This window comes from Carcharhinus amblyrhynchos, chromosome 17 (assembly GCF_965287045.1).
Source record: "Carcharhinus amblyrhynchos chromosome 17, sCarAmb.v2.hapA, whole genome shotgun sequence".
In the NCBI taxonomy this organism is placed as follows: domain Eukaryota; kingdom Metazoa; phylum Chordata; class Chondrichthyes; order Carcharhiniformes; family Carcharhinidae; genus Carcharhinus; species Carcharhinus amblyrhynchos.
The window spans coordinates 22911432-22983520 of NC_137340.1; the positions used below are offsets into that span (position 1 = coordinate 22911432).

The following is a 72089-nucleotide window of genomic DNA, read 5'->3' on the forward strand; positions in this document are numbered from 1 at the left end:
TAACTGGTGCCTCAGTTGTTACCACAAGTGAAAGTTGTCTCCTCCAAGAGTGTCACATTCCTTCAGTACTGAAACGTCAGCCAAAGTTACGTGCTCAAGCCTCTGGAGTAGAAGCTGAACATATGATGTCTCATTAGAGGTAGGAGTGTCACCAGTGACATTTGGAATTAGCAACATTGCTTCCATTTTAAGGAGACTAAGTACTAGACAGATTGGCGGGAGTAACTATGACCTAATAATGGGAAAGAGAGCCATGGTTACAGTAGCTGTGTGAATTTTCTCACTTCTATAACACAGTGAGTCGCGCCTCCCCAATGGTCCCGCTGGGCAACATAGCTGCTACTCCGAGTGAGCAGTGATGGCTAAAGCGACTGGCCGAGGAGTGAATGCGGATGTAATTGTACGTCTGTGCCCAGTCAGACTGCAGTTGCAAACAGGTGGGTTGAGTTTGGCCTTTCAATCCATTCATGCGCAAAGGCTCCATCCAGAATTGCCAATCTTGAGTAGCTGTGTGAATTTTCTGGCTTCTATAGCACAGCGAGTCAAGCCATTCCGCAGGAACCACCTGGTATCATCTCTGAGGGCATAAGAGATGTTATTTGTTGTCTGGTTGAAAAACAAATAACGGGAGCAATTCATGCCACCCTATGACCACTATTACTCAACTACCAGCTTGATACGGGTGGTATTGCTGGAGTAGTATGTGGCTGAATCTGCATAACTGTGGTTATCTTGGCGTTCTAGACCACAGTGAGTTGAAACCTAGCTGATGGTCCCACAGGGTATGCAGAACCTTAGCCTGGCAGAAGATTGTTCTGCAGGGAATTCAACTAGCAGAGAATTGCTAACACGCTTCTGTACCTGTAAACCCAGCAACCTAAAGAAACTTTGACTAAGACAGGTTCTGCCCTGTCCCAGGGGTAGTTGGTGATATGCATTCGACCCAAAGGATGCGATCGCCCCTATCAAGGTAGCAGAAGCCTTTCTGAGACCTCCAGCCCAGTCAATCGGCTTAGAGGAAAGACGAGTTTACCCGTACCTGGTGTGAGGCAGCGAATGGTCATTGGTGCCCCGTTTCGTTCGTGATGATCACTTGCCAGGTGATAAAATAACGGAGAAGGTTCGCGGGAACCTCTTAAAAACTGTTGAAAGAGATATTAGTCTTCCATGCCCCGAGGGGTCGGATCTGGTTAGATAGCGATCGGTGCAGCTCCTGGGTTGTGCGAGTGTGTTTCATGTTATAGTTGTGTTGTCTGAATCGTTGTGTGTTGCTCGTTGCACTGACGTTTGTGTTACTTAATAAAATAATGCTTTGTAACTCAAATGATGATTATGGGTAAACGGCTCCGAACAACCGAGCAAAAACTAGCTTTCACGACAAATGTTTCCAACGGTGTGACTCAATCTGCTTGCCTGCAGTTATGGTGGTTGTGGCCGCATTGTACCGAGATCAATTTCCCGTTTCTGCCAATCGCCTAAGGGCTGTGGTAATATCTGGTGGACGATGCTCTGATTCCTTTCAGCAGTGCATGACACTGTCGACGAGCGACAATAAAACTCGGATAAGACGGTCTCCCGAGTGTCTCTCGAAAATGTGCTCCGTCATGTTTGTAGCACTACGCACCCTGATGCTTACTCAGCATTCAACACACAATTGCACCTTGAAAATCAGATCAAAAATACTTCCATGTACCATGAAGTTGTTCATGGATTGTGGATAGGGCCAATTTAATGTAAGGAAATTGATTGACGTATAGTCCATCTTAATGTCAATGATCAGAAATTGTTTGAAGGGGTCATATTTGCTGTGGATAAAGAGGAACCGCTGGATATATTGTACTTGGATTTCCAGGAGGCATTCAGTATAGAATCCCTACAGTGCAGAAAGAAGCCATTCAGCCCATCAAACCTGTATTGACAAAAATCGTACACAGGCCCTATTCCCGCAACCATATTTTTACCACCTTATCTCGGTGACACTAAAGGTCAATTTAGCATGGTCAATCCACATAACCTGCACATCTTTAGACTGTGGGACGAAATCCACTGAGAATATTACGTTGAATAATGGTGTAGTGAGTAACATTGGCATGGGAGGGGTTACTGGGAGTGTGGGTTTAGGGGTTGTATGCAGAGCAATGCTCGAGCTGATGGTGGTTCCAATCATTCTACTTTATTGGCATACCCGTCATATGTCTGAATCTTGAACTTTGGCCGCTTGTAAAGTATCCCATCGGGCGGCCGCCAAGACTGTTCCAATTTTGCTTCTCGCCAGTGCTGTGACCCCGCCGTGCCATCCCTGCCCTACTCTTCAGGTGGCACCGCTCTGCAGGCACCAACCGCTGTTTGCGGTTTGAATGAGCACGTGGTTGCGGCCTGCGCCCTGATTGGTTAATTGGCATTTCGTCGACGCACGAACAGACTTTCCAGGTCGACGGAAGCAACCCTGCGCGCTGTCGCTCGGAGACTGGCGAGGGGAGCCGAGCGCAGCCGAACCGAGGGCCGCCCGAGGAGGGAGCCGAGCGCAGCCGAACCGAGGGCCGCCCGAGGAGGGAGCCGAGCGCAGCCGAACGGGGGAGGGAGCCGAGCGCAGCCGAGAGGGTAGCCGAACTGGGGGCTGCCCGAGAGGGAAGCCGAACCGAGGGCCGCCCGAGAGGGGAGCCGAGCGCGGCCGAGAGGAGAGCCGAGCTCAACCGAGAGGAGAGCCGAGCTCAACTGAATCGAGAGCGACCTGAGCCGAACGGAGGGCGGCCCGAGAGGGGAGCCGAACCGAGAGAGGAGTCGAGCGCAGCCGAATCGAGGGTGGCCCGAGGGGGAAGCCGAGCCGAGCCGAACCGAGCCGAAGGTGGCCCCGAGTGGGAAGCCGAGCCAAGTGCGACCGAGACCGGCGGCCTTACAGTTGGCGGTACAGTCGTGGGGAAGTTGAGGCGGGAGCGGGTTGCTGTCTCGCTGCGTTATGTCTATGGATTACATGGTCACGGTGCAAAAGCGTCGCATGAGCCAGGAAGCGGCTGTGTGGGAACAGGCGGATAATGTGAGTCTACAACACAACTTTAGCGCAATATTATAATGAATGGAGTGAGTATAAAACCGAGCGAAGGAAAGGAAGCGTCTGTGGGTGTTGCTGGAAGGTTCTGTGGAGAATATGCATTTTAATTAATAGGTGATCGATGAAACAAATTAGTTTTGACTCCTGTGGTTCTGGTGTAAGTTCAAACAGATCTCGCAGATGTAGTTACCACTTATTCACCACTGGACAACGACCTTTAAAAACTTTTGCTGACATTGATCCTGGAGATTGTATTTATAGATCGCACTGAATAGTGTAATATCCTGCAGGGTGAGATAAACTTTACAGGTGAGTTCCTGAGATCCAGATAACAATGTCCTGTTAATCATTGACTGTTGTTTCTGACTGAAAAACTTGCAGAGATCCTACAGAGTTTACCTTCACGCCTTGCAGTTCCTAAACTTAAGAAGCTTAGATTCTGTACTTGGGCTTTTGGTGACTGTTTAAAGTTGTAAAAGTTCACATTATTGTCACCAGAGGGCTTGCATTAACACTGTAATGAAGTTACTGTGAAAAACCCCTAGTCGTCACACTCCGGTGCCTTTTCGGCTGCACTGAGGGAGAATTTAGCACGGATAATGCACCTAACCAGCACATCTTTAGGAGGAAACTGAAGCGCCTGGAGGAAATGCATCCAGACATGTCCAGAATGAGAAAATTCTGGCTGTTTTGAGGGCTGATCTGTTGCTAAAATCTAATCGCCTTTTGCATTTAACACTAACCAAATGTGGTTGTTTGTTTTCACACTCTCTCGGACAGTAGGAACCAGCCAGTTCCAACTGCACTGTTTAATTTGGTAACTAGTTAGAACTGGTGAGCAAAGGGGCAGCTTTTAGGTCCTTCCTTTTCCTAATGTATGGAGTAAATAATTTGGTTTCTGCAGAGACCTTATCACTGATGAATGAGGGAAATTCAGTTGAATTGTAAATGCTGGAAAATGTCAGCAGGTCTGATTGACTCTGTTCTTTCTCCACAGATGCTATGAGAGAATAGAGACAATTCAGCGTTAGCACCTGTGGAGAGAGAATAGAGCCAATGTTTTGTTTGGCTCTAATTCTCTCGTTTTGAGTTGATTTTCCAGCATGTCTGTTTTTGTTTCAGATTCCAGTATTTTTGAGTTGATTTGAACGGGGCTGGGGTAGAGGGGTACCGGTGTTTCAAATAACTAGGGGTTGTAGAAAAGTCTCTGGACTAAAGTGTGTGTGTGTGTGTCTGCCTAACACGTGCATTAGACTGGGACTTTTTTCTCTGGAGCGTAGGAGGCTGAGGGGTGATCTTATAGAGATCTATAAAATAATGAGAGGCACAGATCAGCTAGATAGTCAATATCTTGAGTCTAAAACTAGAGGGCAAAGATTTAAGGTGAGAGGGGAGAGATACAAAAGTGTCCAGAGGGGCAATTTTTTTACACAGAGGGTGGTGAGTGTCTGAAACAAGCTGCCAGAGGTGGTAGTAGAGGCGGGTACAATGTTGTCTTTTAAAAAGCATTTAGATAGTTACATGGGTAAGATGGGTATAGAGGGATATGGGCAAATGCGGGCAATTGGGAATGGCTTAGGGGTTAAAAAAAGGGACAGCATGGACAATTTAGGCCGAAGGGCCTGTTTCCAAGCTGTAAACCTCTATGACTCTATGTGCAGGATTACAATGCATGATGCACATATGCTGTCACTGGGGTCCCTTCAAAATCTGAATACCAGCATCAATCCACAAGTATGGAATCCAGTGGCAAGTCTGGAAGGTTTCTGACCAGTGGAGAGTTTGACAACAGGAATTGAGGGAACAAGGCTCATGATGCACTTAATGTCTGGCTAAGTGTGCTAAAGGCTGGTGCTTTGACATTAAAATCCTGAGTTGGGGGCTGCAGGACTGGAGTGGGAGACAAAGACAGTGGCCCTAAATCGGATGTTAATGTCTCCACATTGGAGGTCAGCTCAGGGCTTCATCTCAAAGGTAGTGATGGAGGCAGGATCATAGAATTCTACAGTGTAGAAGGAGATCATTCAGCCCATTGAGTCTGAACTGACCACAATCCCACCCAGGCCCTATCCCCATTACCCCTGGCATTTATCTTAGCTACTCCCCCTGAACCAAGGGGCGATTTAGCATGGCCAGTCCACCTAACCCACACGTCTTTGGACTGTGGGAGGAAACTGGAGCACTTGGACGAAACCCTTGCAGACGAGGGGAGAATGTGCAAACTCCACACACAGTAATCCAGCTGGGAATTGAACCCGGGTCCCTGGTGCTGTGAGGCGGCAGTGCTTGCCACTGTGCTGCCCCTGTGGATTGTGGTGTCTGTCCTGGTTGACTTGATAGCTGACACTTGACACCACTGGGGCTATGGAGAGCAGAAATAGGTCAACTGGTATATAAGATTTTGCAGGAGCAAGTTGGACAGGCAAATAGCTTTAGCCATGTGTGGTAGGACCACAGCTGGAAGTGAATCTGATTGCAGAACCAGCAAAGAGGGAAGGGACCTTGTAGTATTATGCCTCTTAAATTATTCTACTGTTGCTCCTCTTATGCTAAAGCACGAACTTGCATGACAGACAAAGAACAGATACTGAAACTAAAGTCTAATACAACTTATTCTTTATTAGTAATCTTTAACCCTTTGATGAGCACACAATTGACACAATACTCTTAAATAGTTTCCATTACATCATAACCTTATGACTAGGATTTAAACACTACCTGTGCATGATGAACTGGCTAGGTTCACTCGGGCCTTCTCTAAGTTCCAAACTCAGGGTCCTTGCTTTGAGATGGTGGGCCTTGAGTCCTTGCTGCTGATGCTTCCGATGTCCCCTTTTTATGTGTTTTCTCCAGCCTTCCAGGATGTTTGATGACATGTCCCTTGTTCAAGACTCTCACAATTCTGAGCGCATTTATCCAAGGGTCATGTAGGAAGGAGACATCCATTTCCATTGTTCTTTTAATCAGTCTTATTTTATGACCGCTGTGACTACCAAAGTCCAATGACTCTTAACACCACATGTGCTTGCTCAGCAGTCTAGTTTTTACTTCTTCCTTTCATGGTTAACTGTCTTGCTATTTTTGGTGAAGTTAGCATAATCTCTCCTCATGCTTGCAGGCTTCTAGTTAGTCATGGGGCCACAGTTACCCATAAGTCCAGTTTGGTGGTGAAAGACAAGGATCAAGATAGGGTCTTCATGTGGTATAGGAGCTGATCCAATTCCCATATTGCCTTCTCTGCTACTGAGTTCTTGGATGTCCCAAGCTCAGTGGTAATGTACTGTTCCTGAAACAGCTTGTCTCCTAACAGGGTGGAAAAACCAAGAGGCAGGATCAGCCTCTATGACAATTAACGGACCATTCAGTACACAGCTGGAGAAGAACATCCATTAAGGTTTCTTGTTGGTCCCCCATCAACTTCATCTAAGGCATGAAGACAAAAGCTTTCTTATGGATTTGGCCATGTAATAGTGCTCTTGATCTGGCAGAAATTGGTTATCTGGTTTGACTGCTTGTTTACAGAATGGTCAAGACACCTTATAGCGTACATAAAGGTGTGGAGTTACGGAGTCTGATTTTGTTAGGCAAAGGTGAAACAGTCTGATGATCCTAGAATGAAGAGGTGGTAGCGTGGAGAGCTTTGGCATCAGCAGCTGTGAGGATCTCATCTAACAGCAAATCCACAGTTGGGGGATTGCTGGCTTGGTGAGTACCAGGGTACAGGACCTTAGCACAGTGCCATACTTCTGCTTCACCTAAATGTGGTAGACTAAGGTGAATGAGTTGTAATCAGTTTTAGGACCACTGTGTTCTCCAGTGAGGGTGCCATCTCCTCATCATTGGTAGTGATGACTGACCCGCCTTTCAGCAAGAGGTTATCCACTGAGAAAGTAATCAGCAAGGGGTAGCATGGTGGCGCAGTGATTAGCACTTTTGCCTCACAGCACCAAGGATCTGGGTTCAATTCTAGCTTTGGATGACTGTGTGGAGTTTGCATGTTCTCCTTCTGTCTGCGTGGGTTTCCTCCAGGTGCTCCTGTTTTCTCCCACTGTCGAAAAATATGCAGGTTGAGTTGATTGGCCATGCTAAATTGCCTCTTAGTGTCCAAAGATGTGTAGGTTAGAAGGATAAGTGGGGTTAATGTTTGGAGTTACCTGGATAGGATGTAGGGTGGGCATGGGTAAGATGCTCTTTTGGAGAGTCAATGGGCAGAATGACCTCCTTCTGGACTGTAGAGCTTCTATTTTAAGAGATCTCACAGATGTTGATACGGGTACTTGTGCTTCTTGTCCGATGCAACCTGAAATCAGTCTGGCTGAAGAGGTGGGCACCAATGGCTTGCAAACCATAATGTGGGCAGTTCGTCACTTGCTTTGATAAAGCAGACCTAGATGTTTTGACAATGGAGTTGTGTGAAATAGCAGTGCAGTAATTCACTGTTTGCCTTAGTATCAGATGCAATTAGTTCATTATTTTCTTGTTGAGTGGGGGTGAGTGCTGGCAATGTCCTTTCAGCTGTCTGCCTGACTCCAATGAGAGAGTTATCCTTGGTTCTCCTCTTCCACATGAAACTGTCAGTGAGGAAGGGGGACAAAGTTGGGATCAAGTGTCAAAAGTGTAAATTATCAAATTAATTGATTTGTCTCAATCTTTCCTAAATGCCAATGCTTGGTGCCTGATGCATGACTCCCATAGCTGCCAGTATTGTGGATTAAATCCAAGTCAAAATTCAAGCATTAATGCAAAAATCTCCAATTTACTTAGAGGGACGCAGGAATGTTCCAATGCTGTCACCATGACAGTAGGATTCAGACTGGCACAGACACAGGATCACAATGCAAACAGTCTTAAGGTGAAAATGTCAACCTTTAATGCAGCCAAAATAACAGTACAAAGTGGTGTTTGTTGCATTCGTGAGGGCCCCCAGCCACCAGAGGGCAATACCTATAGTAGCACTCCCTGGGGTCATAGTTCTCTCGGAAGCGTAACGCACTTGCCTGTGTCCAATTGCCATCTGTTAAGACATAACAGCAGCCACTGTCCAATCAACTCCCGTGCTTGTTCTATGGCTGTGCATCCTGTTACTTGCTGCTCCCACTGTCCTTAGCCTGATAGAGTTAGCCCTTTTAACCATTAGACTTTGCTAGTGTCTTCATTTTTCTGATGCCTTTTTGAATACGCTACAGACTACAGGTTTATAAGGCTAATTCTTAGGATGAAGGTATTGTCTTTATGAAGAAAGATTGAGTAAATTGGGTTTCAACTCATTGAAGTTCAGAAGAATGTGAGGTGAAACTTAAAGATTCTGAGGAGCTTGTCAGGTGTCATGAACATGAGAGAGACAAGCGAAAAATGCTGATCTGTAAGCAAGTTTTTGAATTCGTTTTTAAAAATAGCCAGTAGTGTGTTTTTCAAATTCTTCATTTTTGTGATCCAATTTATTAATAATTCACAGCAAACTTAAGTTAGGATTAATTCAAGTTTATTTCGCATTCAAAAACCTGGGGCAGGAGTAACATCCCACTCAAACACACACAGTAAAGGGAGGATAGAAAAAAAATGGAGTTTTAAAGTACAAGAACCACATAAACATTATTCATGATTTTCAGAGTTCAATGAGAATTCTTTTATGTAGGTGCTTGAATTCAGCTAGCTGAAGACAGTATTTGTTGTATTTACTTTTCAGTTTGTGCTGACAGTAAGATGAATGGGATATGCAGAGATTGGGTCGGTCTCTTGGTGGTAGTAGATCTTTTCCAGCAGAAACGGGTTTTGAGATACAAACCTTTTCTTCCTTGGTTGAGGAGGGGGTTTACTGGTATCTTGGTGGCTTTCCAGTTGAATGTTAAAACAGCACGCTGCCTTTCTGTTCTCAATGGCATATTAGAATTTCAAAATGGTCACCTGTCATGTGACCTCATCCGCAGTTACTTCAAAAGCTGGAATTGGCTTTGGTGTCAGGATTGATAATATCCCCATCATTAGTTGTTGCAAAATGTTGAGGATCTGTGTTTGGGAAGCCATTGACTAGGCAGACCCACTGACTCTGCTCGCAAAGGAAGCTTATCAAATGCAAATTTGTCATGTCAGCTACAACTCTCACCAACTTTTACAGATGCACCATAGAAAGCATTCTTTCTGGTTGTATCATAGCTTGGAATGGCTCCCTCTCTTCCCAAGACCGTAAAAAACTACAAAAGGTCGTGAATGTAGCCCAATCTATCATGCAACCAGCCTCCCATCCATTGACTCTGTCTACACTTCCGATGCCTCGGCAAAGCAGCCAGCATAATTAAGGATCCCATGTACCCAGACATTCTCTCTTCCACTTTCTTCCTTCAGGAAAAAGATAAAGGTCTGAGGTCACTTAGCATCCGATCAAGAATAGCTTTTTCCCTGCTGCTGTCAGGCTTTTGAATGGACTTACCTTGTGTTAAGCTGATCTTTCTCTACACCCTACTTATGACTGTAACACTACATTCTGCACTCTCTCGTTTCCTTCTCTGTGAACGGTATGTTTCATCTGTATAGCGCACAAGAACCAATACTTGTTGCTATGTTAATGCATGTGACAATAATACATCAAATCAAATCAAATGCCATCACCTTTTGAGCTGGCTCCATACAGTCCAAGGTCTGATATTACTCTATTAGCAGCTGTCTGGACATAATGAGATTGGATGTGTGAGTCTTTTCTGAATACAAGGGTTTGTACAATGCGCTGAGAGATTCCAGAAGCTGAAAGAAAAATGATACTGTTCTTCAGATTGGAGGAAGGAGTTTTTCAGGAGTCGGTACTAGGACTACTGATTGAGGTTGAGACTGTAAAGCTAAGAGGAGACTTGATAGAGATATTTGAGAACCTGAATGGTATATCTACAGGAAATGGTGAGAAACCGTTCCCACTAAAGAGAGCATCAAGAACTAGAGAGCACAGACTCAACATAATTGGCAAAAGGAGTAAAAGTGATGTGAGGAAAAATTTTAGTCCAGAATTAACTTCTTGAAAGGTGGTCGAGGCGGATTTGATCGGGAATTGGATTGCTATCCGAAATGGATGAATGTGCAGGTTACAGGGATATGGGAGGAGAGTGGAATTGAGTAGAATATTCTTTCAGAGAGCCAGTGTAGACTCAGTGGGTTGAATGGCCTTCTGCACAGTAAACGTTCTGCAATTCTGTGGGTTTCTCTCTCTCTCTTTCAATCCACTTCCCATCCCACAGAATCTGAATTATTTCCAGTTGCAGTTTCCATTTGATAATTCTGTTCTCTGATCAAATATTCAATATAGAAAAGTGGGATGAAAATATATGTTCTGCTCATGAGGTGGAAATGTGTTAAAATGGGAGAGGAAAATACTCTTTCACAAAGGATGTTTAAAAAAAAATTAAATGCTAAAAATTTAAGACGTTGACCTGTGTGTTTCCAGCATTTCGTACGTGATCTTAAAGAGAAAAATGGGTTAACGTTTTAGATGTAAATCCTTGGTCAAAACAGGAAGATAAGTAACCTCTGTAAATGGGGGTGAAGGAATGAGTAGCTAAAAGTTGAAGAGACAGATAAGCTGACTTCTATCACAAAGAAATGGTTGGAATGCATTCATGAAAAAGCTGGGAAGAGTTGTAAAACTGCTAGATAATATGCAAGGACATCTCAGGCGATTCAGAAGTCCTCAGATCAATGTGAAACTTGTTTTTTAACTCCTGCTATTTGTAGAAACAGGAAATTTAATTGTTTCTTTGAGATGGACCTAAGTAATAATTTGTCATTTCCCTAAATTAAACGGGAGCTGTATATTTGTTTTTAAAAATGGAGAAGTTTGCTCATTGCCCAAATCATTGACTTACTCAACTACTTGCAATATGGAGCAATATAGCTAGGAATATTGCAGTTTCTGCTCCAATGTTTTATGGTCTTGTGGGTTATGAGGATAAGGCAGGAAAGTGGAGTTGAGGATTGTCACATCAGTCATGATCTCATTGAAAGTTGGAGCAGACGCGATGGGCTGAATGGCTTGTTTCTGTATTATATGGTTAGAGAATTTTTTTTTACTTGTTTTGTATTCTGAGATAAGTGACTTTGTAGCTAGCATATATTTGTAAGCTATGACATTTGCCACAAATTGAGAAGATTGTATCTTTTTTTAAAGAAAAATATTTAATTCCTGTAGTGACAGGGTCAAAGCTGAGAATAATTCTAGTCAGAGTTTATTAACAGAGAAAACCTTTATTCCTATTGTGGAAAAAAAATCAAAACTTTAAACTGAATGCAAACACTTCTGTGGATTGAGTGCCCTCTTGTGGTAACTTTGATGTCTTTCTTTCTCACTCCATGGAGAGAGAGACACATTATGTATAAATTTTTATCCAACCATGGCCTCTGGTTATAGATGCAGGAGGTGAATAAATCATTTGTGTTAGTCAGTAGAGAATGAAAATAATTTGTTGCACGCTTGACCACTGCTTTGTTTATTATTCTATGCCTAAAATTTTTAAAAACAATTCCACAAAAGTTTTTAAATTATAAGTGCATCAAAAGTGAATCTTATTTGGGGGGTGAAGGATGCACTCACACTGGAATTAGTGTAACTGGCTGGGAAACATATTGGGAGACTCAATGTAAGTTTTTTTTAGCAGAAAAGAGGGAAAGAAGCGGGGGTGGGATTTTCTGGCCACGCTCATCCCGAAACCTTTCCATAGTCTGCCTGTCGCCCGCTACTATTCCCATTGCAAATGGAACAGGAAAATTTGCCCCAGGATGTTTGTTGAAAAGGCTGGAATACTACAGCATGATCATGATGTGTTGCAACACATCGTGATCCTGCTATAGTAAGTCAAACAACGTGCCTTATTCAGGGTTTAGTTTGCAGTCCCTTGGAAAAACTGGGATAAGGAACAAGAGGGGGGCAGGAGCTGTCCAATTGCAACCCTGCTGCTGAACTTAAAGAAGTTGTAGTGCTATATTCCCTTTTCTAATAGTGCACTGTAATATGTAAAATTTCATTCAAGAGGAGAAATATAGGATTGAATGAAAAGAACAAGCTCAAATATTCAGTCAAAATTGCCTTGGTGGCAATTTTCCAAGACTTCATGGTAAACAAATCAAAGTGGAAGTGTAAGTTACTAGGGCTATAGTATCATTAATATCTGTGACAATCTGTAAGTAGAAGTTAAAGCATTTACCATTGAAACCAGGAAATGTGATCCGAAGGCTGTAAGCTAAAGAGGTTGTAGCATTAAAAGGATACATTAACATAAAATTGGAAATGAATGAATGAACAAACAGTGGAGTTGCCTCCCCACGTTGTTCATGGAAACTGTCCTGCTTTATTTTTAGAACATTGTTTGGGAAAATCAAATTCAACTGGAGAACTATAAATCAATTAGTTAATGGCAAGACTGACCGCCAGCAACTTTTGAAAAAGTACAGAAGTGTCTGAAAATTCACTGTGCTCAATGACAGGAGTTGAAGTCTAACTCAAAATTAAGCCAGTCAGTAAGCCAAAATGTATGAAAGCCACAACAGTACCATACGCCATCAGTCCAAAAGCCTGAGAAAAACTAGAAAGACTAGTCCAAAAAGGAGTCATTGAACCAGTTACTACAAGTGATTGGGCTATACTAATTGTGCCTATACTAAAATCTAATGGCTCAGAAAGGATGCATGGTGATATCAAGATGACGATTAACCTGGAATTGTGCAGTGATCAATATCCACTGCCGCTGATTGAAGACTTATTTGCTGAACTATCTAGAGGCCAGAAATCAGTAAAATAGATCTATCAAAAGTATATTTGCAAATAAACATGGCTGTAAGTTGACACACACAGGTTTGGTTTGAAACAGGAGACTGCCATTCAGGATAACCTCTGCACCTGCTCTATTCCAGTGGTCCATGGATCAAATGCTGAGTGGGCAAAATGGTGTACAGTGTTATTAGGATATTATCACAGGTTCTAGTGAACTAGAGCACTTGAAGAACTTGTAAGCTACATTGGAATGTCTGCGACTTTTTCAAGACATCTTAAATTACTTCAGTCACATCATTGACAAAGATGGCTTGCATAAGGAACCGAAAAAGATGATAGCAGTTTTAGAAACACCACATCCTCAAAATGTGACGGAACTTGAGATCATTTCTAAGATTGATCAACCGTTTCAAATTTAGCAATGCTATTGGAGCCATTGCACACTTTGCTATGTGTCAAACAGGCATAGCTCTGAGCAGACAAATGTGAAAGAGCTTACAAAGACATAAAAGAAGTCTTAAGGAAGGCATATTTACTGGTCCATTTCAATCCCAAATTGAAGTTGCAACTTGCTTGCAATACATTGCTGTATGGGGTAGGCAAAGTTGTTTTGCACGTAAATTTCTCGGGAGAAGAGCGACTGATAACCTTTGCTTCATGAACATTTTTACTAGTGCAGAAACAAATTATACTCAACTAGAAAAACAAGGTTTGAGTTTAATATTTAATGTAAAAGGATTTCATCCCGACCATTAAGGGTGTTACTTTACACTTTTGACAGACCACAGACCCTTGATGACAATTTCTATTCCTTGGTCTTTGATATCGTTGGCACATACCTATAATATTAAATATCGTTAACTGGACAGAAGAGGCAAATGTTGAAGCTTTGTCAAGATTGTTGTTACAAATCGAGCAAGAACCTGATGAAAACATAGAAATTAGAAGCAGGAGTAGGCCATTTGGCCCTTTGAGCCTGCTCTGCCATTCATCTAGATCATGGCTGATCATTGAATTCAGTATCCTGATCCCTGATATCCCTTGATTTCTTTAGCCCCCAAGGACAATATCTAATTTCTTCTTAAAGTCAGATAAAATTTTGGACTCAACGACGTTATGTGTTATTATGTGGTAGTGAATTCCACACGTTCACTACTGTCTGGGTGAAAGAAGTTCTCCTTATCTCAGTTCTGAAGTTTGCCTCAGTTCTTTTTATCCTTGAATTACGACCTGGTTCTGGACTCCCTCATCATTGGGAACATTCTTTTTGAATCTACTGTGTCTAAACCTGTTAGAATTTTATAAGTTTTTATGAGATCCGGTCTCTCTTTGTTAACATTGTATATTTCTCAAGTGGTTAGTGTACCGGTGACTTAATCTCAAGTTCAGAGACATACCAGAATCAATCCAGTTATGGATATGGTCCTAAAAGGAACAATGATGTAAAAGCACACAAATCTATCTGCTTATGTCACTACAGATCACGTGACATTGTACCAAAAGAGATGTAACCACTTTAAATACATAACAGCAAGTGACATGAATGTCACACAAGTGCCAGACAATGACTCTCCAACAAGAGAGAATCCAACAATCTCCCTTTTGACACCGAGTGGCATATTGCCATTGCTTAATCCTCCACTATCAACATCCTGGGAGCTGCCAATGACCAGAAACTTAACTGGAGTCAACATATAAATACTATGGCTACAAGGGCAGATCAGAAACTGGGAATTCTGCATCAAGTAACTCTTCTCTTGACTACCCAAAGCTTGTCAACAATCTAGAAGACACTAGTTGGGTGAGTGATGGAATATTCTTCACTTGACTTCATGAGCACGGCTCAAGTAGTTCACATCCAGGACACAGCAACCTGCTTTATTGACATCCCATCCACCATCTTCAACATCCATTCCCTCCATCATCAATGTACAGTGGCAGCAGTGTATACCATCTACAAGGTGTATTGCAATAACTCACTGTGGCTCTTTAACAGCATTTTCCAAAACCCATGGCCTCTATCACATAGTGTTCCATGCATCAGCCATCCTTGTTCCTCTATCACCACCAAGTTCCCCTCCAAATAGATCACCATTCCTTCCTTTTTGCTGGGTCAAAATCCAGAAACTTGCTCCCAAACAGCCCGCTGGGTGTACCAACACTGCAGCAGTTCAAGAAGACAGCTCACCCTATCCGGTGATATCACATCCCGTGAAGGAATTTTTTTTTAAAACTAAAGGAATCTGGCTGTCTTATTTCTTGCACTGAACAATAAACATTTTAAATATATTTCAAATTGGCAAAATTGCCTCCCTTTTTAAACTAAAATTCTGATAACCAACCAACTCAGTAAGGACAAAGAGAGGAGTCCGTTTATCCCTGCTAACCAGACCATAACATTGGTCATTGCCCGCCCACGAATATTGCTTGTCACTTATTACCTGAATGTTGTCCAGGTCTTGTTGCATATAGCTAATTTGCTTCAGTATCTCATAAGTCACAGGTGGTACTAAACACTGTGCAATCATCGCTGGACATCCTCACTTCTGACCCACTGAAGGGAAAATCATTGTTGAACATCTGAAGAAGTTGGGGCAAGGACACTTAGGAACTTCTGTAGCAATAGCCTGGGGCTGTGATGACTGACCTTCAACTGCAAACATTTTTCTTTGTGCTGTGTGACACTAACCAGTTGCCTGATTGCAATTTCATTAGGTTTCCTTGGTGCCACCCTTGGTAAAATGCTGGCTTGATTTCATGGACTTTGTCCTCATCAAACCTCTGGAATTCAGCTTCAACTAAGGTTTAGCTCTTTATCTATGCATTGTGCATTATTATTAACATGCAATAATACAATTTGCATTGCCACCTTTAGATCAGTATAATAATTTGTGTGCGTCTTCAGGCGAAACGAAGGATTTGCTTATCACTAAGGAAGCTTCTAACTGACAGAATTAAATATATTCAATATATGTTAAATATATAAGTCTCCTGATATTTGAGATAAATAATTTTCATATGTCATAAGGTTTCCAATTGCCCCAGAAGACCCATTTACGTGTGTAATCTCTAGCCAAATCATTATTGCTATTACTGCAGTCGGTAATGATGTAACACAAATTATATAGTATCAGAATTGATGAATTATCATGTCTAGTTTTAGTATTGTTCCTTGGAGCCTTTTGTCAATACATTGCAAAAGCATTAACTTCATCCAGTGTAGTAATACGAAACACCAGATATCATCATGTGGGTTATTAGAAGTTATTGGTACCAGTATTCTATTGAATTTAAAAGGGGCCTTTTTTTCTAATATTTGAAACAGCTTCAGGATCTTTAGTACTCTCTAGACAACTGGAAGATGGCACCAACATTATTAGCATTTAATCCAGCCATTCTGTGTCTAGCTGAAAGATGCAATATAATTTTGTGTTTTTCAGTGTGTGTATTTTAGCTGCGATAATGATTTCCAATGACCTGAGTTCATTAGACCTATTTCACTGATATGCTTAAGCAGTGAATATATTATCTAAAACTGGGTTTGTATTGAAGTTCTACCTACTTTTAAAAAAAAATTCATGGGGATATGGTCATTGATAATTATTTTTAATTTTCCTGAAAATATGACGGTGAGCGGCTGTCCTGAATTCAGTGGAGTGAAAGACAGTTTCAAAGGACACATAGATTGGACAGGGTAAGAAAGGATTATTTCCTTTCCTAAAAGGCATGAAGAACTACAGTGGATAGGGTTTTATGATAATCTGATAACTTCATGGTCACCATTATGATACTTTCTTTTTATTCCAGATTATTTAAATTCCACAGCCTCTGTGGAGGTATTTGAATCCAGACTATTAATCCAGTGATATAACCACATGCGGCTATGCTCCCATTATTTTCAGTAGTATTAATTCTACTATCATGGTCTTAACTGCTACATGATTTTCGCAGTAACTGAATATTTTGCTGTTATGCTTTGGACTAACAAACTGAGTGGAGTGGGGGAGAGGAATATCAATCTCTCTTGATACCCAATTTTTCTATTGTCCAGCATGTTTATTCACGCATTGGTGGAGGCAAGTGTCACTAAGGTGTAATATGTTTGAGAATGCTGAAGTTTGAGGTGCCAGGTGTTTATGCAAGCATCAGCTGGAGTCTTCAGGGGAGAGAAGACAAGTTGAGAGAAAATTTTTTTTAACAAGTGCATTCCAAGTCAAAGTTTGTTTTATATTTGTAACCTCAAATTTGCATGTTAACTTTGAGCTATTTCTAATATCCTGTTTTCAAACTGGGGACCTGAAATTATGCTGTGTTTTACCCAACATGTAAGTAACCAACATCCTCACCTGAAATTCCTGTCTCCACCATTTCAGCCAAGTCAAGATTGTCAAAATATCAATCCAAAAAGTAAATCTTGCATCATAAAATTGACGGCGGTACCAGCATGAACTTGCATTTAGTGAAGAGTAGAACACTGTCTTGATTCTCAGAACTGTACTTTGTTAATGCATGATTTCACATTAAGAGTACTGCATTTTCCATTAATTATAGTTTGAGAGATTTTCTTGGCCTACTTTTCTTGGCCCTATTTTGGGGTGGCGTGCTGGTTAGCGCGGCTGCCTCACAGCACCAGGGACCTAGGTCCAACTCCAGCCATGGGTCACTGTCTGTGTGGAGCTTACACATTCTCCCTGTGTCTGCATGGGTTTCCTCCAGGTGCTTTCTTTCCCTCCCACAGTCCAAAGATGTGCATGTTGGGTTGATTGGCCCTTAGTGTTAGGGGCACTAGCAGGGTAAATACATGGGGTTACAGGTATGGGGCCTGGGTGGAATTGTTGTCAATGCAGGCTGGATAGGTCAAATGGCCACCTTTTGTAGAGATTCTATGATTCGGTACGTTTTACAGAAAATTGCTATTAGAAAGCTCACGTTTGTATTCACATATATAACTGATATACACTTTTCAATTTCAGAAACGGTTTTGCCAAGGACTAGATGGTAGCTTTCCAGTTGAGAATGATGTAGCATATACACAGCTAAACTGGAGCTCCATGGATCATTGGAATCTGCCAAAACATGTTGATTCTACAGGACTGATGGATAAAACAATTTCAGTCCCGAATGTGGACAAGTTGACTTTTGTGGTATGGAGCAATTTTTATTTTTACAGTTCGTATCTACTTGGGGGTTTGCTATTTGGAAAATGAAATATCTTATAAAGGATATCATTGCTTTCGAGATTGGAAATGCTTTGTCATTCTACCATATGCTTATTTTCAATTAATTTTTGATTGCTCAAACAGCATTATATAAAAACATAAATCAATAATCAATGAAGCATTTTTTTGAATACTTCTTGACAGGGAATATTCAACAGCTTCAAGCATTCCTAAGTTGCCGCTAGGATTAAAGCAAAGCGTAATGATGGATGCAAAGAGCTTTGTGTTGTGTTGACTATCTTGTACAATTTTTAGATTTTTGATCATCCAAACCTAATCTCTGCTTGGAGAACTTTTTATGTTGTACATGATACCAGGATGAAGTTGCAGTCTTCCCAATAATCATGGGAGCAAGTTGAGGTGCTGATTAAAGGATGTTGCGCAATATTGAAGTATATTGACATAAGTATTTTCTTGTAGCTATTGTTTCGCTCCTGTTTTACTATATAACCTTTGACATGTGATAGTTGTTTCATCTCAATTGTTTCACTCCAAAAATCTTAAAAGCAAGGATGTCTAACTACAGGTGTACAGAGCCTTGGTGAGGCCACACCTAGACTAATGCGTGCAGTTTTGGTCTCCTTAGCTGAGAAACGATATACTTGTCATAGAGGGAATGCAGTGAAGGTTCACCAGACTGATTCCTGTGGATTGTCTATGAAGAGAGATTGGATCGGCTGGGCCTGAATTCTCTGAAATGTAGAAGCATGAGAGAGGGTCAGTTTGAAATGTGTAAAATTTTGACAGGACTAGATGCAGGGATGTTGTTTCCTCTGGCATCCAGGTATAGAGGAATTTTCTTATGAGGTAAGGTTTAGTTGGTTGGACCTGTACTCATTAGTGTTCTGAAGAATAAGGGGTGCCCTTATTGAGGCAGATAGGATTCTCAAACTTTGACAGAGATGATGCTGAGAGGTTGTTTCCTCTTGTGGGACAGTCTAAAACTGGAGGGCATAATCTCAGAGTAATGGTTCATCCATTTGAGACTGAGGTAAGGAGGAGTTTCTTCTCTCAGAGAAGTGAATCTGTGGAATTCTTACTGCAGAGAGCAATTGAGGCTAGGTCATTAAGAATGTTGAGACAGACAGCTTTTTAATCGGTATAGGAATTGAGGGTAATGAGGATAAGGTGGGAAAGTGGAATTGAAGACTCTCAGGTTAGCCATGATGTCATTGAATGGCAGAGCAGACACAATGTCCCGAATGGCCTGTGTATTATCATCTTGTATTCTATGATGTCTAGAACAAGGGGCCACAGTTTCAGTCTCATTTAGGCCTGAGATGAGGAGAAATTTTTTCACTCGTTGAGAGTGGTGAACCTATGGAATTCTCTCCATACAAGGCTGTGGAGGCCCAGTCACTGAATATATTTTAGAATAAATAGAAGCAAATTCTAACAATTTAAATTATGAATTTTGTTGGAACAAATATTGTTGCAGTCTAGTTATGTTTTTATGCATTTATCACCTGAGACAAACACACTGTACCACATTTATAATATTTGCAATTTTTCCTCTTCATTTCAGATTTTTCATTTGAGGATAGAAACAGAATTTATTGGGAATGCAAACCATTTAGTATGCTGCAATAATGTTGCACTTTGCCTGTGGGAAAATGAAGGCTATGTTTATGGCCCTGTACAATGCATGGCTATCATCCAAAATGTCTTGTAATGATGGTAACCCTGTTACTGAGATACATTCTTAGCTTTGCCTCCTTTCCTCAGGAAGAGTGATGAGCCTTGCATCTTGCAAACAAGCCGCCTTTTACTAGATTCATGCATCTAAACAACTGACTAATTTGGGAAATGTGCATGCCTAATGTATTCCCATGGAATGAGCTGTTTCTGTCCTTCAGATTGCAAACAATAGTTTAGTTTTTCTCCTTCGTGAAAGAAAAATATCAACAGTAGGTCTTTTGACATGCTCAGAAATGACAGATGAGCCAGGAAATGCAGGTCTACTCCTGAAATGATAATCAGTCTGCTTTGTAGACTGGTGAAACTTGCATATTTCCAGTGTTTTCTGTTTTTGTCTTTCCTACTGGGGACTATTAATCTAAAAGAAAAGGTGTATCTTTCTCTTCTTCCCATAATTAAAAAGATATAGGATAATTTTCACCCTCTTAATGTGGGTAGTAAACAAGTGAAGTCAATCACACATCTGCTAATGAACGTGACTCGTATTTATTTCCAATTGTTTCATTGGCTTATTGAGTGGAGACCATTTCCCAGCCAAGGAGATAGTAGGCATCTGTCCCTAATATTCTCATTTCCCTCACTCTTTCTATTTAGCATCCATTTTCTCCTGCAGAAAATTAGTTTATTTAGTTCAGCTCCATGATAGCACAACCATATCACTCTATAATAACAGTATGTTGGTGCACTAATGTATAAGGAACCATTTATACGCTTTCTTCATAATATATCTGTCCATGTACAGTCTTCCAGGTAATTAGTGATCTTTTTACAAAGTACCCCAAAAAGTTATTAATGATTATTGTTGAAAAGTTGATGTTATCTTACTACATTTAATATTTACATTAGCATTTCTTTTCAAAGATGCAACAAAACCAGGAACAAGTGGGCACATCAAAGCCTTGTCTCCGATGTTTGGCGGGTGAATCTGTAAGTATTTTTTTATTTCTGAAGAACTACTGAACCCATAAATATCTTGGCCATAATTCTCAGGCAGTTCTCTGCTGCAGGCGAGTTTGGAGAACCTGGCCCCTGTCGTTATTATTGGAAGATAGAATACCTGAATGAAGATTGAAACTGATCATCAAATATCAAATATTTTCTTTAAGTTAATCATCAATTTAATGAAATGGTATTGAAACTTCATTTTAAAAGGTCAAGAAAATCTTTTGGGATGGATAGTCAAGGCTATCCCACTATGCACTGAGGTAGCTACTCAATTTCATTGGGTCAGCTTATTTAAATGACTGATATAGCTCTTAGCATAGCTTTAGCCTTCATTGGCAGCTAAGAAACAGAAAGAATAAGTGCAGATTTAAAGGTAGATGGGGGAATATATTGTTCATCTAATGCTTCACAAATTTAAATATTGTCAGCTTTTGTTGGGGTAAAGGAGAGAACTGCCTGGAACAATTTAAAATGAGGGGGAGCTCTCAGAGCAGTGTAGCTTATCCTTGTTTATTATTGGAAAAGTGGATGTGCTGCTACATGAGTTGGGAATGAAGAGGATTAACCTGTTGGATGATGCTGTCCCACAATGCCAGAGGATGGTGTTGCACTTTGCCTGTGGGAAAATGAAGGCTATGTTTATAACCCCATACAATGCATGGCTATCATCCAAAATGCCTTGTAATGTTGGTAACCCTGTTACTGAGATATATCCTTAGCTTTGCCTCCTTTTCACAGGAAGAGTAATGAGCCATGCATCTTGCAAACAAGCCTTCTCTTACTAGCTTCATGATTCTAAACAACTGACTTATTTGGGAAATGTACATGCCTAATGTGTTTCCATGGAATGAGCTGTTTCTGTCTTACAGATTGCCTGCAGGCTGACATCTAAACAATAGTTTAGTTTTTCTCCTTTGTGAAAGAAAAATATCAACAGTGGGTCTTTTGACATATTCAGAAATGACAGATGAGCCAGGAAATGCAGATCTTGCATAAGGATGGTTACGTCTCATTGCCCCTGCATTTGTTATCCTCTCATAAACCTGTTTTCCTCATGCAGTGTTTTTGAGATTCCAAGAGGAACTCCCATCATCAGCACCTTATTTTGCTACAAATTGAAATGTAGGAACTAGTAGCAACATCTCTTTTTTATTTATCAATGGAAATGACATGCTCTTTCAGAACACAATTAATGGAGGGGAAGGATAAGAGTAAGGAAGCCTCCCTGGAGTAGTGAACCTGAGCCTGCAGAACAAGTCTAAATGTAGTGCGTTATCAAATCTACAAAGTGCATCGGAAGCCTACTGGATTCCCTAGTCATTTCTAAAACCCATCTTATCTAAATTTAAATGTGTAAAGAACAATGAGGTTACTCTCACTGAACTCGAAGCATTTAAATTTTTAATTGTTGTAAGAGAACTCTACCATTGTGAGATACCAGACATGTAATAATGGGAGATGGTTATTGTTGTTAGAGGCATTGAACTCTGCCTTGAGACCATAAAGAAAGAACTTCAGAGTGTCTTTAAAGTCTTTATGATGTGCTTTATGCAGCCAATTACGTGTTTTTGAAGTGTAGCCACTGTTATAATGTTGGAAACCTGATTTGTTAGCACACTGCAAGCTCCCTCAAGCAACAATTAAATAAATGATCAAATCATCTGTTTTACAGGTGTCATTTGAAGAATAAATTTTTGACAGAATACTGGGAAAACCAATATGCTTTTCTGAGTGCTACAGGATTTTTAATGTCCCCATAAGAGGACAGAGACTTTCATTTTAGTTCTTGGTGCTGCATTGAGGTGTGTGCCTAGATTTTGTGATCAAATTGCTGAAACTATAACCTTCTGACCCTGAAGTTGAGCCAAAGCTAACATATTATTATAGCAGTTCCTCGAGGCAATGTCCTTGATCTAACTATCTTCAGCTGCTTCATTTTCTACTAGTTGGAATCATACATACCAGGTAAAAAGAAAGATAGTTGTGGTTGTTGGAGGTCAATCTCAGCTCTAGGAGTTCCTCCGGAAAGTGTCCTAGGCCTAACCATCTCCAGTTGCTTCATCAATGAACTACCTTCCATCATAAGGTCAGACGTGAGGAGTTTGCCGAGGTCCCCACATTGCCCAGCACCATTCATGACTCTTCTGATTGCTTTTTAATCATTGCAATTTCCAGTGCAAATATGCATAGAAAACCTATGGACAAATGTAACTAATGAATGGTTCACACCCTTAATATGTGATGGAGAGCAAGAACCTGGGCATTAACCTCCAACAATAGAATTTTCACAATAGTGTGAGTAAGTTGGAGCATATTATTTGCTTAATAGATTTTTTTATCTGTGTCTTTTTTTTAATGTTCTTTGCCAATTATATCAATTAAAGTGCATTTGTCACTTTTTTTTGTTTTCCTGAAGACACAGACTCCTTGCTTAGGTGTTGGATTTAAGCCCCCAGTTGACCAATTTTACCTGACCAAAGGAAACTTTGCAGCCAAATCAGATACTGTCCAATCTGATAGCTACATACTTGCACATTCCTAGCAGACATTTGCTTGATAGTAATCTGGCAATGTATGGATGCCAAGCCCAACAATCAGCGCAAATCAGGGTGAAAACTTTGAACCCGATTGACTCATATATTCATTGGATAATGAATATATGATAATGGTAAGGAAAATCATAAATGCCAGTTTATTTAACATAATGTTTTGAAAATATTTAAATGAACATGTTGAAAGTTGCAACTACATTTGGGTAATACAATAATCCTTACTATTTACTGAAGTGATTATGTAACCTGATCTTGGAGTAGAGCTTAAACCCGCAATCTTCCATGAAAGGCAAAATTAACATTTCATAACTTTACAACTAAATTATGTTTAAAAAAAAAGCTATTGCATTTGTGATGGTTGGTTTATAAAGTTCTAACATAATACTTGTTACCCCTCTCTGCTGTGCTTTTGTCTTTTAAAACACTCTTTTAAAAAAACTACTTCTTTGACCAAGCTTTTGGTCATCTGACCTAATTTTATGTGCCTCTGTGTCATAGTCATACACATTTAATGTGATAGTTGCTCCTATCACATTAAAGGTGCTACTTAAAGTAATGTTTAAAGTTAATTATTTCATAACTCCCTTTTTGAGGAGGGGCCAAAAATTAAAGGTGTTATTTTATCACATCTTCAAAGTCCTTTACAATTAATGACCTTTATAACAATGTTATAAAGACAGATATGGCAAGCAAATTCCCATATATAAAAATAAATGCAAGGATATTTGATGTGTTTTGGTCTGTTGGCTGAAGGAAGTGCATTAGGACACTTGTTCTTCCATGGATGCCATAAATTATTTTTAGTTCTTTTGAGCAAACCTTAGTTTAATATTTCATATGGATGACAGTATTTCCTTAGTTATTTACGAAAGTGATTATGTAACCTGAATAGAGCTTAAACCCACACCCTTCCACAAGGCAGGAATGCTCAAAACTGAGCCAAGTTGACATGTAAATGCATCTGTAAAGATGGAACTCAATACTGTTCAGAACTTCAGAATGTCCCAAAGTACTTTTCAATTTTTGAAGTAGAGTCATTTTGTAATGTAGGAAATACAGCAATCAATTTAGATTGTCCCACAAAGCATTGCAATTAACAGTCAGAACATGGGTGGAATTTCCTGAGGGAACATAAGTAGAAAGTTACAGCTAAAATTATGCTGTTCTTGTGCACATTTTGGAACTAACAATTTACTGCTAATGTTTCTGAAATGTCACTAGCATAAGCCGCAATGTAAAATTCAACAGAAGTGTAAACAACCAGGATCCAATGAAAGTATGAAATTGACACTATACATTTTTCTAAGTGTTGGCCATGCCCAGAAAGCATGGCTATCTTTTTCCAATTGTGGTTGCTAACATGTCAAGCAAAAGTTGAAAAATTGTTATGTGTATTTTTTACATTGAGTGCTGTTTGTTTCAAAGGAAAAGCATGCTTGTTTTGCCAGTGATACTGTTGAATTTTATAAATTATTTGTGAATTTGTTTCTGTTTCAGGGTCATATTAATCATATGATTGGCTAAAAGAAAATAAATAACCATCACGTAAAACTGAAGAGCTTTTAGTGCCATTATGAAGATTCTACAAGAGAAGTCCAAATTGCATAATAATTTTATATTATATGTCACTGATTTCAAGCTTGGCCTACATTCACCTAATGAAAACAGCTGGCATTCTTGCCTTTTTTTACTTGAATTCTTTAATAAATAATATTTGTTATTGTACTGAACACAGAACATTTGTTTTCTAGTCAGAGGAATTTAAACAATTATAAAGTAGGGTTTTTTCCACCATGATACATTTCTGAAAGGTTATAACTTTTAAATAAATGGTGATAACATTAGTGTTACGGTATAGAATTGAAGTCTATGTACTGTTTACTAAAATAGTTAAATCACTTATTTTCATTTAGGAATTTTTGTAAGAAAAAAGCCTTCATTTTCTTATTGAAAAAAATGTTTATTGCCATGTTAGTTTTAAATAATGTAAATTAATTGTTTTTTTTCTGCATTTTTCACATTTTATGTGCCAGAAGATAACTTAGTGCAGGATTTCATTTACAAACTACAGATTGTTACTGCTCTTTTTTCTTTTCCTTCATTTTTGTTTAATGAAGAAGGTAGCTAATGCTGGTGTACAATCCATGGGTTCTGGCAATCCATTCAAGTGCCATTCTTCATTTGTAAACCAAGGTAGTGTGTTTCAGCAAGTTGAACAGCCATTACAGCGGAAGTTGATTATGACCACACATTGACCTTCCAGTAGGATGGCAAGCTCAGAAGTGCAAAAGACATTTTTCTGACATTTTTCTCCCCTGTTGGATGGATGTTTGACATGCAACAAAATCTGGTGAAGTCTGAATTGCTGCCCTAACTAACCCTAACTCTAAATCATCTTTAGAGTAAACCATTTTGTTTCCTCCCATTCCTGTTGATCTTGAACTTGGGAGGATACACCAGCAAACTCTTGGAGGTCTCAGCCAGTGTCACATCAGAACATTTGCTCAGGCTTTTGTGTTCTGATTTATAAATGGAGATAGGTTGGTGGGAAGGAGACTGCTTCTCCCTTTATAGAGGAGAAATTTTTCTGTTTTTTGTCTTCAATAGTCTGGCTCAACTGGCAGGCACCAGTATCATCACTTTGTGATAGTTTATATTTAATGTGTTCATACTTTTTTTAACAATAGGAAAAAAGATTGAAAATTAGATGTCAATTGAATATGTATTTGTATTTTTAAAAATACTCCTCAGCAGGAAGCTGTACACTGAATGTTTACTTCATATCATGTTTAAAAAATATCTGCAAAACTTTTGTATCACTTCCGCAAAGGATTGTAATTTGAAACAGTTTATTGTGCAAAATTCTGTATGATTTTTACAAAATCTTATCCTGAAACAAATGTCCCTGGCGTGTGATTTTTGGTATCGTGAAAGGAAAGTCTTGCACAGATTGCAGTAGGAATTGAGTTGGTACTGTTGAAATCATTTTTATCTACTGTTTACTGTTGTATTTAACTGATATTTGCTTTCTAGGCTCTTTTTAGGTTTAACTAAAATTTGAGCTAAAATAAAATGGGTGCTGTAATTTAAGGTGTAATGCTCATTTGTCATATCAAATCAACTAACAATTTTCTGCTGAGATCCCAGCAGATACACTGGACAAGTCAGATCCCAGAGTGCAACCTGGGTTGATGGATCTTAACATTTACTTTAAATCACAGAGGGCAGTTTGCTGAAAATATTCACAGAATTCTGCTACTGTATTTTTAACAATTTATTAAAACAAGAAAAATGAATGATATTAGACTAGACAAAAACATCAGCGAGATCTCAATGCAAACACCAATAAATGAGCCAAATCACACTACTCCTTCACTCCAACTCTCCCTTTACATATTCATACAAATTTGTAAAGATAACATAATTTACAATATCTGTCTTGTACTCTACTGTTCAGGCTAACTATGTGGTACATCTGAACTAATAGATGAACTGTTGTCAAACACACTACACTCTAAAGTAAATGGCAGGTGCGATCAAAGCAGATTCTATAGATTTCTCAACAAGTCCCCAAAGACTTCTTACATCATGAGCCAATTGGTCTCTCTGACACTTTGCTTCTCACTAGCACTTCCAACCTCCACATTCGAAGAACTCGCCTTGGCATTCTCGGACATTTTCAATAAGCATCCATCTCCAAGATTTAAGTTTAGCTTTCGCTGTTCCTGGATCCACACGTACATTTCAGCTTCACCTTTTGGCCCATATTCAGATTTTCAGCCATGCAGAGCAGAACACCACTGTTCCAAAAGGTACCTTTTTCCTTGCAGCCCACAACATGGAGTTACCGACCTTCAGCTCCCTCCTCCGATCTTTCCACTCCTCCCAAAACTACTTCGGTCCAAGTCTGCTCCCATCAGCTCTGTCTCATTAACTCAGAACCAATTGCTCTGCTCCTTACTTTTAACTTTACTTAACTTTACTTTCAGATTCCTGTCCCTTAACTATGACTTCCTCCTGGGATCTCTTGCTGTCCCACTTCCTGATTTAGAACCATTTTCTTGGCTTGGGATTTTATCCATATCCTGCTCTCATGTCCTGCCACATGGGCATCTTCTTTGGAATGGCACTCCTCTCAGGTCACCTGACCTTTCATGCTGTTTCGCTTTTTTTCTTATGCACAGGGCATGCTTCCTGAAGTAACAGAGAAGAATTGCGCCTGTGGCCATTCCACTTCCAGTGCATGTGTGGCCATTCTCCAGTCTGAACACAAATCCTGAGGCCTGCTGGGAACTGGAGATTCCCTGCCTTTGAACTCTGATTTATTATGAAGGTTTTTTTTCAGAAAAAGAATTCCGTTGGGGTTCATCACATTTACTTATTCTCAAGATTCTCTTTCCCACCTGCTTCTCTTAAACATCAGTAATTAAGAGGGCAAGGGAGGATTGTAGAGCCATTTATTGAGTTGTTTATCAGTCAGGTTTTCTGATCGAGGGTGGAGGAGGACAAGTTTCTACCTTCTATAAACTATTTCTCCCTAATGTTATTGAAGACATTGGAAATAGAATTTGTGGTTTTGTGTTCTACAAAAGCACTTTGGGACTGAAAATTATTCAAAGTTCATTCCTCTGAAAGAAGTCTCCCAAGCATCATGCATTTAAAGAAACACAACGTGTTTGTATCAAGTGGCAATATTGATTTCCACTTTGCTGTTGTTAGGCTGACTGAGTTGGTGGCTGATCTGCTATTGGGATTTCAAGTGTTTGTTTTATTATTTCATGTTGGTTCTGAACAGGGATTCATTCCCAACATCAGCAGTCTGAATCTGTAAATCAATTCTGAGTAGCAACAACAATCCTCTGTCTAGTGCAAATTTGCAGTTATCCTTTGGAGTCATTGTACTGGATTGAAGATAAATATCTCTAAAAACATTGTTTTTAGAAATTAAAGAAATATTCTGTTTTATTGTACTTTTTCTCCAATGCTAAGTATCCTTTAACATGCAATTAATGTTTTTTTTGTAATTGGGGAAATAGTGTTTAAATCACCCAAATATCCTTGACATGGGTGGCATAGTGGTGATCACTGCTGCCTCACAGCACGAGGGACCCGAGTTCAATTCCTGGCCTGGGTCACTGTGTGGAGTTTGCACATTCTCCCTGTGTCTGCATGGGTTTCCTCCAGGTGCTTCAGTCTCCTCCCACAATCCAACAGATGTGCAGGTTAGGCACATTGGCCATGCTAAATTCTCCCTTGCTGTACGCGAACAGGTGCCGGAGTGTGGCGACTAGGGAATTTTTAGAGTAACTTAATTACAGTGTGAATGTAAGCGTACTTGTGACAAATAAATAAACTTTTATTCAGCAAAAATGTTGTGTTGTGATAATTGAAATTATGCTGCATTGCACAGCTGAACATAGTATCTGTACTGTGATGTTAGTGTGCCTTTCAGAAGTTTTTTAGTTATATACTCTGCAGTTGTAAACAAACCTTTTCAATTTGTTTTTCTCATTGTTGCAGGCCTGTCTACTAGAGTCTTTTTATTACTGCTTAAACAGGGATTTGTTATTTTTACTTGGATGTTTATGACTCTGCATTGTTGGGTGAAAAAATAGTTGGCAAGTCAGGTGATAGTTTTTTTTCCAGTTTGGAACTGCAAGTTTGAGTTTTAGTTTTAGAAGAGGCCTCAAGCTGAAAAGTCTCTCTCCCTGGTTTTGGAAGTTCTGCTGGTTAGCTGAAAGCAGGGTCTTGCCTTTCTGAAGAGGGGGGTTTGGCTATTGATGGCTTGCCTAGAGTCCCTGGCATATTTGAAAGGTATTCTGACTTACCTGTTCTGAGCCTATCCAGAGAACTGCAGACTTTATCCAAAGGTCTCAAATCCAATATCACACGAGGAGGACAAGTGTTAAACCTGTGGAAAGGGTCTTTTGTCTCTGGGATTGGTTTGATTGAAACACATTAGGTATATTTGTTAAGGGTTATACATTATAGTATTTTTTTTGCAATTGATAAGAGTTCTTGCTAATTTTCTTTCTATACATGTTAAGTATATAAAAAGGCCCGAGTTGGCCATTTGAATCATTCCTGAAGTGAAACATATCAGGCTTATCCTAGCCAAATTCAAGATACAAAATTTATGACCCAGACGGGCTCCATAAAACTCTGACCATACATAAAAATATTAAAAAGAAAAGTGATGATTTGAGTACTATTATTTCATTGCCCTGATCCCAAATACCTTTGTGGTGGAGCAGTTGAATCTAATTCTATCGAAAAAACAATGCTCAGTACAAAGCCACAATGATACGGTATTGCTGCTATTTCCCTCTGGATGACTATCATTGGAAAGCAGAGATTTACTTGAAAGCATTGCGATACTCAGGTTTTGCTTAAGGTTTGCCTTACAAATGTGATTCACTGGTTTTGACAGTAACCAAGAATAAATCATAGTTAATGACATTTGTATCATTAAAGAATAATAGATGAAGGACAAAAGAATACAGCGAAGTCTGGAATATGTGATCCGAAACAGTTGGAGTCTTCGTAATCCTAAAAGTAAAGTTAGAATGATGTGGTGAGAGGTGGGGGGAGGGAGGAGGAGGAGATGTCATCAATGTAGATGAGGGGCCTTTATTCACTTTTGCAGATGTAAGGGCTAGACCACTAGATATGAAGTCGTATTTCTTTGTTTAAAGCTTCTTATAGAATTTGGAAAGCAAGACTACACAGAGTGTCTCTTTTTGCAACGAGTTTTGACTATCACAGTGTTGAGAAGACCCAAAAAGGTGACAGTGGTTAACACTGCTACTTCACAATGCCAGGGACCCAGGTTCAATTCCCAGCTTGGGTCACTGTCTTTGTGGAATCTGGATATTCTCCCCGCGTCTGCATGGGTTTCCTCCGGGTGCTCTGGTTTCCTCCCACAGTCTGACAGATGTGCTGGTTAGGCGTATCAGCCATGCTGAATTCTCCCTCAGTGTATTCAAACAGGCGCTGGAGTACGGTGACTAGGGAATTTTTTACTAACTTAGCTGCATTGTTAATGTAAGCCTACTTGTGACACTAATAAATAATTTATTTTAAAAAGTTAAGGGTTAGTATATAGAGACTCCATCTTCCATTACCGTTGACACTCTCACTCTGGAAGTTGTTGGCAGCTCTTTACACCTTGGATCACCAGCAAGCTGTACCTTGAGACCAACATCAGAATTGAATTGCCAAGGCAGGAACTGTCATGTTAAAGTTGAGAAGGCAAATGTGGATCAACAGCAATCTAAAGGGGTGATAATACCTGTACTAGACCTGTGTCCTCAGCATCCTCCTTTACAGTAGTACAGCATGAACCACTTAAGCAGGCTTTCATTGCCACAGCCTTGAGGTGAATATTGAGGATTTCCTGGCAGGTGACAGTGCCAAAAATGGAAGTACACCAGCATGCAGGGATTCTGAGCATGTTTGCCCTCTTGAGTCAGCAGTGACTCCATTGGCTGGGTCATGTGAGCAGAATGGCAAGGTTGCTATTAGCATGAGACCAATATCTGATACAAGGATGATTGGAAGCAAGACTCCTAAATGGACTGGGATCGGAGTCAATGAATGGGAAGTCCTGGCTACTGACAGGAGTGCCTGGAGACCAACAGTCGGGAAGGGCTGGGAAAAGGCAGATGACAAAAAATAAACTGCCAGTTGACAGAAAAGAAAGCCTGGCAGAAGGTTCAAAAACATCATTTGACCTCAGCCAGTGCTGTTGATCTATGTCAGCTGCAGAAGCTGCTACTTAGCCTCTACAGCCACAATAGTTGAGTTTAATCCAGAAGGGTATTCACTCAGGACACAGTCCATCATCTGAGACAGGCGGGTGTCTACTTCACATGAGACAATCGAAGAGAGCAGTAATCCCTTTGTATGGCGATTGATGACAGCTGGAAAGTGAACTTGTACATACGAAGATATCCTATTCAAGATATATTTTACTGGCAGGTCACCTTTTCTTGAAGCTAGATTTGTATAGTGCCTTTAATATAATAAATATCATCCCTCCTATTAATTTTTTATACTTGTACAAAGGATTAAAAATCAAATAGTTGCTTATGTAAAAACGTTTGTGTTGAAAACAGGTTGCATTTCAATTTTTAGAAGTGCAAATCCCTGGAAAGCTTTTTTACAGTTTCTGGGGAACCTTTAGAACTATTCTTATTAAACTGGATGTTGTGAGAAGATCTTTTATACTTTCATAAATAATTTGTGTAATTTTGATTTAGATATTCTGAATATCACAAGTACCTGAAGTCAGAACTATTTGAACCACAACCAGGAGCTTGAATTTAAGAGCTGAGACATGAGAGATACTGCATTTTCTAGCATTTGGAAAATGAATACTCATTTCTCAATACTTTAGATTGTACCATGATACCAAACGTTTATGGTTTTTATGTGGTATAAATGCCTTAAATTGCTTCTAGAGCTTTAGTTAGTTGAATTGTATTTCTGACTTCACATTATTAGAAGAGACCAATTACAATTCAGTTGACAGTTCCACCGCATAGGTGTAGGAATTCTAGTCTTGCCTTTGTTTACAATATTAGCCCACTATATATCACAGCCTTCAAACAACTGTTTTCTCTCTTTCCAAAATCTCTTGTGAAGCATCCACTTAACTGAATTTATAAGTTAATACAGCCAAACATTAACTGAATACCAGCCATAATTTTCTCAAGATTCATTTATATTAAGTATTGCTGAATTTTATATTCATAGAAATTACATTCTGTCAGAGAGGAATAGCTTTAATCTTTTTTTTGGTGCCGTTGGAATATTCTCTTAGTTGGCAATTTAACTAAATTATCATTTTATACACTATTTTACTCTGCCTTGTGAAGGGATAAGTGCTGAAATATGATGTATTTTCTCAGTTAACATTCAACAATATAAAATAAATTATTTGGAAGTGAGTTAATAAATTTGCAAATTAATCTTTCAATTAATTCCTTAATTTATGCATTAATTCATAAATTTAAAAATCAATTCAGAAAGCTATTAATTTTGAAATTAAGAGGAAATCTTATTAAGTTGTGTTACAAGGAGGATGCCTGGATCTCCTGCCACTCAAAAGAAAGCCAAGAAAAATGGAAAGCATTTTCAGTATTCTTAGAAAAGGAAGTACAAGGCAAGGAACAATCTATTGCCACACTTCACCAGCTTGAATTAGGTCACCCGCCAAGGCCATTAGTCTGGGCAAAACTCATTAAATCAAATATCTGTAACTAGAAAAAAAAGTGTGATCCAGAAACACAGGAATGAGCTGGACCATGATAACTTGGTTTAAAAAAACACCAATGTGTTAAGTCTTCACGTTGATCGGATATTAAAATGAAGTAAGCCTAAAGTGATTGTGATTGGTATATGCTAATTACCTGTAATCGAATTTGAAAACCATAATTGCTTATGTATCTCCGAATATTTCACTCTGGCTAGCTATGGAAAGTGAATTGTAGCTTCCCAGCATCTTTGCTAAAGCTTGCAATTAAAATTGCTGTTTAAGAGAACTCCATGACTTGGTCTGGTTACTTGAAGGGTAAAGTTGGGATCAAATAAAAGGCTGACAACAATGCCCACAACAGAAGGAGATAAGATTTGAAGATTACAGATTTACTCGTGGTTAGAGGCATGTTAAGAAGGAAACTAAAGGCCAAATCGACCAAAGCACCATATGTTAAGAACATCTGTAAAGTACAGATTGGACAGAGCTGAGAAACTGGTGAAGGTAATAACTTCATGGATGAAAGTGAGTTAGCCCTGTCGTGCATTACAATGGGATCAGGGACTGGAGGAAAACAGGGGCAAAATGGAAGTGAATAGCAGGCACCAGAGAGAAAAACAGAATTTTATAATACCCAAGTACAGGGAGAGCTCTGTGGAACACTGCAACAGGGCAGGAGTTTAATTGCTGAAAATGTGAAATTTAACATTTGGAAATCATTTAAAATAATTTACCTGATTCTCATTGGGAGGGATGAGGAGAGCAGTTAGGGATAGATAGAGAAAGGGGAGATGAGAAGGTGTGATGAGAGAGAAAAATGGTGACTTGATTTAGGCAACTTGGGCCATGCTACTATCTTGAGTCCGAAGCCTGATGTAGGAAAATTGCTTGCGTAGCATTTTAACTTTACAAATGTTAGCAAAAATCTTTGCCAGAAATCATGACAACAGAAAGTGTATGCATATGCAATATTTTTTGTAGTTTTCAGAGTATTTGGAGAAGATTAGTAACTTAAAAATCTGACTATAAAGTATGGTAATTTTTTTCTTTACAGAATTGAAAACTTATAGAATGGGTATTAATTGATAATCCTTTCTACTTCCTTTGACCTGGAAGCTAGATAGGAAATGAATCTTGATAATTGAGTATGTAGTAATCCTGATGAATAGATGACCGGCCTGTTGGGATGAATTGTGCTAGATCTGAATTATATTTGGATCAGAACTTCTATCAGCTATGGGTAAAAATAACCAATTGACAGATCTTTGTACCACAGTCTAATAACTTATTCAACATTTCATCCCTATCTTGTAGCGAATGAATCTGGAATTAGAAACCTCATTCTTAGATTCATAATATTCAATCTAGCAATTGGATTATTGGCTCTGACAGTACAAAAGGCTCGGCACATCTAATCAGAATGCTGCATTTTCATTAATCTACCAGTTTGAGCTGTTGCAAGAAACAGCAAAAAGAGGAATACATGTTTTTATCCAAAAAGGTTAGAGTTGAGAACTAACAGCCAACTAGGCAAAAATAGTAATTAATTGTCTATTTAGTGACCAAACATAAAAAGGAAATTGTTACATAACCTCATTGATCTCACTGTTATTATACAGGGAGAAAATCTGCCTTTCCTAGTGACTATTTTGTTTTTGGCTGTTCCAATTTGTTCCATCACTGTGTATTGCCTGTCCTATATTGTTTTTTTTTCTCTTTCTCTCTCTCCCTCTCTCACATAAGAAATGTGAGCAAAAATAGGCCAGTTAGCTCTTTGGGCCTTCCCTGCTGTTCAACAGGATAATAGTTGATCATGTACCTCAAGTCCACTATCCAACACTATCGCATTTAATTCCCCTTTCTAAAGAAAACAATTGATCTCTCTTTTGCATGGACTCAATGACTAAGCAGTCACATGCTCTGAGTTAGAGAATTGCCACTCTTGTTAATTATAGCGAATATGTGCTTCTCCAGTTTCTGGGCCCTTTATCCCTTCCCTGCCCTTTAACTTTCACCCTATTTTGTTCCCGTACAAGATTCAGCAAGCCATCTCAGAGAGTTCTGAGTAAAATGATAACTCCCATTATTGACATCTGGTTGCAAATATCATCTGATATTTATGTAGCATGACATTAATCTCAAGAACAGCAACGGTATAATGCAATTGTGTATGTCCCCTTGGTGATCTCTCAGTGACTATTAAACAAACCAGAGAGTACAAATTTTAGCTTAACAACATTGTGCAACGATTTTAATTTGACAGGAAAATATCCCGTGAGTTATTTATGACGTTGTGCAGACAAGAACATTGATTTCGATGACTGCCTCATTAGTATGTTCTGCACATTGCAACATGGATGGATGGCGACAGTAAATTCAATTTGGGGGAAGATGCAATACTTGTAACCCAAATTTTGACTACCTGTTCTATATAGAAAAGAAAATGCCTCAATGCTGCAACTTGTCTTGTTTTATTGTTGGAGAGTTGTAGAAGGGAGAGGGAGGATTTGAGATGGACTGGGACAGGACAGTCCCATTCAGTTCTGCTGTCTCAGCTACCTGGACACTGACATTTCACTCGCTCACACCTTTCTCAAGGTAAGTCAATGTCATTAAATTTCATTTTCCTGGAAGTGATTGTGCTGCAAACTGGTCAATAGCCAGGTCCAGCCTTGTTAACTGCTCTGCCAGGCCTGCTCCAGCCTTATTAATAGCGGAGATTTGCTCCTTTTTTTTAAAATTTTCTGTTTCATCTTGACCTTGGCAAGATGTCAAAAATCCTTCAGCACTGCTGAATGGTCCTGCATGATGGCCAGAGTAACTTTCAGCTCATCCAATCACAGATTCCCTCTCTCCTGCCCTTATTGCTCCTCCAATTATCAATCCTGTCTATGGAGGAGCAGCATGATTGGGAGAGAGGGATCCTGGAGCAATGACATACTTGAGCACTGAATTTACAGTCTTGTCTTGTCTCAGCAGGTTCCCCAATAGATTGCATTCAACAGGTCTTAGCCACTTCAAGGGAGGATAACATGAGAGCTTCAAAAGGAAGCCCTCAGCAGTACACTCACCCCTGCAGATCACGTCATACATTATAACTTCTCATTTTTTTTCATATATAATTGAAGTGCATTGTTAGATGACCTTTACAGACCAATCAGCATGAGGGACAGAGGACAAGACAGCACCATTCCGCACACAGCCACACAAAAATCAGGTCAGCAAGCACATCAACAGAAATCAAATTCTGAAAGAAAGAATTTGCATTTATCCAGCAGATCATTTCAGTACACAGCAACCTCAACTTCAACTGTGTGGAAGCCTTGGGGATTGCATCAATGGACCACATAAATGTATTTTTGACTACATAACTATTTCCATGATTTGGACTGCAACAGGTTACACTGGGTATTATTACACTTCTTTATTGCTGTATTTCACAACATTGTCTTTTTTTAAAAAAGTGGCTTCCCGAAGGTTGACTGGATAAGGACTGCTTTTTGTATTAAAAGTGAGAGAAGAGTTTGAAGGGTTTGGACAGAGTTGCACTGAATCACCCATTATACACTCCGCTTCCTTTCATGAGATGTGTGGATATAAAGGGAAGCTGAAACAATTCCTCCAGTTTTACAGCCCTGACTAAGTCCACTATCAGCCCCATGCATATCCAACATGAGTTTTTCCAAGGCTGGAGATGCAGTTTTATTAAGGTGAATAAACCTGCTGCTCATATTAAGTGGGATCCCAGTGGCCAGTGTTTTGTACGGTCTCCTGAATGTACTGTGGCGCCTACTTCACTGGCAGGTTTACTTCCACAGAAAGGAAGCACTCTGACTACCAGTGAGCTGAGGACCTCCGTCTTTACTGTGGGATGGCACTTGGATTGGAAATGCAAGTAGCAAATAGTATGTGTGGGTTTTCTATAGACATAAAGTCCCATGAAACAAGTATATCTCTTGTTCAACACTGTTAAAAATGGCTTGTCAGGAAAGTCAAAAGGATTAAAAATGCAACAATTAAAAGTATTGGTGCTTTTTAATGAATACCATTACTCATACAGCAATATATTGCTGTGGCAAAGTATTATTCTAACTTTCCCAAAGAAATTAATATATTAATATTATAGACCAGAAGCTCATTCTAATGTTAGGAGCTGCAAAAATGGCCAAATTAAAATGCTACAACTCAAAAAAAAGACGTTATTAGGAATGGCACAGAGTTGTTAAATTTCACTGAATCGCAGAATTGTTACAGCATAGAAGGAGACCATTTGGCCCATTGTGTCTGCACCAGTTCTCCAAATGGGCATTATGACTTAGTGCCTTTTCCCTGTGCCCCTGTACATTGTTTCTATTCAAGTAATCACCTAAAGTCCTTTTGAATGCCTCACTGGACCCGTCTCCACCACACCTCCAGTCAATGCGCTCCAGGCCCAAACCACTCTCGTGAAAAGATTTCTCACATCGAATGGGATTTACAGAGCAATGCGCCACGTGTTTCATGGCAGCGGGAGATGGACCACCAATGGCCGGTGACGGGATCGTTAATTCATTTGGTGGGGACATTCCTATGAATGATGGTGCCATGAATGATGCCGTTTGATCAATCAGCTACTTCTCAAAACTCAAGTATTGGTGCTTTAGGAAAAATTAGAAGCTAGCTAAAAGTCTTGTATCAAGCCTAACCTGACACAACCTTGTGAAGTTTCTCCAATGACAGGCTTGAACAATGCACAATTTTTAGACACTCCGACAGACCTTGTGATTTGGGCAGTTTTTATTGATTATCTAGTTTTCACAATCTCATTTGCAGGATCTGCAAAAGATTCTTTTCCATTTAGAATGAGGTGAAATATCCTAGGAGTCAATGTGAGAATTAAGAGGAACAAAGATAATATTCCCAAACCTTGTAGGGTTACAATCCTTTATTACTCTGTCCAGTCATTGCTTTAGATAAAAGGTATTTTATTGTCAATATATAATTTTCCTATTCAGATGTGATATTTATATAATAATTTCACCTCATGATTTAAACCTGTACGTAAGCACGATCTGTTGTGATGCCGTATCATTTTTGAAAACTGAAGTGAGACTTTTTGGTGCCATAAGATTGTCCAGTATTTCAAACCTTTCACCAGACAGGGTTAGCCGAATAGCAGCAGCATGGCACGGTGACGCTGTGGTTAGCACTGTTGCCTTACAGCGCCAGGGACCTGGGTTTGATTCCTGGTTTGGGTCACTGTGCGGATTCTGCAATTCTCCCTGTGTCTGCATGGGTTTACTCTGGGTGCTCCAGCTTTCTCCCAAAAGACTGAGCTGGTTAGGTGTATTGGTCATGCTAAATTCTCCCTAAGTGTACCCCAATAGGCGCCGGAGTGTGACTAGGGGATTTTCACAGTAATTTCATTGCAATGAGAATGTAAGCTTATGTGTGACACTAATAAATAAATCTTCTGGTCCTGTTGTTGTCAACGGGGTTTTCCATCGAATGTACCCCTTGCTGCTGTAAAAGCCGCAGTGGTGGTGTGCTGGAAAATCTCAGCAGGTCTGGCAGCATCTGTAAGGAGAGAAAAGAGGTGACGTTTCGAGCCTAGATGACCTTTTGTCAAAAGATTTGGGTCAAAGGGTCAGCTGGACTCAAAACATCAGCTCTTTTCTCTCCTTACAGATGCTGCCAGACCTGCTGAGATTTTCCAGCATTTTCTCTTTTGGTTTCAGATTCCAGCATCCACAGTAATTTGCTTTTATTCTATATAAGTTCCATGTAACCTCCTTGCTCATATATTCTGTGCCCCTATCAATTAAACCCAGAATACTATTATTCAGCCAATTTTCTATCTGCATTCCTACTGTCTCTTTTATTCCAGGAACTATAAGTTTTCTCACCAGTCCATCGTATGACACTGTATTGAATGTCTTCTGAAAGTCCATATACACCATATCAACAGCATTACCCCCATCAACCTTTTCAGTTACATCTTCAAAAAACTCCAGAAAATTAGTTAAAAAACAATTTCCCCTGCAGAAATCCATGTTGGCTTTTCCTAATTGACCCACGTTTTTTCATGTGACTAACTAATTCTATCCTGAATAATTGTTTCCAGAAGCTTGCCCACCACTGATGTTAAACTGATTGGCATGTAACTGCTGGGGCTATCCTTACAATCCTTTTTTGAACAAGGGTGCAATTCTCCAGTCCTCTGGCAGCTCCACTGAATCTAGAGAAGATTGGAAGATTATGGCCAGCTCCCCTGAAATTTCCATTCTTACTTCCTTAATATCCTTCGAGGTATCTCATCTAGTCCTGGTGCCTTATCAACTTTCACAAAGGATCATCCAGTCTCAACACTATAGCTCTGTTCTCTCTCCACAGATGTTATCAGACCTGCTGAGATTTTCCAGCATTTTCTGTTTCTTTAGGGATAGAGATTCCTCATCCATCACCCTGTCCTGTGTAGTATTTACCTCCTTGGTAACACCTCAGCTGTGCCCCCTGCCTCCATATGTAAATTTTCTTTTAAGTCCCTAATCAGACCTACTCGTCCTTTTACCAGTCTTTTGCTATTTGTATGCCCATGGAAGGCTTTGGCATTCCCCTTTATGTTGGCTGCCAGTCTTTTCTCATAATCACTGTTCACTTTTCTAATGTGCTTTTTCACCTCCCCTCTGAACCTTTTGAATTACTCTTAGTTCTCAACTGTATTTTCTTCCTGACACCAGTCATAAGCATGCTTTTTCCTCCATATCTTAATTTCTATCTCCTTTTTCCTCCAGAGGCCCTGGATTTGTTTTCCCTACCTTTCCATTTTAATGGAACATATTGTTTGAAGGTACTCATTGATCAGCTAAAGTTTTTCCCACCAACATTTCATATCAATCTAACCAGCCCAGCTCATTCTTACCCAATAGCAGTCAGCTCTCCCCCATTCATTACTTTTACTCCAGATTGTTTATTTTCATTTTCAGTCATCATTCTAACCCTTACGATTCAGTGATCACTGTCTCCTCAATGTTCCCCCACTGATATTTGATTTACTTGGCCAACCTCATTTCCAAGAACCAGGTTCAGCAGTGCACCTTTTTTTGTTGGACTGGACACATTCTGCAATGTTAAGCATTATACTTGTCATGCTTAAGTATTTTAATTGGTAAAAGTAATGCTAATTCGTTTTGGATTTTTTCCCAAAAATATACTTTATTCATAAGAAATCTGCAAGAATATTACAAACATTCCAAAATGACCATCACACAAAATACAATCATATTTCAGGTTCTTTACATACATCAAGTAACACTATGAGATGCTTCAATACAGCCAAAGAAATGTTACAGACATTATTACAATGGTCCTTATAAATGTTGCAAAGGTGTTAAAGAAAGTCCACATAGAACAAGTTGCACTCCAAGGTGCTTCAGTGCAACTGAGATACATGTACTGTATGCATTTGGTGAATCATTTGGCCTGAGGTGGTTCTGCACCCCTCAGTTCACTGTGGTTGAAAGGTCTTAGACAGCAACTTTCCCCATTGTGCTTCTGCAATAGCTGCCCCAGTTAGTTATCTCTATATTTCTGTGCAAAGGCACATTCCACAAGGACATGGACAACAGTCTCTTCTCCATCACAGCTGCCTCGAGTGCAATGTGCAGTTGGGGTAAGATTCCAGACATGTGTAGGAAGGATCTGATGGGGATGGCCTTTCTCGCCAGCAGCTAAGCTAGGTCTTGGTGCTTGTTTGAAAGTTCTGGTGATGAGGCATTCTGCCAGATGGCTCTGAGAGTCTGCTCAGGGAACCATCCGACAGGATCCACCACCTCCTTTTCTCATAGGCTCTGTGGACATGGAAACATAGAAACTAGAAGCAGGAATAAGCCATTCAGCCCTTTGAACCTGCTCTGCCATTCATTTTGATCATGGCTGATCATCAAATTCAATATTTTGATTCTCCCTTCCTCCCATATCCCTTGATCCATTTAGCCCAAAGAGCTATATCTAATTTTTTACCTTTTGGCCTCAACTACATTCCATGGTAGTGAATTCCCCACATTCACCACCCTCTGAATGAAGAAATTTCTCCTCACCTCAGCTCTAAAAGCTTTACCACTTATCCTCAAACTATGACCTAGTTCTGGACTTCCCACCATTTGGAACATTCTTTCTGAATATACACTGTCTAACCCTGTTAGAATTTTGTGAGATTCCCTCTCACACTTCTAAACTCCAGTGAATATAATCCTATCTGACTTGGGATGTTGCGTACTGACCACTACCTGATGGACTTGTTGTCAAAAGTGTTTTTCTGCATAAACATTTCCACGAGAGACAGGTGGCATAGCAGGGTCCAACTACTTGGAGCATTCTGTGACAGCGTGGCCAGATCCATCCTTCACAACACGGGGAACCAGAGTACATAGTGACACTTGGCATTTGCATACCTTGATGCAGCCGCACACACAGGTGGCCATCAGGACTGGGGTGATGTTGGGTATGTTCTTTGCTCCTTCATTTGGAGTTTGTACATCACACCCCTACAAACACAACCCACTTCTGACCCCGAGGTGAAGCGTAAAATAGCTTCTTTTTGTTAATAATTTTTTTTGTTATATCTTGACTGAGTTGTTAAGTAAAGTTTGTATGAACAAAAGCTTCCCAGTGAGTCAATTGAATCACATTTGGAGCAAATACCATATACCCACACTAATGCCAAAACCAAAAAGAAATTTGGGTTCTAGGCTAGCTTCATAATCTACCTTGGGGTTTCTGATCTGCTCCTTAACAATCTATATTCACTAACAGTTATCAGAAGAATCTTTGGAAGCCAGTGCGAAAGTAGAAGTAACAGGATCTGTGATTGGAGGAGTAGCTATTTCCTTTCCTTTCCTGATCCTCCAATCACTGCTTTGCAAGCAGTTTGAACTTTGGGCAGCTCTGTGGTTGAACAGTTTAAAGAAAATCAGAACTAAGTTTCTTTTTCTTTCAACCTGGTCTGTCAGGTCTGAAACTCTGGCTGCTCCATTTGGACCATGACAAGATCTCCATTTGCAGCAAGCAGCTCCATAGCTCCTGGGCCCTGGGTGTTTGTACCAGATGCTCCCCCATCACCAATCTTCCCCCACTCCCACCCCAAGTGTACTCAATTGGTCTCTGTAGGACAATTCTTTTATCCCAGGAATCGGTATGATGAAATTTCATTGCATGTCTTTCAAGGTAAGTATAGTATACTTTCCTCTAATACAGAAATCATAACTATATACTGTACTCTAGATATGGTCTTGCCAAGGCCCAATATAATTGTAGTACGACTTCTTTATTCCTAGGGTGGGATTTTCTGGTCCTACTACCATCAGGATCTTCTGGTCTCACTGAAGTCAACCCCTCACTGTGTTTCCCCGGTGGCAGGGTGTGCAAGTCATGCAAAAGCTTATAGGCTCCAGCTGGATCAGAAGTTCCTGCTGGTGGCCAATGTTTTGCCATATGCTCCATAAAGAGACCTAAAAATCCCAACATTAGTTAATATTACAAGGGAATTGGAATGTTACATACCTTTTGCCTTTATAGTTGCTTGCCATACCTGCCTGATGATGACAAGAACTAGATGCCAGGGTCTTGAGACCATGCAGAAGGTCTCTGCCTTGCAAGTATTGGAGCCAGGACTGGGAGTGAATATTGCGAGTGCTGCATGTGATCTCTTAGGAGTGGTCAGGCTATGGGGAAACATGGGGCTGTCTGTTTGTGGTTTGGAGCATTATAGAGATAAACGGTTACTTGGGGAGGAGAAACTGGAGTTGATGGCATTTAATGATTGGACTACATGGAGGTGGCAACAAAACAACTGATTTCCAATATGGACGCCCTGAAGTGCATGTGGGTTCGTCAAAGGTTTAGTGGAAATGGGGTCAGGGAGCAGGAAATTTATCTTGAATTGAGATGATCTTAAAGAGAGGGTGAAGAAATTAGAGAGATAATCGCAAAAGTCACATTGCCTTCTTTTCTTATCCTCAAAGACATGCTGGTTAGAGAATGTGCACATTTATTCACAAATTAAAATAATATACAGAAACATGGAGTAATAATATTCCCAGTACGATAATCTTGCACTCCCTGTAAACTAAATTGACTGTTCAAAAACAGTGAAGTATCTGCATGGGCCTTAAATAAACAATATCAATTTAACTTCCTATGATTAGGAGAGATATACATTGGACAGCTGAATCGCTGTTGCCTATTTTATACTGTAATACAAAGCTAAATTACTTTTATGAGGCTAATTCATGTGATCCGAGCAATTTAAAGAAAAAGCAGGCTGGAGAACCAGGGCGAGATTCATAATGCTATTGGAATCATCTTTCCCTTCAAGCGTAGCTTCTTCACTGCAAGCACACTGACCCAAATGTTCACAATACTTGCAGCACCTGTCTGCGAGGGCACAGCACATTATGTAAAGATAAGCTTAATGATGTATGGAACTCTAATGATTCCCTTTGATATAGAAAAGTGTAAATAGGAAGCAGAGATCATTCAGAAGTCCATTGATTACAGGGGATTTTACATTTAAATTTAGCAGTCTCTCTTTTTTTAAAGATTGTCTTTCGCAGACATGATCTGAACTGACACATCACAGTAAAAACGAATTAATAATTTTTATGCCCTTTGTAATTAGTTTTTATCGTACAGCAACAGAGAACAATGTAATTTTAGATTGTTATCATGGAGATGAACGCACATCGCAGAATGTTTCAACAGGGTATGTTTTGTGTAGGCTGATATCGTAATAAAATATTAGGACAAGAATTGACAATAAGTAAGTTGATGAGGGCAGATAGATTGCATGCAACCATGTATGCATAGACCATTGGCAGATCTAAGTTTGCCACCGAACATAGGAAATTGAATGCTGACATTCCAGAGACACAGCTGGCTACTGCCACTGCTAGTACAGATTTATTCATTTAAAAACAGATTTTTTAAAAAAAGCAAATTGCTGTTCTTTCTTACACATGCCAGATGCAGAGAGGCTCAGAGGACTCGTGTGCACAGATGCCTGATATAGGTCCAGCTGAACAATCTGACTCCCTTGATCAGAAAAACAGAAGGCAACATAGCTCCTGTGCAATGCAAACGTGTTGGATGTTGGAAGATGGGATGGTAAGTTTTTTGGCACGCTTTTTTTTCCTCCCTGCAATTATTGAACTTCTGTATGTTCTACTGAGGTGGATGAAGGACCAACTTGAGGGAAGGGAATGTTAAAATAACGAGTCTTTGTAGTGGTTGCTAATCTTTCACTGCTAATTTTCAACCGAATTACTTTTCTTTAATGAAACTGGTGTTGCTTTCATTATGATTATGGATTTTGATTGGTTCAGTGTACTGTACTTGACCCAAAAAAATCCCAGTATGTTAGTCACCAGTGCCCTGTGGATAATTAGGAATGATGTGGGTATGCCGGCGTTGGACTGGCGTAAACACAGTAAAAAGTCTGACAACACCAGGTTTTAGTCCAACCTATTTATTTGATAATATTCTCACAAGCTTTCGAGGGGACAGCCTCTTCACCTGACGAAGAGGCTGTCCCCTCGAAAGCTTGTGAGAATATTATCAAATAAATAGGTTGGACTAAAACCTGGTGTTGTCAGACTTTTTACGATAATTAGGAACGCAGATCTGACTAAGTACATTTCTGATTAGTGAAACGAACAATGCACACTGTTGGGCATATACTAATATGCATATTTTCATGGCGTGTGCATGTGTACCTGTGATCTTTCCATGTGTTTGTTGGTAAAATATTGAGCCAAAAACCAGAAAGTGAGTGTACTTTGATCATTGCACATGCTCCAGGTTGAACTGCTGAATTGTATTCAATCTCAATCTGTAACCTCATGGCCTGGCATATCCACACTCTACCATTGGCACCAAGCTGGGGGTTCAACCCCAATTCAATGAAAGGTGAAGGAGGGAATGCCAGGAGCAACTCCAGGCATACCTAAAAATGAGGTGTCAACCTGATCAAGATACAATATAGGGATATTTGTGTGCCAAATAGCATAAGCAGCAAGTAATAGACAGAGCTAAGTGATGCATAACCAAAGGATCAGATCTAAGTTCTGCAGTCCTACCACACACAGCCATGAATGGTGGTGGACAATTAAACAACTTGCTGCAGAAGGAGGCTACACAAATATCCCCATCCATGATGGAGGAGACCAGCACATCTGAGCATTTGCAATAAACTTCAGCCATTAGTGCTGTGTGGATGATCCATCTTGGCCTCCTCCACAGCTCCCCAGCATCTTCAGTCACTGGGTCAAAACCTTCTAATTCACTCCTTAACAGCAGTGTGGATGTATCTACACCTCATGGGCTGCAACATTTCAAAAAGACGGCTCACCACCACCTTCTGAGGGACAAGTAGGAATGAGCAATATATGCCAGAAAAGCCCACATCCCATAAATGTATAAAATAAAGAGGACACCACTGCAGTGGTTCCATCTTCAACTGCTATATCAATGACCTTCCTACCATCATAAGGTCAGAAATAGGATGTTCGCTGATGATTTCCCAATGTTCAGCACCATCACCATCTCAGAAAATGAAGCAGTCCATGTCCAAATGCAACAAAGCTCAAACAATATCCAGGCTTTTGCTGACATGTGGCAAAGGATTCTTACTTGGCTAACCTCACAGATAAATACTTCTTTAGGCAACAGTTCTTTATAGATATTTCTTCAACAATATTCCAGCAAAACTCCACATGGCACAACTGACTATATGGAAAGTAATTCATAGGGTTTCTCTCCCTCGCTCTCAACTGGTAATTGAAATTCAAAACTTTAAGTCAAAACCCTGCTTTCCGGAGCAACCAGATATTTCTATGGTTGCTAAAGATCGATCACTTTTGTCTCAGTATGTGGCACTCTCTTCAGGATATCTTGTATGGCAACATCTCAACAGTTCCCAAGTTGTATAGATTATAGATAGGTTAGATGAGTGGGCCAAAATGTGGCAGATGGAGTTTAATGGAGATAAATATGAGGTTATCCATTTTGGTGAGAAAATGGTAAGATAACTTATTATTTAAATAGAAAGAGACTTCAAGGTGCTTCAGTGCAGAAGGATCTGGATATCCTTGTGCATGAGTCACAGAAAACTGGAATGCAGGTACAGTAGGCAACAAGGAAAGCAAATTGAATTTTGGCATTTATAGCTAAAGGAATAGAATAATAATAGGGAAGTGTTGCTGCAACTGTACAAGGCATTGATGAGACCACACTTAGAGTACGGTGTACAGTTTTGGTCCCCCAATTTGAGGAAGGATGTGGTGGTATTCGAGGCAGCTCGGAGGAGGTTCATTAGATTGACTCCAGAGAGAAGGGGTTTATCATATGAAGAGAGAGTGAGCAGTTTGAGCCTATACTCAAGAGTTTTGAAGAATAAGAGCAAATCTAATTGATCTATGTAAGATGATAAAAGACAAAGACAAAGTAGATGCTTCGCCCTGTGGGACAATTTAGAATAAAGGATTAGTTTTCGGAGAAGGGGTAGCAGATTTACAGCAGAGATAAGGACAAACTACTTCTCTCAAAGGGTAGGGAATCTGTGGAATTCACTATCCCAGAGTGCAGTGGATGCTGGGACATTGAGTTAATTTAAGGAGGAGATGGACAGATTTTTAATTAGTAATAAGTCGAAGGGTTATGGAAAATGGGCAGGAACATGCATTTGAGGCCAGGACCAGATCAGCCATGATCATATTGAATGGCTGAGCAGGCTGAAAGGGTTGAATTACCTATTCCTCCTCCTAGTTCTTATGTTCTTAACCTCTCTTTAATATGTTTTTTTTCATTTCACCTTTTCCCATTTTTCTTGTCCTTCTTTGAAATTACCTTTCTAGGATATAAAGTATTTCATGTTCTCCTTATATTTACTATTTTCAGGTAAAATAAAATTTAATTACTTTGCCTTACTTATTTATGACCTTTTCTAAGTTGTAAATCCTTCTTACTTTTGAAATTCAACTGCAAAAAATTCAATTCCTCACTTATCTCCTAATACAAATTTCTATGTACTTCTAATTTACCTGCAGAACATCAACTGAAACCTATTCAGTTCAGATGCCTGGCTTTTACACCCAACCTGTTTGATGTCCTCAACTTTGTAGACACTCTGTCCCTGCTTAATCAAATTAATCACATGCACATGCATATGTATGTATGCATACACACACACATGCGCATGCACGCACACACACACACATTCACAAACACCCCAATTTGTGTTAAGTCCCATTCACTTAAAATTCTCAACAGTTTTTCAAATCCATCCATGATCTTGTCCCTCAATGTCTCTGTAACCCCCTCCAAGCTTATAATCCTCAAAGATCTCTGCAGTTTGTCAATTTTCCCCACTTGTCCATTCTTGATTTTAATCACTCCACCATTTGAGGGCAATGCCTCCAGTTGCCTCATTCTTATGCTCTGGAATTGCCTCTCAAACCTCTTGTTTCCCTATTTCTCTTTCTCTTCCTACAGGATACTTCTTAAAATCTCCATCTTGCACTAAGCTTTTGGTTATGTGTCCTAATAACTGCTAATGTACTTGATGTTAAATTTTGTTTGATAATGCTCCCATGATGTGCCTTTGGGCATTTCGACTATGCGAAAGGCATTATATAAATGCATTTTTATGTTGTTTTTAAATGTAGTTCTGCTCGTATAATGCACAGTAGCTGCTTTCACTACATTTCTGAAGACATTAGCAGATATTCCCACAGACCACAGTTACATAAATAAATATGTAATTTTATGCAAAAATATGCATGTTTCATTTGGTGGAAAATTTCTTACCTCAGATATCTATCTCATCTGTTTAATATGCAGATTTTTTACAGTGAGAGAAAAGCAATCTAAAATCTAAGAAAAGATTTCATCAATTGATATCTTTCCTTCTTCACCCAGTAAGTGTTACTAAAAGCTTTGTTCAAATTTCTTAAATGCAATATTTTTATTTGGGCTCTCCTTGTAAATTTGAAGAATGGTACAGTCCTAGAAATCGCCACCAGTAACGATTTTTGTTCCTTATTGCTTTGAATTTTTGCTCAGAAAAATATAAACATAAAAAATGTGGCTGCAATAACTATTTAGAATACATTAGAAAGCATAACAAAAATGCAAAACATTTCCAAGTGTTGTTAACACACAAAACTTGATGTATTTGTTCAAGAAACAACCTCTTTAACGTCATAATTTGCATGACCTTTCAGCCAGGTTGCTTCAGCGGGAAGACTCGTAGATGAGATCCACAGATTTCTTGGCCTTTAATGGAAAATTATTGGAAGCACTTTGAAATGCTACTGCAAAGATAAGTTTAAACTTGTTCATACAAGTGCTACAATTTTGATTGTGCTTCTTGTGTTGGAAATCTTATATTCAGCTGTAAATCCTTAGCTTCATGGAATATACAAGATAGTAAGCCTGTCATGTCCATGCCAGTTTTTTGCTAGAAGACTAATTGTACTGTCCCATGCTCTTCTTATAGTTTCCTGAGTTCCTGTACTTGAGATAATTCACCAGTTCCTTTTTTAAAAGATAGGAAACACTCTCTATAAAAAAAATCCATATCCCAACAATGTTCTGCATAAAGATGTTTCTCCAAATCTCTCTCCTTAATTGCCATGTGCTAATTTTAAATTGTTGAACTCTGCACTGACTCCCAATCAAATGAAATAGCCCTTCCCTACTCAAAATATTCTATAATTCAAAAAAAACTCGTATTAAATCATAGAATCCCTACAGTACAGAAGGAGGCCATTTGGCCCATCAAGCCTGAACTGACAACAATCCTATCCCCGTAACCTTGCATACATACCCTGCTAATCCCTCCAAAACTAGGGCCAATCAACCTATTCAGCACATCTTTGGACTGTGGGAGGAAACCGGAGCATTCAGAGGAAACCCATGCAGACACAAGGAGAATGTGCAAACTCCACACAGACAATGACCAAACTGGAATTGAACCCAGGTCTTCTGGCGCTGTGAAGCAGCAGTGCTAATGACTGTGCCACAATGCTGTCTCCACTGTGCCATCGCCTCTTCATTACTGCTGACCTGCTATGAATAGCCCCACAATCCCAAATATATTTTTACGGCAGAGGTAGATAGATTATTGACTAACAGGGGAGTTGAATATTATTGGGGGTAGGGGAATATGGAGTTGGGGCCACAATTAGATTGACCATGATCTTGTTGAATGGTGGAGCAGACTTGAGGGGCTGAATGGCCTACTTCTGATCCTAATTTGTATTTTTGTATGTATGTTTGAATCCCTTCACAGCTATGGGTTTTCCACTACTGGTACATTCATGTGCTTTCTTCCGCACTGCATTATTTCTGAGACTTTAATGTCCTTTCCATCACTTCAAATTTTCCTTAAGCAATATTTTGCAGAAATCTGTCAGTTTTTAAATTTTGTGATGGGATGTGAGTGTTGTTGGAAAGATCAGCATTCATTGTCCTTGAGAAGGTAGCTGTCAGCTGCCTTCTTCAACCAGTTGGCCATCCAGGACTTCCAGAATTTTGACCTAGTGACACCCAAAGAAACGATGAGAAAGATTCAAGCCAGGATGTGGTGTGGTTTGGAGAAGAACTTAATAGGTGGTAGTATTGCTATCAGCCTGTTGCCATTGTTTTGCTAGGTGGTAGAAATTGTGTTTTAGAAAGTGCTGTCAAAAGACCCTCAACAAGTTTCTGTGTCTTGTAGGTGGGTAGACACTACCACCACTCTGTGGCGGTGGAGAGCCAGGATATGTAAGATGGTGAATGACATGTAATCGGTGGGCTTTATTGGTGGGGATGGTCTTGAACTGTTTGAGTATTGTTGGATCTGATCTCATCCAGAAAAGTGGAGTGTATCCCATTACGCTCCTGTCTTGTGCCTTACAGTCTCCTGACTGAATATGGTTGTAAATACTTCAGTCTTGTCTTTTGCACTGATGTGCTGGGCCTCCATGATCATTGAGGACAGGACAGTGCACTGAACTTCTCCCTCCGTTAGTTGTTTAATTATCCACCAGTATTCCTGACTAGACCTAGGGAACTGGAGTGGTTCAGTAGCTCTGAGCCAGAAAACCTTAGTTCAAGTCTCACTTCAAGGCTAATTGGCAATGAGAGAACACAGCCACTGGTATAGGCAAACTGATATTACATTGGCAGCTGTCCCCAGGCTGGACAAGTGGGAAGGATTGTTGGCAGGAAGGGCAACTGACACCCTCCAAAGATGATCAACCAAAATTGTGGTGACCCCAGGATCTTGTTGAACCCAGAAATTCGCGGAGGCTGTGATGTCCAGCGGGAAACCTGCTAAACAGCCTCCACTTGAATCTCCCCTACATTTTTTTTCAGCTGAGCAGCAAACTTTCTAATTGACCAGTTTAGCTCGATATCCCATTAGAGAACTGTAGCATATGTTGCTGGTCAGATGATCTAGAGACATGAATCCAAAGTGTATTAAAGTGTATAAGATCCTGAATAGTCTCGACAAAGTGGAAAGGACATTTCTTCTTGCAGGTGAGTCCAAAGCTTGGGGCATTGTTTTAGAACTAGAGGTTGCTTTTGTAGGACAGAAATGAGGAGAATCTTTTTGAGGGTTGTGCAACTCTGGAACTCTCTCCCTCACAAGGCAGTGGTGGGTGGTAGTCATTGAATATTTTTAAGGCAGGTAGATAGATTCACGTTAGGCAAGGAAATCTAAGGGTATTGGGGATAGATGGAAGTGTGGAATTCAAAACACAAACAGATCAGCCGTGGTCTCATTGAATAATGGAGCAGGTTCGAGGGGCCGAATGACCTTCTTCTCCTATTTTGTATGTTCATAACCCTAGTTAACTGAAATGTGTAGGAGAGTATGCCAGAAACATCTCACAAACCTAAATGTGAACCTGTTGTAGGGATCTCCCCGGGGTATAAAAGTGTAGCCCCAGGGAGAACAAAGTGTCCAGTCAGTGGCCTGGCAGCGCCCCAACATTCTTTACTGCCTGCTGTACCTATATGCTTACTTTCAGCGACTAGTGTAAAAGGACATCAAGGTCTAGCTTAGTATCCATCTCTCTCAATTGATATGCATTCAGCTAATAATCTATCTTCCTATTATTGCTATCAAAGTGGATAACCTCACATTTATCCACATTATACTCCAACTGTGGTACAGATGCCCACACACTCAGTCTGTCCAAATCACGCTGAAACATCACTGCATCTCCTCACATCTCACCGTCCCACCCAACTTTGTATCTTCTGCAAATTTGGAGATAATTGATCCAGAAAAAACATAGCTTCTTTCTAGGCTAGTTAACAACCTTGGAAACCATTTTCTGAATATTCCTTCCTTAACTTTATATCTTAAATATTCAAAACTATTTACCAGTAGTAACCAATCAGCGACTACAGAGAAGGATTTAATTACCAGGCGCGCAAATGTTCACCATTATAAATAAGAAAGGAAGTCAAGCAGATCTTTATCCTCGAAATAATAATAGAACTGTCAAATAGTTACTTAGAAAATGTTGAAATTATCTGTAAATGTGGATGCAAAAGTCAATTAAATGCATTTCTGGAGGGAAGCAATCAGAAATGCCAAACACATGGCCTGTGTAATGTTTTTAACCGTCCTGCAGACTTCCCATGAATCTTCATTTCTTTATTTAGGTTGCCTGGGTAGCTCCTTGAGCAAGTGTACTCAATGAGTTTTATAACAAGTTGAAATCACTCACTTAGCCCTCCCCCTGCCCCACTGTACCTAACAGCCATTATTGCCCAGGGGTGGCAATCATCCCTGACACTATTTGTCTGACCCAGTTTTTTAAACGTCTCATACCATTGATCATTTCTTGCAGGTTGTCTTGTAGGCTTGATCCCTTCTTTGGTGAAAAAGTGTGCATCATACTTTTATTCAGAGTAAATCAAGAGTTCCTTCATGAGAATAGCATTATGACCTTCTCCTGTTCCAAAAAATTCTCCCATAAACAGGAAAGAAGAAGCCAGACTTTGAGCAAGTTTGATCCATATCCCTTTCTGCATCTTTCACATTCTAGTATTTATTTTTTTCTGTTCTTTGCATTCCATAAGTATGAACATAGTCTAGTGCAAATTCTGATGATCAGGAGGTGATTTGACATGATTCTAACATAAATATATATATACATATATATTTGTTTAAGAAGGATATTTTAAATGAGTTGAATTAGAAAGGGCTTTTGTAGGGAGTTGCTTCAGCTCAGTTGGCTGGATGGCTGGTTTGTGATGCAGGCACCAGGTGGGTTCAAGTATCGGAATCTATAAAAGGCAGAAGGAGGCCCTTTGGCCCATCAAGCCTGTGCTATCAACAATTGTACCCAGGTCCTATCCCTATAACCCTCCTGATGCTAAAGGGCAATTTAGAGTGGCCAATCTACCTAACCTGCACATCTATGGAGTGTGGGAGAAAACGGGAGGAAACACACACAGACACAAGGTGAACGTGCACACTCCACATAGGCAGGAACCCGAGGCTGGAATCCAGGTCCCTGGTGCTGTGAGGCAGCAGCACTAACTACTATGCCATCATGCCACCCATAAATATTTATATTTGCTGAGATTATTCATGAAGGCCCTGCCTTCTCAACCTTGCCCCCTTGCTTATCCTCAGGTTAAATCACTACCAGTCAGCCCTCCCCCTCAAAGGGGACTATGGCAACTTTACCTAGCTGCTAAGACATTAGCTTAAAAATAATGTTATAAATGAATTGAATTCAAAAGGATTTTGTTGGGGGTTGGTTTAACTCAGTTTGTGCTGCAGAATGACGCAACGGTGCAGGTTCAATTCTTGTATTGGCTGAAGTTATTCATGAAGGTCCAACTTTGCCTGAAGTGTGGCGATCCTTAAGTTAACTCACCGCCATTAGCTTTTCCCCCTTAAAAGAAGGGTAGACCATGGTGACCTTTACCTGTGTTTGTTGAATAAGAATATTTTAAATGAATTGGATTAGAAAGGGCTTTTGTTTCAGTTTTGTCTTGTGCAGGGAATTATTTGATTAATCGTGACCATTACCTGTTGAAGGGTTCTACAAAGTAATAGCAAATTCTGCTATTCAACAAGACCATTTGTCCAGATGAATTTGAAATACCTGTTGAAATTCTCAGAGTATCATGGAAAATGTCAATGGCTAACATTATTATTACGGTTTCTCAGTACAGTACAAATGAGCTACAAGGTCCAAAATGAGCATTCAGGTAATTGAAAATAAATTGAAAGCGTATTTTCTTTTGCAAAGTTGGGGGTGGGGGAACAAGTAACTAAAATATAATAAAACAGGCAGCAACCAAGTAAACAGCTGCAGGCAAAAAGTTAAAGATAAATCAGCCCGCAAAAAGCCAAGAAAATCTCCTGCAGCACAGAAGGAAATTCAAAGCCAAGAAACAGAGAAATGAAAAGCAAAGTTACAGAAAAGACCAAAACGTTAACAAATATAAATGCATTTAACTCCTTTGCTTCTTAGGCTATATAGTGAGATTTCAAAGGCGGTTTAAAAATGACTCGTATGGTATAGAATTTATGATAATATTTAAATTGCAATTCCAAATCTGCTGACTTTAGCTGGTGTGGGTAAACAGGAGTCCAGCTATTGCCATTACCATAAACCTCTTTCGACCCAAACTCTATATGGTAGGTTATTCTTTAAAATAAACACATGTTAATGATTTGTAACTCACATAATGTTTTAAGTTTTAAAGGTGACAATCGCACATTGAGGCTCCAAATATATGGGCTGCGAAATTGGGCTCCATAGTGCCAGCATTGAGGAAGCCCTGAAGACAAATAATAGTGGCTGAACACTTTTGACTACCTCCACTGCATCCTGACAGGATGTAAATACCGGCATGCCTGATATACATCAGTCTGAATGGGCAGATTGTGATGTCACTCGGGCACTTTGACCTATTTGATGCATGTTCTAGCAATTTAAGTTGTTTAGGTCCAGTTGGCACCCTTTCCTATTCATTCATGTTTGAATAGATTCATCTGAATGAGGGACCAACTCAATCCCCTCATTGGTCCATCTTCAGCCAACTTGCAGCAATATGCTTTTAATTTACTTTTGCCCCTGCAAGTTAGTGGAAGTACTGCACTATGTTCTTGGTGACTTTTTGGATGTTGAAGTCAGTGTTCCTAGACCCTGACAGGCATGAAAGGTGAGCTTCTGCCCTGTCGATAGAAAACCTCCTGTAATTATGGGGCTGTCGTTGCAAACCCCGTGGTTTGCAACATGATAAAGATGTGGAACGCACGTTGCTGAGAGGGGAAGCTGTCCACAGAAGGAGAAGAAGGTAGGCTCTCACCAGAAGGGCCTACACACCAAAGGTTTTGAAGGAGCACTTGTGCTATCTTTATCTCAGCTAGGAACAATGTGACAGGAGCTTACCATTCACCAAGGCGTTGGCCACTGAACTGTGCCATCACCTTCAACAGGACCTACAGCCACAGCCTGGGGTGAGGACGGAACTGCCAATGGCTGTCAAGGTTGCCAAAGCCCTCAGTGTCTAGGTAAGCATAGTTTTCTTGCAGGAGCCAGCAACATTTTCAGTACACCCCAGTTTGCTGTCTATTGCTGTATCAGAGATGTGGTGCAGGTCCTGTACACCAAAAGAACAGACTTCCTAATCTCTCTTACAAGAGAGAAGCAGAATGAATAGGTACGAAAACAGAAAATGCTGGAAAATCTCAGCAAGTCTGACAGCATCTGTGGGGAGAGAATAGAGCCAACGTTTTGAGTATAGATGGTCCTTCATCAGAGCCTACTTTTGAATCATGAATAGGTAGGTGGCTTCATCAGGGCAATGGGATTGTCAAATGATACAGGAAGCCATCGACTGCATGCACATGGCACTGTGGACCATGCATGTGAATGAGGAGATGTGCTGGAACAGCAAGAGCTCCCACTCCATCTTCAAGCAGCTACAGACCATCACATTGGTTAATGCCGTTTATCGCTTCAGTCCTCTATTCTGAAGCAACCAGTCATTTCCGTGTGGGCCCCCATGACAAACCATTGGCTGATAACTTGGAAATAACAGATATCTGCTCTAGCTTCATACTTTCCCTCTGTCACCCATCAATGCAAGGAAATGGTGCCAAAGACAGGAGACATGCAGCCACCAGAAAGAACTTATGTGATCCATCAACATGCTGAAGAAACAAACACGTTGCCTGTACATTCAGTGTGTGTGTGTGCAAGTGTGTGTATGTGTGTGTGCGGGGCGAGAGGGGCACTTTTCAGGGAGCCCTCCAGTACTCATCAGAACATGTCTCCAACATCATGCTGGTCTGTTGCATCCTCCACAATCTTGCTCTCATGAAAGCACAGTCCACATGATGCCACATGGAGAGGAGGTGGAGGAGGAAGAGAAGAAATGAAGTAGGCATCCGGAGTGCTTATACTCCGGATGGGCTGTCAGTGAATGGACACTCAGACTCTGATTCTTTAAGACATAATCCTATCATCCCCATAGTTCCACAATTGCCATCTTTCATCCATTTATTATCTTCCATCACAATGTTCACTTGATCAAGATGTTGAAGTAGAAACCAATAACAAACAGTTTTCCACAACAACTTTATCCAATTAGGCATACAAAATTGAACCATTCACCTTGTGCATCCACTTACTGCCAGTCTTGTGGATGTTTTTGCCTTGCCTAGTGTTCCCACACAATGCTATCCAACATTCCCTCTCAATATTATTTGCTGTGCATCATTCATGGCTGCTGGATAGTTGCTGCTTTTCAGTGGCAGAGTCTACAGTCAGCTTTGCAGGATGACCTCAACTTGTTCTAAGCCTAGAAGGCATGACCTTGAACAGTTTAATTTCAGCCTGGGTGACAGCAGACTGAACTAGGATGCTGATAGACAACAGCAGGGGCACTGGCAAAAAAGCAGTCATCCTGAGAACATGTTCTACACTGCTGCTTCCCTGGGGCAACACCTCAGCAATCTTAATATTCTGCTGGAAGGCCAGATTGCTGGACTGCCACAAGAGCTGCATGAACCTTTAAACACTGAGATCTGCTCCCACAGTGGCAGCAGTCTGAGCTTGCAAGGCAGCAAGTATAGGTCTCAGGATCATCCGAGCTTCCAGTGCAGCTCTTCAGGTGTTTGTTGCTTTCTGTCTTTGCAGCGGTAGAAGCTGAGACTTCAGTCACCAGATGATGGATCATCATCATGGAGTTAGTCACCACTTCCACACTGGGTTGTTTGGTCTTCAAGCTCTGTGCAAAGATCTGATATCAAGATGGAATGGAACTCCCTCCACTCTTGACAATGATAACAAGTTAGCTAATAGTCTAGCCAGTTTCCCAGGCATCTCTGTATGTGCACTCATCAAAGTTTTCCTGTAAGTCATCCTCATCTGAGTCCCCTTTAACAGAACTCATCTGTGATCTCACCCTCTGGAGAACTGGCAGACAAACTGTACTTTTACCCTGGCCTGGACGCTGATCACTCATGCTCAATTCACCACATGTGGATCAGAACTCTGCACTGGTCTCTGAGACATGTACATTGCCAACATCTGAGCTGATGGCTGTTGGTTTTCAGAACAAGCAATGGTCTTTCTTTGAGATTTGTAGGAGCTCTCAACTTTTCTCATGTTTTCTTGGGTATCTAAAAGCAGGAATGCAGAAGGGGAGGTTGGAGGCGAGGAAAGGAAGGTGGGGAGCAAGAGATCCATGGTCACATCGGACAGAATTTTCTGGTCCTGCCTGCTGGAGGATTGGAAATTCCCACCCGTGGTCAATGGAGCTTTTGCTTGTCTTACATATTTACTGTCCCATCCATGACAATTCTTATGGTGGACAGGACTGGAAGATTTCAGCCATTATCTACTTACTATTCATGCCAAAGAGTAGGATTAGGATAGGTGGGGGTTTGAGATGAGGATAAGGCAGAAATATATTGTCATCGTGAATGTCCTCAGAGATATCAGATGCACCGGCCTCTGTCACAACTGCCCCTATGATGTAGAGTATCCTGCTCTTCAAAGGGCTCAGGTGATGTTCTAGCTCTGCTCTGCTTCTTCCTGGTATGAGCCACCTTACCCTGCAAAAGAGAGGGAAGAATGTCAGTTAGTGCACTGCAATATGGTTGGGTGATTTCAATAGCTGGAGGTATGTGGAAACAACAAGGTGGATATGAGACTGGAAATATTGGTGTGTGTGTGAGGGTGAGGTGGAGTCACTGAATGTTAGGCATGAGTCCTGATTGCTGTTAAGTGAACGATGAGGCTGTGGTACACTGAGAAGTTGATGTTGTGGCGGGTAAGAAGTGTCCTTTGAAAATGGATTCACTGATTTTGACCATCCATGTGAAGATAGGTAGCTGCCAGACTCCAGGACTTCACTCACCTGGCTGCTTGCACCATGACTCTTCTCAGTCTGTACCTTGACCCTTTTCTCCTTCTTAGCATCTCCTGTGCTTCTAGCACTAGAGTAGAAAGTCTGCGGCTCGTCTGCTTTGCTGCTTCATGTGTTCTGCTTCACCTTGTATCTTCGATAAATGGTCAGCAGCAGCTTCAGTACAATAATTACAGCTCCCCTTTAAAAACAGCAGGCTGGCTTGCGATTTGGAGGTTAGCTGAACCAAATGTGGGCCACACATATTGCTTGCCACTTTGTTCAGCGTGTCACAAGCCAGCAGTGTGTTTGGCACTGGGCTGTCTTCCGAATTCATTCAGATGAGAAGGCAGCATAAGGTTTGTGTGCTGTCAGTTCCAACTAAAGCAGGCACAGGGTAATCACTCTGGCCTAATTATTTGACCAATGTAAAGTCGTGATACTTGTAAAATACTTGTCTGTAATGCTTCAGCTGAATATGGATAAACTTAGAGACCTTGTCCTAAGAGGACAAGGAATCATTTATTTTTTAAGCGTTGCTTGCTCCCTGCTCTGCATTCATTTTATCCTCACCATTTGAGAGACTTTGCAACTAACTAAAACCAGCTTCATAATTGGTTGACTTGCCATGATAAATGTCTGTGCACAACAGGAAGTTAGTCTCCCTGGCCAGTTGTTTTTCCTCCCCTTACAGAAGAAGTAAAATCACCCTCAGCAGAAACCCAATAACAGCTGAGATTGGAATTCTCAGTCAAGTATTCTATTGGGAGTCCAACATTACCACAATGATAATGAGGCTACATTTGTGTGGTGATTGTCTCTTTAAGGATCAATCTGCAGAGTAAGGATCACATGACCTATGAAGCACAGTGGGAGATCACTTTGATCAGCTCAGGTTTCTGTTCCAGAACTTTCTTGGGAGCTGACTGTAGAACATGAGGCTGCAAGCCTTTGCATAGCATTTACCTAAAAATAATGCTTTATCTGGTGAGCAGAAAAGTTATTTTTAAGTTTTTATTTCAGTTTATCCTACATTCCTAATTATTACAGCTATTAAAGTTAATTGGGGATGTCTGTTAATCCATGCACAACTTGTCAAACAAAAAAAAGTTCATTTTTACCTGAAAATAAACATGTTGTTTTTCCATTAACTGGTGAACAAGAAATTTATTTTTAAGTTTAGTTTAAAGTTTATTTATTAGTATCACAAGTAGGCTTATATTAACATTGCAATGAAGTTACTGTGAAAATCCCCTAGTCGCTACATTCTGGCACCTGTTCAGGTACATTGAGGGAGAACTTAGCATGACCTGTGCACCTAACCAGCACGTCTTTCAGAATGTCGGAGGAAACGCACGGAGAATATGCAGACTCCACACAGATAGTGACCCAAGCCAGGAATTGAACCTGGGATTTGATTTTATTTTATAAAAAATATATAAATAACATATATATTGTTTAAATTTATAAGTTTATCCTACATTCCTAATTATTACCAGCTGTTAAACTTATTTTTAATTGGGGATGTCTATTAATCCATGCACAACTTGTCAAACATTAAAAACGTTCATTTTTACTTAGCAGATTTTTCAAATTAAACTTACTTTGTTTTCATTAATATGGCAACATTCATTGTTTATGAAGCCAATAGCAATTAGTAACAGAATTTGCTCACAGTATAGCGGATGTTAAATGGTATTAGTGACTGCACAAGTAGGCAAAGTCAGGTTCACTGAAAACAAAAACAGAAAGAAGTGGAGTTTGCACATTCTCCCTGTGTCTGCATGGGTTTCCTCTGGGTGCTCTGGTTTCCTCCCACAGTCCAAAGATGAGCTGGTTAGGTGCATTGGCCGTGCTAAATTCTCTCTTTGTGTATGCAAACCATGGTGTGGTGACTAGGGGATTTTCACAGTAACTACATTCCAGTGTTAATGCAAGCCTACTTGTGTCACTAATAAATAAACTTAAATTTAAATGCTCAACAGGTCGGGCAGTATTTGTGAAGAAGCAGAAATCAGTTCAATTAATAAAGTTTAAAACCCTTCCTGGAAAACTAATCAGAGGGGAGATGGGGAAAAATGTTTTAAGCAACAAGTTCTCATGATTTGAATGCATTGCCTGAAAGGATAGTGGAAGTTAAATCAGTACTAATATTCAAAAGGGAATTGGATAAATACTTACATTGGAAATGTTTGTCCAGCTATGGGGACTATCTGGACTGTTTTTGTTAAAGAGGTGACAAGGGCATAATGGACCAAATCCCTTCCTTCCATGCGGTATGACAATGGTTCTGTGATATCAGATGAGCAGCATTCAAAATAGGAGAGAACAAAGGAAGTGGTGGAAAGGATGAAAAAAAAAACAGGCAGAGAAATAGAATGATCTGAGGAGTGCTTAGGTTGTGACTGGGAGATGATTAAAAGAGAGGTATCACCGTTTGAAATACTTAATGAAAGAAATCGTTGAAATTAGGAACACATACATGAATAGCTAAAGTGATGCAAATAGGAAAGGAAGCATAAAAAGGAGGCAAGCCTGAGCACATTACAATGGCTCTGGAGTATGATGGAAATTAAAAGCAGGTTGACATAAATGGGGCATATCAGCCACAGTGGTGGTCTGACAAGAGTCTCACTGCAAGCGGCAATCCCCTCCTTTCCACCTCCCCATCCGCAGAAATGCCAGCATGCATATCCTATTCTTGTTACTTCTATCAGACTCCTCAGCCACTTCGCTAGATTTTCACAATTCCTTTCCACCGATAGCTCTTTACATACACTCTGTGCCCCATATTTGTCTTTTATTCCTTTGATTTTCCCCATTGTGTCTCCTTTATGTTGTCTCGTGCTTGTCTTATGCATAAGCTTTCTCTTTCCCCTTCTCTGTTTTCTTGTCATTTCTAAATGCTGCTTCAGGTGTGATAATTTTGCAGTCCTGAAGAAGAGCCTTAGACCTGAAATGCTAACTGACTAATTTCTGTTTCTCCCCAGGTGACCTGACTAACTCTCTCTGATTTTTGTTTTCAGATTTCTAGCATCAGCAATATTTTTATTTTTTTGTGTTGAATCCTTTATTCTACTGATCACTGCGCTACTGGAACTGATCGCTGCAACAGGATGTATTTAGTATGAAAATAATTCATTTACAATATATTAAATAGGTTATTCACCTACTTGACCTCTAAATCTATGAATACCACAAATTTAACAGACCTTATCTCATTTCCCACACTAGCCCAGAATACTATTCTTGTGTGCCATGTAGCATGGTTTCAGTTGTTGTTAAAATGAAAATCAACCTAAATAATAACTTACCTCATAGCAAACTGATGACCTGCAACTGAAGATTTGGAGGTTAGGTGGATTGACCAAGCTAATTTGTCCCTTAGTGTCCCAGGATGTATAGGTTAGCTACCATAAATGTGTGGGGTTACAGGGATAAGGCGGGGAGAGAGGGCCTTGGTGAGATACTCTGTCAGAGGGTTGATGCGGAATCGATGGGCTGGATGGCCTCTTCTTAACTGTAGGGATTCTGTGATTCATCTGATTAAAAGGACTATAGAAGAAATATCAATTTTTAAGCAAAATGGAAATAATTTGGCCTGTTTCAGTTTAATTTCTTGTAGGTATGTAACTGTAGCACAATGCATCCTAAAATTTGATACCAATTCATCAATCTCATAGAAGCATTCTGAAAGAACAGTGAGAGAAATGTCACTCTAGTGCAGCAGAGGGTGCTCTACATTGCATTTGAGTCTTGCCATAGCTGACTGGGAGCACTTGAAACTGTCGTCTTGTAAAATGAACAAAAAAAACGTATTTTTCCTGCACCATCCTCTTTCAACCTTTTTAAGTAGATATGTCTGCATGAAACATGAAACATTTTAAAATGCAAGGCCATTTGTTAGTAAACACATTTTATAAATTCCTCTTTACTGAACAAAATACAACCAATTCTAACAGAGATCGACTCCAGCAATCTGCACTGGAACATATGAATGGATGTATATTTGATAAGCTCATAGGAGTCAGACAGGCTCAAAGAAAGGAATACTTTGGATTTCTCTTTCATATCTTGACATCCTCACAATTGGGGAGCAACATGTTATTTCTATTGCCACTCATCTTCTACCAAGCAGAGTAAATCATGCATTGAAACATTTCTATGTACTTGTTATCTGACTGAATTTCATTGAAAAGGTCCCTGTAACTGCTCAATTTATAGCTGATACTGAACATATTCTGGTAACACTATTATATTCTCTACTAACAGAGAAGGAAATATTTATTGCTTAATATTTTCCTGTATAGGGCAATATAATAGATATATGCTTTAAAAAAAAGCTGGGAATAAAATATATAAAATTGTTGTACAGGGGATTGTTTGCATACAAGAAATAATTTTAATTCCAATAATTGATCCATTGCACTTGCAGCATGAGAATATTCCAATATTGGCAGGAAGAACTGATTTTTCAGGAAATGAAGGCCAGCGTTTTAAAGAAAGCAAATCTTGCCTGCAGAACCAAAAGCAAGTGATTTTATGAAGAGCAGCTAAATAATGGGACATCACCAGAAGTGCCATCCAATTAAAAATGTTGACCTGTCTCTCAGAGTTGCAAGCCCAATCAGAGGGCAAGCAACTCCGAAGCCTCAACAGTGCTACCGATGGAGATGGCCACTGCTCAGGCTGAAGGTAGAAGGAGATGGTACATTCATGTTGAGGCATCCCAAAAGATCAGGTGAGAATTACTTTGATGTGCTGGAGCTGGGCAGGCCACAGCGATTGGATGGGTGAACCCTACAGTGGGGGGGTCACAGACATGAGCATGGCTATTGTCACCATACAGGCCCCTGTGCAGACCACAGGGAGGCTAGAAAGGAAGACATCCATTCCTTCTGGGGGCCCCTGGGAGGCTGCCTATGTGACAGTCACCTCAACAGATAGTTGGGGCAGTCCTGATACTGGTACAATATTGGTGGAGCCATAAAATTAAATGGCCTGTCAATGGGACTAATTGGTTGCTTCCCTACACCCATCTAAGATGCTGCCATCTCTGCTTTCAAGAATATTCTATGGAGGCAGGAAGTATTAAACTTCTGTCCTGACTCTCCCCACTAACATTTTACAGGCCCTTTGAGAAGGCTGGTAAAATTCAGAGCCTATCACAAGTCTTGCTGGGTAGCACCATCAGCCAAATTCACAAGTTGCAAAACCCAACCATTCACATTGAATGTTAGGGGAAAATAAAGAATGGGTCAAATCGAATTTGGTAACTCCTTCCCTCAGTTTATCCTTCAAGACATCAGCATAGTTCTCACCATACAGCTCAAAGCTACAGGTGCTTTTTTTCCCCCGTTTTTGTTAATTTATTACTGAAACTTTAGATAATTTTTCAGAAATTTTATCTGTTCCAAAAAATTCCATTGAATACTGTAAATTTTGAAATTTCCTTGGGTGTAGTGCCATTTGGTCCATTGAGCCTGCACCAACAATTCCGTCCGGATCCTGTCCCCATAACCCCACATATTTACTTAGCTAATCCCCTTTGACACTAAGGGTCAATCAGTCTAACCTGCACATCTTTGGAGTGTGGGAGGAAACCCATGCACACATGGAGAATGTGCAAACTCCACACACACAGTGACCCGAGACTGGAATTGAACCTGGATCCCCGGTGCTGTGAGGCAGCAGTGCTAATCACTGTGCTAAGCATGCCACATTTATTTTCTGTCTCTGGGTGCCAGCAGAAGCATTCAACAGTTTTGGTCTTTGAAAAAGTGTACTTCGTCAGATTGGTATAAAAACACTTTTGAACGTTCGAGTAAACTGCTCAGCAGTCCATATGCCTGTCACTAAGCTAATATAATAAACATTATCTTTACATCCAGCTCTGTCCAACTATGCTACCTTTGTTTGCTAAGATAATTATGTTGTGAATATTTTTCCTTTTTAATTACTATAAATAAATGTCAAATCAGAAACAATACACAAGTTACGAAGCAATACACCAGCAAAGGATTTAAGTGCATTTATTCAGAAAACATTTACAGAACTATTTGACTCTACTCTTATAAGAGATATTTGAAAAGACACATGATTCTGCGCCTTCAACGTGCTGGGAAGGATGGATAATATGGGGAGGAGCAAACAAGATTTTTTTTAAAATAAGCTGGTCACAGAATGAGTGGTAAGCCTCAAGCAAAAATAGAGATGAGAAGAATTTTATTTTTGCTGTTGCAATAGGATACACTTAGAATAGAGTTTTATCAAAAGGGAGTAGGTAGTAAATTTCTGTAAGGCTTTTCTCACTTACTTTGCGATTTTCTCAGAGGTTTCTAGGGCTGAAGTGATGACAGCTGTTTGGAGGAAACTCTGCGGAAATTCAATCCATGGTATTTGTTAAGTTACTGACTTCAGTAAATGATTTCAGGGTGGCACAGTGGTTAGCACTGCTGCCTCACAGCGCCAGGGACCTGGTTTTGATCCCTGGCTTGGGTCACTGTGTGGAGTTTGCATGTTCTCCCCATGTCTGCGGTGCTCCGGTTTCCTCCCACAGTCCAAAGATGTATGGGTTAGGTAGATTGGCCACGTTAAATTGCCTCTTAGTTTCAGGGGACTAGAGATTATAAGTATAGGGTCTGGGTAGAATTGTGGTTGATGCAGACTTGATGGGCTGAATGGTATCTTTCTGCATTGTAGGATTCTATGAACTCCTTTCAAAAGCTTTTATATTGGCTAAGTGGACAACTACGTCATATTGCAAGCTATTGAAACAAGCCAAGGAAGGAGGTACCAGAATGAATCTTTGACCTGTGCTGAGATATCTGAATCATGGTGTGTTCTGATAAACACCTCAATGACTCCAGGGCATGAAAGTGGCTAAATCCATCTGTGTTCTTGGCCTGAACACCAGCTTCCTGCAGGAAAATATACACGGGTAAACAAATTTCTTTGATACTTTTTTTTACTGTACTTGTAACTTATTTGGAAAATTTCCTGTCGGTGCAACTTTCATACATTTGCTAATCTGTCCTTTTTCTGTCAAAATGCTGCAGAGAAGAATTTATGGAAATATATCAAAAATACATTAAAGATCAGGTAGAGAGGAAATTAAACATGAGTGAAAATAAAATTGGACTCATATCATGTACTCTGCATTGCATTGCCAATCAGAGTTTACTGACTGGACTCTCATACTTGGATTGAAGAACTAGAGGATTGCTGGATGGCTAGAGGCTTCTGAAAAGGAGGCAAGAATAGGGTTAAAATAGATGGATATGGGTTAGAAAGAAGTAGAATTTTGATATAGCGTGAAAATAGTAGAGTTAAATATATACAGATGATTAATTTATGGAGAAATATTATTCCAATTCTGTTCTAATCATTGCAATGTCATTTATAGATACAATAGTTAGGAAGGAACTATGGCTGGGATTTTACTGCCCCACCTGCCACAGAAATTGTAGTGGGAGAGGGATGGACAATGGGAAGGTTCGTTGACCTTGGGCGGGATTTTATGGTTTCGGGATGAAGGAGGTCGTAAAATCCTCCCCTATATATCTATATCATTTGCTAAATTGATTTTGTCTAAAAGAACCAATTTGACTATCCATTTCCTTGGAAGTATTAGGCAGAATTCTATCATTTTCAGACTAAGTGCGGTGACAGGCAGCTCCGATTGTTCCTGTCCCAATGATAGAATGGGAAGATCCTGCACCAGATTCAGTGCTTGGAGCCTCACTTTGCACAGACACATTCCCCTCCTTTTCTCCTGCCATCAGCTAGTCAGTTCAAAGGTTCTAGCTCAGCTTGGAAATGGAGGCATGAACAGGTCTGCCCTGGCAGAGTGGTGTATAGCACATCAGGACCAGCACAGCACAGTGGCAGAAAGGTTTTGTTGCACTCACCTTGAAGCCTCTATGGGCCACTGTTCACACCACATACCAGCAGGAAGCTGGGCTAGTCGGGAGATTTGCGCCTATTATCGCTCATTATTTACCAGCAACAGATTACAGAAATGAAAGCAATCTCAGTACCAAACAAATATAATTCATTCAAACGAGTAAACTCATTTGGTCAAAAACATTTTCCCTTATACATTTTTGTCATCAGTTTATATGTATACTTTTCCCTGTATTCCTTTGATGGTCTTTTTGCCCACTCAAAGTGCTTACAGAATATGGACTGTCACACAGACCCTGACAGCCTGCGAACCATGATCCTGAGTTATAACAGCTCACTGATGCCGGTCAGCAGCATTCTCACTTGAGTTTATGGGGTTTGGAGGAGGGTGTAACATTTCTTTATGGCAGCTACATAACTGGTGCCATCCCGTCCCGTCCAACAGGGAAGTCAAGCACCTGTCTAGCAGCAGGGGAGAAGAATTCCCCAGACATCTGCCACCATGCATGTACCTTTCAAACCAGTTCATTAGGAAGCCACACAACATTTTCTTAAAAGCATTATTTTACTTATTTCTCATGCCTCAAGCTAGATCTCTTGCCTAGACCTCTTGCCTAGATCCCTCAGTGCATAGTTAGGCCCACCTGCATGCAGTTAGAAACCCATGCAACTTATCTCGCTAGCTCTTACCAGCCTCCAGTACCATAAGTCCCAAATGAGGTGGGAGGATGGGAACTCCTTGCAGGTACGGACTTGATGGGCCAAATGATCTCCATCCGCACTGAAGGGATTGTATATGATGAAATTACCAGGGATTTACTTCTCTATATTAAATTGCATTTAAATAAAAATAGTGTTCCTGCAAAACTAATTTTAATTTACAATTGAAAATTAACTGAATCACTACTATTCTACTATAGACACAGACACGCACACTGGAATAGGAGTAGGCCATTCAGCTGATCTATTATTGAATTAGATTGTAGTTGATCTGTGACTCAATCCCATTTACCTACCTGTGCTCCATATTCTTTGATACCTTACCTTGTTTGAAACAAAATCAATCTCAGCCCTGAAAATGTCAATTGTCCCCGCACCCACAACCTGCCAGAAGTGGCAGCTGCCGGTGTCAATAGGAAAGAGAGAGGTTGCAGCAAGATGGAAGATTTTTCTGAAAAAGTGAGATTGCAGTCGACACCAGCATAGTGGCCTTAATTGGCCCGAGATAATGTCTAATTGGCGTGTGCACATTTAGCCATTCAACACTGAACTGGCCAAAATGAAACAAGTTGGGAACACGTTGGCAATCCAGCTCAGTGGCCGGTGGCGGGAAATTGCTAGTCCATCCACCAGCAGACCTGTCTCCAGAGCTTTTTGCAAATTCAGCCCATTATTATTTGCGTCCATATTTCATCATAAAATAGAAAATTTGGGACCATACTTAGAAGCATGAGAGGTGGTCCTTGATGTGCAATGATTTGGGAGGTCATTTTCCCTAAGCCAAGGAAAAGCAAAGCTGACTTTTCCGGAATACGTAAGGATTCATGGACAGCTGCCAAGAGGATTTGAACATCCTGGAAATGTGTGGAAGGGTTGGGAATGGTATGATAGTGTTTTGGGAACAGACAGTGGTGCCAGAAAAATAGGGTGGTAATAGTATTAGATTTTAACTTTCCCGACATTGACAGAGACAGCCATTGTATTAGAGGCTTGGATGGAGAGAAATTTGTTGTGTACTCAGGAGGAATTTTCATTCAATATGTGGATGGTCCAACAAGAAACGGGACAAAACTTGACCCCCTCTTAGGAAATAAGGGAGGGCAGGTAGCAGAAGTGTTAGTGAGGGATCACTTTGGGACCAATGACCATAATTCCATTAGTTTTAATCTAGCTAGGGAGAATGACAGGTCTGGCCCAAAAGTTAAAATTCTAAATTGGGGCAAGGCCAATTTTGATGATATTAGACAAGAACTTTCAAAGGTTGATTGGAGGAGTCTGTGGGCAGGCAAAGGGGCAGCTGGTAAGTAGGAGGCTTTCAAAAGTGTGTTAACCAGTGCTCGGGGTAAGTGCATTCCTTTTAGAGTGAAGGGCAAGGCTGGTAGAAGTGGGGAACCCTGGATGATTTGAGATATTAAGGCCCTGGTCAAGAAGAAGAAGGAGGCACATGCATAGGCAGATGGGATCAAGTGGATCATTTGAAGAGTATAGAGGTTGTAGGAGTAGAGTTAAGGGAGAAATCAGGAGGGCATAAAGGGGACATGAGATTGCTTTGGCAGATAAGAATCCAAAGAGCTTCCATAAAAACATAAAGGATAGAGGAGCAATTAGGGAGAGAGTAGGTCCTCTCAAGGATCAAAAAGGTCATCTATGTGCGGATCCACAAGAGATGGGTGAGATCCTAAATGAATATTTCTCATCAGTATTTACTGTTGAGAAAGGCAAGGATATGAGAAAACATAGGGAAATAAATAGTGATGTTTTGAGGAGGGTACACCTTACAGAGAAGGAGGTGCTGGAAGTCTTAAAGCACCTCAGATAGATAAATCCCCAGGACCTGATGGAGTGTATCCCAGGATATTGTGGGAGGCCATGGAGGAAATTGCTGGTACCCTAGCAGAGATATTTGAATGATCGACAGTCACAGATGAGTGCCTGAAGATTGGAGGGTGTCAAATGTTGTGCCTTTGTTTAAGAAGGGCTGCAGGGAAAAGCCTGGGATCTACAGGCTGGTGAGCCTAACATTTATAATGGGTAAGCTGTTAGAAGGTATTCTGAGAGGCAGGATCTACAGGCATTTAGGGACAGTCAGCATGGCTTTGAGAGTGGAAAATCATGACTCACAAATTTGAATCGAGTTTTTTGAAGGGGTAACCACAAAAAGGAGATGAAGGATGTTGTTTACATGGACTTTAGCAAGGCTTTTGACAAAGTTGTTGCATAAGGTTAAATTTCACGGGATCCCGGCTGAGGTAGCCAAATGGATACAAAATTGGCGTGACGACAGAAGACAGAGGGTGGTTGTAGAGGGTTGCTTTTCAAACTGGAGACCTGTGACTAGTGGTGTGCCTCAGGGATTGGTGCTGGGTCCACTGTTATTTGTCATTTATACTAATGATTTGGGTAAGAATTTAGGAGGGAAGTTAGCAAGTTTGCAGATGACACCAACATTGGTGGCATAGTGGACAGAGAAGAAGGTTATCTCGGATTGCAATGGATCTTGATTAATTGACGAAGATTGATGAGGGTAGGACAGTGGATGTTGCCTACATGGATTGTGAGTTGCACAGCGGAGCTGTGGCCATGTCCTTTCCGCCACCTCCTTCATGAATGAGAAGCAGCAATGTTGCAATGCTATATCAGTGGAAATGAGCATCACTGGAATGTGTGGGGGTACTTGGATGTCTGCACTGTCAGGGTCACTGGTAGAGGCTGGCAAAAAGAGTTCAATAGTGTGGGATTTGAGTATGCCAACAGGTGGAGTTGATAAGCACAATGGGGTAAGGAGAGGTGAAGAATGGCAGACGGGAAACTGGAGTTGAGGCCACACTGAGGTCAGCCATAATCTTATTGAATGGTAGAGTAGGCTGAAAGGGCTGAATGGCCTAGTCCTGCTCATATTTGTAATGTTCTTGTGTTGCTGTGAATTTTGGGCAATGTAATCAGTAAAAGAAAAAGTAATAGAGTAAAAGAGCAAAATATAACAAATGCTAAAAATCTGAAATTAGAAAATAAAACTCTGGAAATTTGCAATAGTTTATTCCAGTGAAAGGTCATTGATCGAAATCTTGGCCAGAATTCTCTGGCCATGCATGTCCTACACTGCTTCTGCCAGTGAGGATGGGGAATTTGGTGTTCAGCCAAATCACCGTTCATTGCAGCGGTGCAGGAGAATCCCGGTTGCTATCAAGGTCGGAGAACCCAGCCCTTAACTCTGTTTCTCTCCACACATGCTGCCTGAGTTGTTCTTGAACTGCTACAACCCACGTAATGAAAGTGAATCGATACTGCTTTTAGGTGGGAAATTCTGAATAATGATCCAGTGTACATGAAGTAGAGGCGATGTATCTCTTAGACATGATGGTGTGTGAGTTGAAGGGAAAATTGGAGGTAACAGTATTCCATGCAACTGCTGCCCTTGACTTTTGAGGTGTTGGATATCATGGACTTAGGAAATGCTGTTGAAGCAGCTTTGGTAAATTGCTGCACAGATCGCACACACCGCATACATGTCACACCAGTGATAGTGTTGGGCTTCTTGATTTTAGGGAGCCTCGTTTAAAATAAAACTTGCAAGCTGCCCATTCTAAACTGATGTAGCTTGCTGGTTTTAAATAAGCGCAATACTGGGTGATTCGGCAGTAACCTGGCCTGATGCAAGTCCGGGGTTGTGTTGGGTAGATATCGCAGAGGAAAGGGAATCAAGTTACTTCTGTGCTCTCTTATTCTTCTGACTGGACAAAAATAATTTAAAACTTTTCTTGTTGGGATTTCTTCTGCTGGAGTCTGTCAAACTGGTTGGAGCATTTCCCAAAATGACAATCGTGTTCCCATGTCAGCGGACACCATTTGCACTTTAAAAGGGTCTATCACCTGAAACAGGCAGTTGACTTGGCAATTTGGTGCTCTCTCAAAGCCATGCATTTGACTACGACTGAAAGATTTGACAGATGCCCTGCCTATGAGTGTTTCTAATAGATGCTTGAAAATGACTGTCTTCCTAACTTCTCTTCCATGACCTCAGTCCAGCAGTCTTTACACTGGTGTCACTGAAATTTGTTGCTCAGAGTTTAGGGAATGTGACATTCATCCCACCACTTCATAATGATCTATCAATGTACTGATTCTGCCATTTTCTTGTTAGCATTTTATGTATAGTTTGGTATGTGTAACACAGGGGTGGCACAGTGATTAACACTGCTGCCTCACAATGTCAGGGACCCAGGTTCAATTCCAGCCTTGGGTGACTGTCTGTGGAGTCACCCCGTGTCTATGTGGGTTTCCTCTGAGTGCTCCAGTTTCGTCCCACAGTTCAGAAGACATGCTGGTTAAGGTGCACTGGCCATGCTAAATTCTCCCTCAGTGTACTCAAAAAGGCGCCGGAACGTGGTGCCTGAGTGATTTTCACAGTAACTTCATTGCAGTGTTACAGCAAACCTACTTGTGACACTAGTAAAAAAAATAAATGGGTACTTAATCATGTTTTTAGATACCCTGGTAAAATTATATCCCCACACATTGAACCTTGATTCACCTGAATGCGACACTTCATATGACTACATGGGCTGGATTTGCCAGCCGCTCTCGCCCTGAAACCAGAAAATCCCACCCGGGGTCGCCATACTTTTCCATGGTCCACCCCTCGCCCACTCCGACTCCTGTGAAGAGCAGGACAGGAAGATTTGCCCCTTGTGTGGTGTCACAGAAGATGCTGTTATTTATAATAATAGGTTTTGTTTTCATTATTTGCAGTTTCAGAATCCTTTTTACGTCTTAGGCTGAACTGTATGCTTTTAAAAGTCCAAAACAGATTTTCCACAAATATGTAGGTGTCTTTACATTACAACTGAATCCTTTCAGTTTCAGACTGCCAATTGCATAGTTTGAATTTCGTAAGCTGAGACCTACATAAATGCAAATTGATTTTGAATTGATCACTGGAGTCACTTTATTCTGATGAAGAATTGCTTTATTCCAACGTTAGGTTTAACTCTAATTCTGAATTCAGGTTGTATTTTAAGTGCCAGTATAAAGCAAAACTGCTTCACGACAGTGCCATGCTTGTAGTATAGATGTGGCCTAGAATTTGTGTAGGCATTTTATAAGGTGTTGTTTTGAATATTGCAAGAGAATGACAGCTATGTTTCAATTCTTTGCCATTGATGCTCGACCTGCTAAAGGCTGAACCTTGACCAGGAGGGCACTTCTAAACAATGTGAATGGAAAAGCATATTAAATCCCTGGCTGGTATGGGAGCAGAGTACATTTGGTGCTCTGGTCCTATCCATTTTTCGATGGATGTAGGGGGGAGGGAAGAGTTTGAACTATAATGATTTGTATTTATATGAAGCCATTAGCATAACAAAATATCCCAAGGCACTTCATAGGAGCATAATCAAACAGAATTCAACATCAAGCCACAAGCTTGAAGAAGTATGTTTTGTGATGTTAGTGCCCCTTTAAGAGTTTTTTAAAATTCAGGCTCACAGACTTAGGTGATGTCATTGTTGGGAGGAGAATAAAAACTGTGGGCAGGTCAGGTGACAGGGATTTCATTTTCAGTTTCAGTTTTGAGCTACAGATTTGAATTTTACTTTTAGAAGGGACAGCAAACTAGTTGTTTTGAAATTCTGTTGGTTAGCTGAAAACAAGAATTCGTTTTTTCTTAAGGGTGAAAATCTGCTATTGGGAGCTGGACCAGAGTGTTTCTGGCATTTTGGGAAGCTGTTTTTTCTTCAAACGTTTCAGAGTGAATCCAGAGAATGACACTTTTCAACCAAAGGGCTTAATTTCTAGTATCGCATGAGCATTAGTCTATGCTATATTTAACCTGTGAAAAGGATCTTTTGTCTATGGGATTGGTTTGACTGGAACATTGTAGATATTTTTGTTAGGGGTTATACATTATCATGTTTGTTTGTTTATTGTTTGTAATTGATAAAAGTTATTGCTGATTTTCTATACATGTTAACTACATTCTTAAGTAAATTTTGTTTGATAAAAGCTCCCTAGTGGACAAATTTAATTATACCTGAAGTGAAATATTTCATGCTTATCCTAGACAAATTCAAGATGCAAAACTTATGATCCAGGAGGACTCCACAAAATACTTCAGAGTTTTTGACCTAAGGAGTATTATAAAGGAGAATTGAGGTGGAGGTGGTGGGGGAGGAGGTTTATGACAACAATGTATATTTGTATAAGGCCTTTAATGTTGTAAGTGCCCAGAAGCATTATAAGGGTGAAATTCTTCGAAGAAACTGCAGCAGGTTCAATGATGGGCAAGGGGAAGCATTCAATGTGAGGCCCAAATATCAGTATTATGCCGGCATGACTTTCCTGTAGGATCTTCCACTGGTGCCCGCCGTAATGGATCAGGAAACCCATAGGAGGCCTGCGTGAAATTCATTTGCATCTTGCTAATAGGATGCAGATGAATGTCTGACAGTCCACTCTCAATTCTCCACAGTGCCAGCAGGAAAACATGATGCAAAACACATTTGGAAAATATGGCGTGCAGATGCTGGGACTCACTTGAACAATGCCTGAGGCTACTGGAGTACAAGATGGAGACCCATGGCAA

The 72089-nt window shown here is 40.4% G+C and overlaps 1 protein-coding gene across 2 annotated transcripts; it reads left to right on the forward strand.

The window, feature by feature from the left end:
• Positions 1-2837: 2837 nt before the first annotated feature.
• On the forward strand, positions 2838-26284 carry LOC145354381 (uncharacterized). 2 transcript variants are annotated; one of them, XM_080205609.1, is made up of 4 exons: positions 2838-3034; positions 17771-17941; positions 20576-20641; positions 24709-26284. In XM_080205609.1, the coding sequence occupies exons 1-4, from the start codon at positions 2957-2959 to the stop codon at positions 24733-24735; spliced, it is 342 nt and encodes a 113-aa protein (XP_080061735.1). In that variant the 5' UTR covers positions 2838-2956; the 3' UTR covers positions 24736-26284. The 2 variants fall into 2 exon arrangements, with proteins under 2 accessions (XP_080061735.1, XP_080061736.1); XM_080205610.1 differs by lacking the exon at positions 24709-26284 and adding an exon at positions 22332-22414.
• Positions 26285-72089: the final 45805 nt, after the last annotated feature.

What these genes read in the sequence shown, in the direction of transcription:
- LOC145354381 (XM_080205609.1), top strand. Translation starts at nt 2,957, where the DNA reads ATGTCTATGGATTACATGGTCACGGTGCAAAAGCGTCGCATGAGCCAG. An exon ending in TGGACAAGTTGACTTTTGTG is followed by an intron (nt 17,942 to 20,575) that starts GTATGGAGCAAT and finishes TTCTTTTCAAAG; the next exon opens with ATGCAACAAAACCAGGAACA. An exon ending in GATGTTTGGCGGGTGAATCT is followed by an intron (nt 20,642 to 24,708) that starts GTAAGTATTTTT and finishes TTTCTGTTTCAG; the next exon opens with GGTCATATTAATCATATGAT.